The sequence below is a fragment of the Mobula birostris genome, chromosome 13, assembly GCF_030028105.1.
Source record: "Mobula birostris isolate sMobBir1 chromosome 13, sMobBir1.hap1, whole genome shotgun sequence".
NCBI classification, from domain to species: domain Eukaryota; kingdom Metazoa; phylum Chordata; class Chondrichthyes; order Myliobatiformes; family Myliobatidae; genus Mobula; species Mobula birostris.
In genome coordinates this window covers 91806702-91878790 of record NC_092382.1, presented here as the reverse complement: position 1 = coordinate 91878790, position 72089 = coordinate 91806702, and the positions used below count along the sequence as shown (strand labels likewise).

The following is a 72089-nucleotide window of genomic DNA, read 5'->3' as shown; positions in this document are numbered from 1 at the left end:
CCGGTGAAAAAATCATATTGTATCTGTTAAATAGGGGCCGTGGACAATTCTGATTTGATGCAGAATGGACGTGAAAGCACAGAGGAACATCTGGAGAAATTTCTGAAACGCTCGTTCGCTGCTGTCGTTGCTGCGTGGTCCGGAATCTTTCGGCGGATAGGCCTCAAAATCCCCGGCTTTGCCTACTGTTGGCGACCGAGGTTGGGATCGAATCGTTCGGACAGAGATGGCGCTCTGTGCTCGGTGTCGGAGAGCTGATCAGAGCTCGAAGTTTTCAGATGACTTAGAGTCGGATTGTGGTCGGCATGGCAGGGAGATTTCTTGCTTCTCCCGTCTGCGTGAGATGTGGGACATTTGAGAGACTTTGAACTTTTACTGTGCTCATGGACTTCTTCATCCAGTTACAGTATTGTTGCATTGTTGTAACTATATGTTATAATTATGTGTTTTTGTAAGTTTTTGCAGTCTTGGTCTGTCCTATATTTTGTGATGTCACACCGGACGAAATATTGTATAATTTCTTAAAGCATGCAATAAATGAGGACTAAATGGCAATAAATGAGGACTAGGTGGCTTCATAATCTAAATAGATAGATATAGGATTTAGAAAGTGCAGAGCAGAAGACTTTCCCAGGGCTGTCCTTCACTCTCAGATGAAAAGGACAATGGGTAAAACTGTAGAAAACAGGCTGAGTGAACAACAGAGATGGACAGCTGAAACAGAAAGAAATATCAAGTAATCTAACGTTGTCTCCTTCCAATTCTGAAAAGGGGCCTTCTACCTGAAACGCTCGCTCCTTCCCCATTTTCCCCACGATGCGAACACACGCTGGTCATTTTCCAGAATGTTGCCGGTTGTTCCAACGTCAACGGGCTTGATAACATTAACCTGTCTACAAGTCCGCTTCGAAATTGATCATCTCGGGTTATCGCCAAGGAGCATTGAATGGTGAAAATTACGGACTGCAGACCGCCGCCTGCTGTCTATTTCTGGACCATGGCAATTCGGCCACTTTCTCTGACACCCCCCCCCCCGCCCCCCAGTCCCTTCCGGGCTCGACTGGTCGCTCCCATAAAGCAATAAGCCCAGAAGACATGGGAGCAGCATTAGCCTATTCGACACATCGAGTCTGCTCCGCCGGACAAAACGAAAAAGAAAGATGTTAGGAGCCAGAAAAACAAGCAGAAACCGCTTGGATTTTTCAGAAGGGCGGGCATCATGACTCAGGAGGCAAACAGCATTAAAGTTTCAGGAAAATAATCTTCCCCCAGATCAATAACAGTCCATCAGATCATGAACCTTCCCTTAGATTAATAACAACAGTCCATCAGTATAACCTTCCCTCAGCTCAATTAGCAACAGTCCATCAGTATAACCTTCCCTCAGATCAATTAGCAACAGTCCATCAGTATAACCTTCCCTCAGATCAATTAGCAACAGTCCATCAGTATAACCTTCCCTCAGATCAATTAGCAACAGTCCATCAGTATAACCTTCCCTCAGATCAATTAGCAACAGTCCATCAGTATAACCTTCCCTCAGATCAATTAGCAGCAGTCCATACTGAGGAGGAGAAGATGGCGGCGCGACGGCAGCGCGCGTGGCCACTTCGGTGGTGATGTCTGTTATCTGTCCAGTAGGAGACCGTGCGCAATTCTGATTTGATGTAGACAGACGTGAGAGTACGGAGGAACACCCGGAAGATTTCTGAAATGCCCGCTTCGCTGCCGCTGCTACTGTGTGTTAATCGGATTTTCCGGAGCAGAAGACCCCGAAATCTTCTGATTTGCGCGTTTCAGCGGTCGGGGCAAGGTTGATGGCGCTCGGCAGAGGATGGCGCTCGGGAAGCTGTATCAGAGAGGCTCTTCCGAAGCTCGAAGTTTTCGGATTGATGGACTCCGTGTCGGCTGTGGTCGGCTGCTTCCAAGGCATCGGCAAGTTGACGGTGCCTGGAGGTTTATAGTAGGGAGTTTGTTCCTTTTGCCGCCTGCTATCGGGGACTCGGGAGTCGATCGACTCTGGGACTTCTGAGAATTTATTTACCGTGCCCATGGTTTGTTCATCAAATTATGGTATTGCTTTGCACTGCTGTAACTACTTGTTATAATTATGTGGTTCTGTCAGCATTAGTCTTTGGTCTGTCCTGTTTTCTGTGATATCACTCCGGAGACACATTGTATCATTTCTTACTGCTTGTATGCATTTCTAACTGACAATAAAAGAGGACTGTGTGTTCTCATAATCTAATCTAATAACAACAATCCATGAGTATAACCTTCCCTCAGATCAATAACAACAGTCCATCAGTATAACCTTCCCTCAGAACATTAATAACAGTCCATCAGTATAACCTTCCCTCAGTTCAATAACAACAGTCCATCAATATAAACTTCCATCAGATCAATAACAACAGTCCATCGGTATAATCTTCCCTCAGATCAATAACAACAATCCATCAGTATAACCTTCCCTCAGATCAATAACTACAGTCCATCAGTATAACCTTCCCTCAGAACAATAACAACAGTCTATCAGTATAACCTTCCCTCAGAACAATAACAACAGTCCATCAGTATAACCTTCCCTCAGATCAATAACTACAGTCCATCAGTATAACCTTCCCTCAGATCAATAACAACAGTCCATCAGTATAACCATCGCTCAAATCAATTAACAACAGTCCTTCAGTATAACCTGCCCTGACATCAATAACAACAGTCCATCAGTATAACCTGCCCTCAGATCAATAACAACAGTCCATCAGTATAACCTTCCCTCAGATCAATAACAACAGTCCATCAGTATAACGTTCCCTGACATCAATGACATCAGTCCATCAGTTAAGTAGAGGAAAGGTGCTGGTTTTCTATTGTACTAGCTGTCTCTGTGCTAGCTCGAGCCTCCAGTTTTATGGATAAAATCGAGAGTCCTGCTAGTGCAGAACGCAATAAAGTGCGTGTAGTGAAGGGAGAATGAACTGCACCGTGTGTGCGAAGGAAAATAAACTCCCTCTGTCACGTGACGTCTTTCACGCGTTGATAAAATTGTATGAAAATGAGTTAAGGTAGTTATCACACACTGCAACAGGTAAAGTCATTGTGGGTCAAACCAACATGCTTTGTCTGTCATTGGGTAACCCCTGACTATTCCTGACAGCCTCTGTAAAGTGTTGTAAAGCGAAAAGCACGATCTGCTCTGTCAGTCCCATTCCACAAGACCTTCGAAAGACACCGGAGTGACGCACACAACAATCCGGAAGAACACGGCAGCTGAGGCGGCATCTCTGGAACAAGTAAAGAGTCACCGTTTCGGGCCCAGAACCCAACATCAGATTGAAGAAATGAATTTGTGTCTGCTCGCATCTCTACAACTTGGGGAGTTCTAATTCTAGGTTATTTTATATCAAGATGCATTTTCCAGCAAGTTATTTACACAATTTTCTCTGAGTAGCGCAGACAGACACTATCTTTCAACATCCTTGCTGTCGCCTGACGGTGAGATCGGGACGATCTTGTGTTGTAGTACTTGCCTCTTGTTCTACACACAGGAAAAACACACCGATGTTCACGTTAACCAAATCGTCAGCTCTCGGTCTTTAACTCCCGTTTAAACGTGTCCTGTGCAGACGTTAAGACTCGCTGACATCCAGAGACGGACATTTGCCGTGGTGAGTGCAATATCGATCAAACTCGAGACCCAATGCCAGAACAGCAAAAAGAAACAAAGGAAAGGTGGACAATTTCACCGCATACCTAGTTATATATCTTCATCGCGTAATTTAATATATCTTATTGAAACATGCTTTATTAATCTGTATTTCCTCTGATTGAGAAGTAATACGGTTTGGCATAGTGATAAAATACAAAAACTTACCAATTGTGTCACCTCGTGGAAATGAAAGCCGTCAGTGTTTTAACTAAACAATAGCAGAGTAACAAAATAGTGAAATAAATGTCTATCTTCGAAGGCGGAAAATCTGGTTTTAAATTAAAACAGTATATGCACTCAATAAGTCAGACAGCATTGGAGAGCGGGACACAGAGCTGCTGCTTCAGGTCTGAGAATCTTCATCAGACGTAGCCGGAACATTAAATGCATTTCCCTTTCCATCGATACTTCCCGGCCTGTTGACATTTTCCAGCATTTTCTTTTTCATTCTGAGACAATGAGGTTTATGGAAATCCCAGAAGTTGTCAGAAATCTAGCTTTCCTCCGCGCTTCTATGACCAGAACCAGCACATTTTTCTGAGTGCTGTTCAAGTGTATCTGTCCGTGAGAATGATACCTACACCGAGTTCTGGTATTTATCAACACAATCGCCATTGTCAACAGAATAACCCGTGTATAATCCTCAAGCGGATGCTATCACCTGTAATTATGCGGGTCTGTCCAGATATCGACAAACATTTCAAAACTATCCGTAACATGCCAGATACTATTTACTTACAAAACTGTCATAAATGAAAGGCAAACTCTCATGGTAACAGAATTTAGCGAGAGAAAACGGGAGTATAAAAGTACTTTAACAATTAGCAAATTTCCGAAAGAAGCAATTACGTTATTATATAAGGGATTATGTGCACATTTGCAATACGCAAGTGCCTTTCTGACAAAACTTAAATTTGTTGAATGCTAATGTGTTTTAACATTCCTGCTTCCTCTTTCTAAATTGACAATATTAACGACATCGAACGCATCAGCAAACAAGAAAACAAACAAACAATAAATGCGAAGTCACACATGACAAGCATTTTGTTTTCATTTGCGATCATGTGACAATAGCAACGTGTTAGTTGTAGCTAAATGGTCTGTGCGTTCAGCAAACGTTAAAAGCTGCGATTAACCCGCGACAAATCAACCAATAAATTTTGCAAGATCGATGAATTCCCGATACTATTTTCAGTGCCTAGTAAAGTGCGGATACCCCAAAGTTATCGTCACAATAAATGAGGGCTACAACAAGGGAGTTTTAACAATTTAACTGAGAATTCTTATTGTGAATCACGTGCTCATTGATACGGATTTCCGCCAACGGGAACAAGCGCAGATCTGATATTTTAGAGATTATAAACCTTGCATTGATCTTTTAACTGCCCTGTTGTTTAATATCACACAGCACGTTATTTCACCCAACAACAATCATACAACCTGTACTCGTTTCTTTTTCTTCCTTTTCATGCCGTCTGCAGGCAATTTCATTAAAACTGTTTCTCCTTTCATCAAGTCACAGATCATTATCGTCAATGATAGTGCTGAGCTCAGCGTTCATGACTTGTGCTAAATTATAGCACAGCACTCAACGTCACTTACCAGGAATACCGATAGCCAAAATGACCAGATAGTATGTATTCCTGATGCGGGAAAATGTTTCCAACATTTTCTGAGTTTGTTGATCAGAGAATTTCAGCAGCCGACAGTCGTTCCGAATGCAAATCAGTGGAAGGAATCTTCCTCAACCCTGAATTTATACACCTGCCAATCTCCACGGCAAACCAAACTTCGGATCGTTCATGAAAATAAATAACAGTTTTAAGAAGATGGAATATAGTGACTGTGTCAGCGGGTGAAATATCAGCTGTCATATAAATAGTTTGTAATATTTAATTGGAAATCTCCAGAGTACCGATAAAACAGATGAAACTCTTTGGTGTCGAAATGAAACTCTCTGCGGTGAGGTAACTGTCCAAAGGGAGGTGGGCATGCCCATGCTTTTCCCTGTGAAATGTTTACCTCCTTGCTACCGGCCTCTCAGGGCACAGAGGATAATGGATTTTCTCTTTACTTGAGGCAGAGATGGTAAAATGAAGTGAGCTCTTGTACTGCAGATTGGAGTTCATTCCCCGGCATAAACTCGACAGCTCCCCGATATCGGAAAAGGATAAAGCCCGATCATCTCACATTCGAACTGATCTCCTGTTATAAGTGACATCTTCCCTGGTGTAAAGGTGAACTGGTAAATGAAAACTCTTCTCAAGCAACGCAGGGTTTAAATACAGCTGACACTGTGTTGCTGTTCCACGCCAAACTCGTGGGGCTGAGAATGACATGAGGCCGCCCAACTAACTCAGCCCTAAACACAGATCTTGTCTGCAAACTAACAACATGACTCACATATTCACTGTTTGGCATATTTTTTGAATAAAAATCACTTGGACTAGATGGACGTGTGAACATTTGGAACAAAGAACATCAAACACGACAACTCAGTACACGCTCTTCGGCCCCCGATCTTTCAGCCTACTCTAAGATCAATCTAACCCTCCTTTCCAACATAACGGTGCAGTTTTCTATCATCCATGTACCTGTGATAGAGTCTTTGTGATGTATCAGCCTCTACCACCACTCCTGGCAGGATTTTCCACGCACCCGCCATTCTCTCTGTAATAAATCTCATCTCTGACTTCCCCGCAATAACCTCATCCAATCCCCTTAAATGATGGACATTCATATTGGTCATTTCCCTCCTGGGTAAACGTCTCTGGCTATATGCTCCTTACATGCCTTTTGTCAAATTGTACATCTCTAAAACGTCACATCTCATCCTCCTTCGCTCCAAAGAGAGAAGCCATAGCTCGCTCAACCTTTCCTTACACGACCTGCTCTGTAATTAAAGCATCCCGGTAAATCTCCTCCGCGTCCTGCCTGGATGTAATATTCTCAGTGTGGCCCAGCTACGATGTTACCTCGCCGCTCTTGAACTCAATCTTCAATAAACTGAAACAAATTAAAGTAATTGGAATTAATATAACACCCTGAAAACAAAACTCACCAGTGAATACCCTGTGAGAGCTATTGTTGGAGTCTCCCAGTTACACAGCTTTCATCTTCTCACTCAGAGTCCGTGTCGGTGTAATTACCCAAAACCAAGAGGGAGCTGTCATTGGAATTGAACCGGCCGCACGATTTAATTTGTGCTGATTAGTATGTTTGAAAATGTTGGACAGAATGAGCTGGAGTTACACGCACAAAATTCAGGTGGAGCTCAGCGGGTCAGGCAGCATCTATGGAGAGGAACAAGGAGGCGACCTTTCGGGCCGAGACCCTTCATCAGGAATGCCTTCAGATCCCACCATTGCTTTCTGACCTGCTGAGCTCCTCCAGCATTTTGTGTGTGTTACTTCGGATTTCCAGCATGTGCAGAACCGTGTGGGTTGATGGTGTAGCGAGCAAGTTCAGTGGGGTGGAGATAACTGAGGGGAGATTTGATGGAAATTAATAGGATAGCAATGAAAACATCATTCTCAGTTTAGGATAGTTAAAGGTCAGATATTTAATCAAAACACGGTTGAAGGTTAGATAGTAAGTCAAAGTAAACTTTTTTTTTAATTCCGAAAACTCTTTGTCTATCAACACAACAGAATCCATTCGAGTGCTGATGCAGGGTTTCGAACAAAACCTCGACAGTTCCTTTCCTCCTACCGACGCTGCTCGACACGCAGAGTTCATACAGCAGGTTGTTTCTTGCTCTGAATTAGAACATAGAACATACAATATGGAGCAATACAGAACAATACAGACCCTCCGGCCCACGACGTTGTGCTGAACATGTAGCCTGATCCAAAATCAATGTAACCCCCCACTCCACAACAACCCACCATTTCGCTCATCCATTTCAAACATCAAGGGTTCCAATACCAATACCTGTGGATCAACACAGATCACAAGCAGCCGATTATAATCCCTCTGTCTCCTGTTGCCGTAGTAACAGGAGATCCACTTTGCCAATTGCTGTGAATCCCAGCAGCTAGCTATTTGGGCCAGTCTCCTTTTAGCGTCGAGAAAGATCGAGAACTAGAAGAGAGGCAGAGAGAAGGAAATAGGGGAGAGATAATAAGGGAAGGAGAGGTAGGGCGAGACGGGGGACTGGAGGGAAACAGAGAAAGGAAGGAGAGGTAGATGGAGGGAGGTTTGTGAAGATACAACCTGCGGAAAACACTCAGCAGGTCGGTCAGCATCTATGAAGGGAGAAAAACAGACAATGTCTCAGCTTGAAACGTACATTTACTAATAAATTTCAGATAAAACTATAAACAAGAAAGTTTTAGGTTGCCAAATAGAGGAGCAATGGTTGGGACAAAGGCAACTTATCTGATAGATTGCGTCAGGGCCATGTCACATTGGGATGGGACATTTTATTCTCTGTGCCTATCCCCATGGGGGGAGGGGCAGCCTATGTAGTACCAGGAAGATGGGCAGGTGTGTGCTGAGCTGTACCGGGAGTGGGATGGGGGATCCGGCGATGCCAGGGATATCACTGTTTTGCTGGCAGGTTGGGTTGCAAATTCAGTGCACTTGCAATCATTGCGCTGGCACGGAGTTGGTACTGGGTGATCTGTGGAGGCTGGCACCGGCACGGGCATGCCCTGTTGTGGGGTAGGCTCAGGGAGGGGCCTGCGGAACGGATTCGAGGATGGGGCGAGGCACCATCAGGAGGGGTAGGGAGAGAGTGAGCTTCACGGACTGTTGTTGTGGGCTGTGCTGAACGTGGGGCCTCGGGTAGAGGCAATGTCCAGCGGGCTGCTCCCGGCAACCACTGGGAGCCCCTAGGCACATGTCGGCCAACTTTTCAAACCGAGCCTGGCACAGCTCCCAGCTGAATTGCGGGCACAGCGCTGGTCTCTGAGCACACTCGCACACCGTACACAGAATCCGTGCCCCTCCAGCCCAGCGAGGACGACAGCATCTTTGAACGGTCCCGGGGAAAGTCTGAACGCAGCTAATGTTAGTGGGGAGTAGCAGTAAACAGTGATAACATCATACACTTTATTAAGCCTAGGGAAAAGGCACCAGGTAAACGACTATCAGTGGCACACATTGGTGATCCTAAAGAGAAGGTCGCAGAGTGCGGCAAGGTAAAACCAGACAGTGGTTAGAGTTAGTGGGATCTGACCCAGCAGAACAGAACCGCCTGCAGAGACGTTCATTGAACAGTCCAACACAGGAACAGGCCTTGCTGTCTGTAATGTTTGCAGAAACCAATTAATAATCAAAGGGGCAACCAAACAAACCCCTTATGCCGTCACAATGTCCAGATCCTTTAGGTTTCGACCCGAAACAGCGACTCTACTCCCTTCCCAGGTGCTACCTGGCCTGCTGAGTTCCTCCAGCTTGTTCTGTGTGTAGCTCGGATTACCGGCATCTGCAGATTTTCTCTTGTCCATATCCGACTATTTCCTCACAGCCACCTGCTTATCTAAACGTCATTTAAACATCTCTAACACGTCAGCCCCTACTGCCACGACAGGCAGCGCATTAAAGGCAGCCACTATTCTCTGTGTAAAACCTTGCCCCTCACATCCCTTCCCACTTACCCCCTCACATTAAATGCATGTTCTCTGGTATTAGACATTTCAAACCTGGCATGAAATAGTACTGTCTGTCCACTCCGTCCAAACTCTCGTTATAGCACGTGTACTCTTCTCCAGGCAGCAACCTGGTAAATCATTTGTGCACCGTTTCCAAAGCCGCGACTTTATCCTGACAATGGGATGATCAGAATTGTATACCATACTCCACATGCGGGCTAACTAATGTTTTATAAAGTTGCAACTTGATTTCCTGACTTTTGAACTCAATCCCTTGGCCAATAAAGTCAACATGCCATATGCCTTCTTAAACTCCGTATAAATCTCTGTCGCTAGTTCGAGGGAGCTGTGAAGTTGGACCCCGAGACCCCAATGTTCATCACACTGTTAAGGGGCTGCGCTTACCAGTATACTCCCCTTTTATAGTTGACCTGTGAGGTGCAACGCTTCACATTTGGCCGTGTTAAACTCCATCTGCCAATTTTCTTCAACAGATCTATTTCCCAATGTATCCTTTGCCAATCACCTATACTATCCACAACACCACCAATCTTCGTAACATCTACAAATTTATTTGCAGCCCCCACCCCCGTCTACATTTCCATTCCGGTCATTTTTAAACCTCGCAAACAAAAGAGGTCTCAGCGCAAATCCCTGGAGAACACCAGTAATCACAGACTTCCAGCTCCAATGTCCTTTTGACCACGACGCCCTGTCTTCTGTGGGCAAGTCAGTTCTGAACCCAAGAGGCCAATTCACCACTGATCCCATGCAGCTTAATACTTTGGAGGAGCCTCCCATGAGGGATCTTGTCAACGCCTGACTAAAATCGAAGTAGACGACATCCACACATCCACTTCCAGTGAGGCCTGCACATGTAGGCTCCTCCCAGCTTCCACCCAGCTAACTGGAGTCACCTGCCACTCGTTTCCAACTCACTACCTGCAGGCTGTTTAAACTCAGCTCTCATGCACAGTCCATGTTCACGTATCCGATCCAGCTGACCTCAAAACCTCGCTCCGAGCCATCAGTTACCTTGTTGCCTCGTCGTGTTTAGTGTCAGTTCTGTCTTGCTCAGTGGCCCCTTGTGGCTTGTTATTTTGCAGTTTATTACTAAAATAACCGTTCCCCGTTGGATCGTATCCGCTGCTCTGCGTTTGAGTCAAGCGTTCTCGACATTTCCTGACAGGATCGGCAAACCATCGACTGACCCAGCAGAGAATGCTCACCTAAAGGGAGTTTTCTGCCGAGATGGATGCCCGATCCGGAAGCAACAGGAAACCACTGACTGTCTGATCACCTCTCTCCTGCAACCCCGGGGCAGCCAACCTCCCCTCTCTGAGCCCCGGATTCCGCTGCCCGACGCCTCGAAGGATCCCAAACCCAAAGCCGCAACTTCCTTTCCCTGTGCGTCTTATACTTCGAGCTCCAGCCATCTCTGCAGTTGACGGCTCGAGTCAGGATTGCCTTCGTCACCTCTCTCTTCAGTGGAAGAGCACTGACCTGGGCGGCGGCCAACTGGGAAAATAGAAATACCCTTTGCAATGTATACGACTAAACACCACTGGAATAGCCCGGAAGTTCCTCGCAATTGAAAAACCAGTGTGCTTGGCTATGCCCGTAGATCAGTTTCTACCAGCTTGAGCTGAAAAATGAAATAATAATAATAATTATAAGAGTAAATGTCTGAGTAACGAGATGGGTAGATAGATAAAGAGATAGATAAATATATGTATGTAATTGTAGATGCTTTCAAATCGCGTCAGTAGGTTATGGAATCAATTCTGCGTCGAGCTGCGTGCAGTTACCCACAGTAGCTCAGGAGCCTGCAGTGTGAAGGGTAATAACTGAATCTCAGCCTGGTTCTCTGGGACCGAAGTCTCCTCCACCCCCCTCCGGATGGCAGCAGCGAGACGAGAGCATGGCCGGGATGATGGGGTTTCTCGATAATGGATGGTGGTTCCCAGTGACAACGCTCCCTGTGGATGTGCCCAGTGACGGTGAGGACTGTACCGATGATTGACTGGGCTGACAGAACTAGAACAGACTTGGAACAGAGAACAGACCAGCGCAGGAAAAGGGCTTTCAGCTCCTGATGCAGTTCCGAAATTATTACTATATGGGGGCTAATTCAATGAATCACTTCTGCCGGTACACAGTCAATATCCCTCCTTTCTATGCACATTGTCTGCACATGTCTCTTAATCATCCTTCATCCCAGACGCAGATAGTATATTCCAGGTACCCACCATTCTCTTGTCCCGAATATCTTCTATAAACTCCCCTCCCCCTCGCCTTATCTTCATACGTCTCATATTATACCATTCCATCAGAAGTCGATTCCCGCTGTCGGCCCTGTCTGTCCCGTTCAAACTTTTACAAAGTTCTATCATACCTCTCCTCTGTCCGCGACGCTCCGGAGAAAGCGACTCCAGTTTGTTAAAACACTCTTCACACCAGAAGCCCGTTAATCCAAGTGCAAAGTTCAATGTTCAAAGGAAACTTATTATCAAAGTACAATATGTCACAGTGTACGAGACAAAGATTTCTTTTCTTGTGGGCCTAATCAATATATCCAACAATCACAATGGATTCACTGAAACACCGCACCAACTGGTGTATAATCAGTGTGAAAAAGATAACAAACTGCGGAGATACAAAATAAACGATAGAATAGCAATAATAAGAGGAAATTTAAAAGAAATCTTCGCAAAATGAACAGAGTATAAATTGTCCTGACTGTAACATCTACAGCTGGTATAATTCCAAAGTCAGTACTAAAGCGTTATACAATTAGGGCGACACAGCAATATCTGTGTAACTGTTCAGAAAGCCACAAACCTAAATATAACGAGAATAACAGTTGAGAAAAGAACGTGCTCCGTTTTTACCAGCTTCAGCTCAGAAAAATAAGTACAATAATGATAATGACGATTTGAGCAGACTAGACCTCTTCAAGAGATCCCGACCGGCCGGCTCAGAGTTGGAGACATCTTCCCATAAATAGAAGAGTTCGTCGTGGTAATACAGGACCCGGTAGTTAACACGAAAATGATCAAAAATACATAATTGAAGACCAAAAAATTCAAGACGATAAATACAGAAAATGCCAAGAGAAATCAAAAACAATCCAACACCTTACAGAATCCTGCAGCAGTTTATCTCAACCTGATTACTTACACAGGCACAGTAAAGTGGTAAACATCATTCACCAAACTATTGCTATAAAATACAAACTCATTAATAAACCGTACTTTTATATAAGTACTTTTATATATATCCTTCCTGTAGTGGGGCGAACAGAATGTAATGCAATGCTCCAGGTGCGGCTCAACTGGAGTTCTATAAAACTGCAGCACTATTTCCTGATCATTGATATCAGTGTCTGGCTGAATAAAGACAATCAAGTCCTCAGCATCTGTTGTTGTTTTTTTGTAAACCAGCTCATATTCTTGTCTGGTCTCTTCCCAGGAGCTATGAACCTGGTCCCCATATCGGTGTGCACATCAACACGGTCATTACCAATCTACCCGCATTTCACATCCGACCTCCCAAATTGCTTTACCTCCTACTTGCCCTGGTCAAACTCCATTTGCCATTTCATCGTCATGATCTGCAACTTCACCTGCATCCGCTGTGCTCTCTACAGTATCCACAAGAGACTTCATGACCATCCTAATGGGAGTCGCTGCAGAGATTTAAGGTGTGCAAATAGCAATCGACCGAAAAAACACACACTAGATTTGGGAAATGTTCCAGAGGACTGGAAACGATAGAAGAAAGGAGGATGTCTAGCACTCTCTGTTAGGAAGGCAGTGAACCCATTATTAGTGACATGATCCCAGGTTGTGTGCAAGTGCATGAAGCTATCAGGCAGAATGGAGATGAAGGAAAATAGGAATACTGTAAGGAAATCTGCTGACCTTTGAGGATTAAACATACAACTTAATAACTGAAAGCCAATCCATGTCATATATATTTGGATTGTGTGGAAAGGACTAGATGGGGGGTGGGGTGTGGAGAGGACGCTTCTTATGGTGGGGGTATCCGGAACTAGAGGGCACAGCCTCAAAACTGAGGGGCGACCCTTTAGAACGGAGTTAAAGAGAAATGGTTTTAGCCAGAGAGTCGGGAATCTGTGTAATGTTCTGCCACAGGCTGCGGTGGAGGGCAAGTCCTTGGATATATTTCAGGCGAATGGTGATCGGTCATGACATAAAAGGATATGGCGAGAAGGCAGGTGAATGGGGTTGAGTGGGGTCCGGGATCAGCCATGATGGAATGGCGGAGCAGACTCGATGGCCTGAATGGACTAACGCTGTTCTTATGTCTTATGGTCTTCTGGATTCGAGAAAATGGTCATGAAGACGCTGCATAAAAGTGTTTTGTGCATGATTAAGCAGGTGCATTAGAGGAGAATAGTCAACAACCATCACAGGGAGTTGAATACTTTGACTTAGCGACCATAACCTATTCGGGTGCAATGCAAGACCCAACTCCAGCTTGAAAAACAACGTCTCATCTTCCCTTTTTAGCATATAACAGACTTCTGTGGTGGGACAACTGTCCGCGACAGAAAAAAACACTTTTGCCAAACATCCAACTGTGAAACGGTCTCTGCGTTTATCCTTCTACCGCTGTATTCTGGCCCGTTGTGCAGCCTTGCCATTTGCAATAGATAACCAAAGGGGGAAAATGAAGAATCGATGATTTGTTAAAATTTGCACAATATGTATTTCCTTGTACATTGATTGTCCGTATAGATGCACAGTTTTTTAAAAAAATTCCATCTTATTTCGTTGTTCCTGCAATTGTCTGCAAGGAAATTAATCTCAAGTTATCCATGGCGACACATATATTACTTTAATAATACATCTACTCTGACTTTGACTTACCCTATTATTTTTATCCTTTGTTCCATCCACGTTTCGTCAATCGCCGCTGCTGTTGAAAACTAACCTGTCTTCACTCTTTATCAATGCTTCATCGTCACAGGGACCTGGATAAAAATTCCTACGGCTTCTGTTTCCTTGTGTGCTGCTAAAACCCGGAGAACTTTCCGCATTTCCGGTTGTACTCCCCATTCCAAATGCCGTGTTGTGCTGTTTAGGTTCTAACTCTATTGAAGATGAATTGTGACAGTTACCAGCAGCCCGCAAGGTTTGAAAATCCCCGATTAATGAATAACTCATTATTTCATAAAACTGTCATTTTTGTAGTCTCCCAGAAGAACAGGAAAGCTGGAACACGAAACATCGCCGGTACGACCCCTCCACGATCATCAGCTGCCTTACTTAGGTTCTTGGGTCTAAACGTCGACAATGCATAGAAATGGTTTGCTTTCGCCCAAAAGAGCAATAAACATTTCTCACCGAAACCCATTAGATACCTCCTTTGTTGGTTTAGCTAATGGGGAAGGAAGAAGAATCAGTTTTCCTGTAATGAACTGGGAATTTTCATAAATGTACCGCTCGGAATAAATAGCGGCAACAATAGTGACAGAAGCGAAGGCTGCGAGACGTTCACAAAGTACAGGAAAACAATCGGGATGTGCGGGGTGGGGAATGGAGAATAAATATCTCTCTCCACATCGATTATTATACACAACACACATTGACCTTGTCCGATAGAGGTTATTTTCACTCATGTAAAGAAAGAGCAGTACAGAAGTGTACCTGATCTCCGGATTGAATAAATAAAGTCCGAGATAGATACATAGGACCGTGATGGACAGAAATGGGCCCTTCGGCACAACACGACCTCCCCTGCCCAAGTCAGCTGAAAATGACATGTTCACTCTGAGTGAGTTCTCAGAAAGCCGGACGAAATAAACCCGTCACGGAGTCTTGGAACGAAACAGAATTCGATGCAACTCACATTAAACGGGCAAATTCTGTTCTTTTTTGCCCCTGTCCATGTTCCCATTAACTGCCCGAGATTCCATCACGCATGCGCGCAGTTGGTGCAATTTACAACGGCAAATCAAACTAATAGTCTGAGGAGACAGCAGGCCGGCAGAAACACGTTAAAACAAAACTGTTCGGACTTAAACCTCCGCATTTTCCACACCCTTCAAAATCCGAGACAGACTATTGCAAAATATCGCCAATTCCGCAATCAATTAGCATTTTAATTGATGACAAGGTCCGAATCTCCTTAATTTAATTTTTCTTTGTTTGAAACTTTCTTTAATTTATGAGGGGGATCAGCGATTTAATATCTGCAAAAGTTTTCAACAATGAAGCGAAATATTTAATTTCTGCAAAAAGAAATGCGACCTTTCTCGTTAATTAAATTGTCTGAAAGATCATCGACAGGGCGTGGGCCGCGTGCGGCTGACATTGCTGCCGTCTGTGACGTCACAGGCGCCCAGCCTGACTCAGACCAGCGGCCATAAGGAACCGCAGGTCGCAACACATGGCGGTCAAGCTAAGTTCAGTGAGGGCATCCACGTCTTCGGTGTTGTATTCGCTTCCGGAAAGAGTGAGGCCTCAGCAAGTGTGGGCGGTGGGCATATGGTGTAGATTCGCATGCATTAACCACAACAAGAAAAGGTTAAGGAAGATGCGTGAGTAGCATACCAGTATTGGTTTGAGAAAACAACTCTTTAGTTATTTTGGGGTGTTCCCTGGGTGTGTGCATATCCAGCAACAGCTTATTGATCACTAACGTGCCAGCAGCCGGTATGAGCGGGGATCTCACAATACACAGCACCAACAGGCTGTCTTGACAATCACAGTCAGCAGGGCTGGGTAGATGAGCGGAATGAGAGTTGACCATCAGCTGAACAACCATTACCAAAGGCATCCCAGGTCGGGCGGATGGGAAAACAAACCGAGTATTCGACTTCCGAATCGGCCAGTGCGATCAGCAATGTTCATGGCCACGTGCGGCTCTCTCGTTCTTTTCCTCTTGACGCTTCCCGAAGGTAAAATTATTTAAGCATAGTTTGTGAATGGTGTTACCTAGCGCATGGGAAAATGTCGGAGAAATGGGAGCAAAAATCTTTACTAAGCTTGAAGCAGGGCAAAGAAGATATAATTATGATCCACAGAGTGTTTCATAAGTTTAGGGTTGACATATTACAGTTGAATACGTTGGTGTGCTGTTATCATTTGTTGCTAAACAAAGAAAGAGAGAGAGTGAGTGTGTGTGAGAGAGAAAGAGTGAGTCTGAGAGTGTGTGTGTGTAAGAGAGAAATAGATAGAAATAGAGATAGAGGAGAAAGAGAGTGAGAGAGAGAGAGAGAGAGAGAGAGAGACGTTGTTATCGCTTTTCACCGGGTGTTGGTTAACTTATAAAATATATTCTGCGCTAAGATAGATGACATTTATGTGAATTAGAAAGAAGAGTTATTGCATTACACATTTAAAAGCGCGTCTAGTGGGTAGCGCACTTATCTAAGAATAAATTATTTTAAATATAATAATAGTAATAATCTGTATTGATCCGTACCTATCAAAACATATCAACCGTTTTCCTTAAAATTCTGAGAAAGTGCCCGAATGTTTGATAAGACAAAAATATCTCTTACCAAAAGGAGAAATCACAAACAACCCATCAAAATATCGTCCTATTACTTGTTTACAAACTGTATATAAAATTGTAACACCATGTATCTCGCAACTACTCAGCACTCACTTAGATTACCATAATATACTTACAGAAGCGCAGATTCTTCAATTCTAAATCAAGTCCGGCCAAAAAGCAGAAATCTTTCACGCTGTTATACTGAGTGCCATAAAGCACTTGATTCTGCCCCACACGTGGTTAATAGAAGCTCTTAAAATATCTAAGCTACACCCAATACCTGTGAAATTCCCACAGTAACTGGTGAAGTATTGGGACACTATAATCTATTAATATCCGTAAAAGAACAACCGCCGTTTGCAAAATCACATGGAGCCGTTCCTGGTCGACTCTCTAAGCCCACTATTGTTTTGTACGGCTTTAAACCCGCTCTCTCGTTTACAGAATCGGGAGAAAATAGAGTATAAAATCAGAAATAAGCAACCGAATTATACATTGCCACCGGCTTCTACAAATTGGCGATTTAAAATTCACGCTTCTTCATCGTAAAGCAAACAATTAAGTCAAATATTAGAATTATTTGCTCATCAGGCTTGTTGAGGTAGGTATCTAGTACGTCTCTTCTTCTTTCTTCTCTTTCTCCATCTCCTCCTCCTCCTCCTCCTTTCCTCATCGCTGGTCTGCGAGTACTCCGTTAGTGCAGTGAGAATGGTCCAGGGACTGGGTTGCGTTCTGTGTGAGAGATGTGGGAATTCTATGAGAATTCCAGCCTCCAGGATAATCCCATCTACACCAGGTGCACCGAACCTCGACTCCTCGGGGAATGTGGTCAGGAACTGGAACTCCAGCTCGATTTCCTTCGGCTCACACGGGAGACTGAGGAAGTGATAGATAGGAGCTACAGGGAAGCCGTCACCCTCGGCTGCAGTGGGCGGGTTACTGGATGGTTGTCAGAAGGAGGAATGGAAATGGGTGGCCAGTACAGAGAACTCCCGTGCCGTTTCCCTCAGTAATGAGTATACTGTTATAGATACTGTTGAGCAGGACGAACTACCAGAGGGGAGCCGCAGCGCCGGGTCTCTGGTGCTCAGGGTCGGAAGAGAGGAGAGGTGAAGAGCACTGCAATATTGAGAGGAGAGTCCATGGATGGAGAAATAGTGGCGAGATTCTGTAGACGCGATGGAAACACCCGAATGGTGTCTTGCCTCCCAGATACCAGGGTCAGGGATATCTCGGGTCAGGTTCACGGCCTTCTGAAGGGGAAGGCGAACAGCTCGAAGTCTTGGCCCAAATTGGCAGCAATGACATAGGCAGGTTAATTGAGGAGGTCCTGAAGAGAGATGTCAGGGAGCGTGGTAGAAAGCTGAAAAGCAAGACAACAGGGTGATGGACACTAGTTTGCTCCAGAGCCTCTCGCCAGTGATGGTAAGAATAGGAGAATTTGGCAGATAAATACGTGGCCCAGGAACTGGCGCAGGGGCCAGGGGACCAAATATCTGGATGATTGAGATTTCTGCTGGGGAAGGTACGACTTATACACATGGGACGGGTTACACCTGATCCCGAAGGAGACCAATATCTGTGCGGTCAAGTCTGCTAGAGGTCCTCTGGAGAGTTCAAACGAAATTGGCAGGGGGGTAGGAACCAGAATGATAGGGCTGAGGGTGGGGTAGTTGGTTAAGCAAATAGGAGCAGTGTGTAGTGAGACCGCTAGCAAGAATAGCCTGATGATGGGGCAACATCGTAGTCAAGGGGATGAGTTGAAACGTAAAAGGGGGACAAAGTGGAAAAGAGTGACGAATACAGGACTGCAGGTGTGAATTCTGACTTCACCGTCTACAACGATAGGTGGATGAACTTGTAGCACAGTTGTGGACTGGCAGGTCTGATATCTGATACAAGTCGAGGGACCGAGCAGTTTCCCTCCCACGCATTCGCGGGCCGGGTATCCAAGGCGGGACGCTGACACGGTGGGAGAACGTATGAACCGGCCGTCCCAGAGAACCCCGACGGGGTTGAGCGTACCCAAGCTCCCCAACCTGGGGGACACGGCTCCGAAGCGTGCCGTGGACTGATATCTGCTACCGGTGTGGCGAGACTGGCCATTTGGCCCGGTACTGCACCACGCCACAGCCCAGCGCAGCCACCGGGAAACGTCGAGCGGGCGGCGCCGCCTGAGACCTCCAGCAGAACCCCTCCGGTGCCGCCTCTCCGGGTGGACCGTTTGGCTGAAGAGCAAGGCTTGTCCACGGACTGCGTGGTGGAGGGCAGCAGATGCCTCGGAAACGGACCGGCCATCCGCGCCAGGGTGCTTAAAGACGGTGGTCCGGCTGGCGACCGTGCGCTGATGAGAGGGAAGAGGTGACTGCGCATCGTAGTGGGAAAAAACACAGTGGATCACGCGGTGTGGCTGGCCGACATCCGCGAGTCCTGCATCATTGTCCTGGACCTGCTGTCCCGCCGGGGGCCCGTGTGGCTGTACCGGGGACAACACTCTACCCCGGCGCCGAAGGGCGGCTCCAGGACGCATACCAGGCGGTGCACCAATAACTACCACCGGTCTCACAGCGGCCCGCCACAGTGCAGCACAGCCCGCAGCGGCGGAACGCAACACAGCGGACCCAGGGGCAAGGGACAGTGGCGGCAATTCAGTTTGCATCCGGCGGTGGTCTTATAGTTAGACAGCGACTGCACTCCATTCGAAGTTTGAAGAGATTTGGTATGTCAACAAAAAACACTGAGAAACGTCTATAGATGCACCGTGGAGAGCATTCTGACAGGCTGATCACTGTCTGGTATGGGGGGGGGGGCGAAGGGAGGGGGCTACTGCACAGGACCGAAAGAATCTGCAGATGGTTGTAAATCTAGTCAGCTCCATCTTGTGCAAGCCTACAAAGTACCCAGGACATCTTCAGGGAGCAGTGTTTCAGAAAGGCAGCGTCCATTATTAAGGACCCCCAGCACCCAGGGCGTGCCATTTTCTCACTGTTACCATCAGGTCGGAGGTACAGAAGCTTGAAGGCACACACTCAGCGATTCAGGAACAGCTTCTTCCCCTCTGCCATCCGATTCCTAAATGGTCATTGAACCCGTGAACACTACCTCCTTTTTTAATATATATCATGTTTGTTTTTGACGATTTTTATTCTATTCAATACACGTACATTGCAATTGATTTACTTATTTATTTGTTGTTGTTAATATTATTATTTCTTCCTCTATATTATGAAATAGCAATGAACTGCTGCTGCTAAGTTAACAAATTTCACGACACATGCCGGTGATAATAAACCTCATTCTGATCCTGGTCTAAATTTACTCAACTGTCAGATGAAACTTCCAAAGATTTTTTTTTTCATTATTGAAAAGAAAATTCAGCACTCCACGCGAGCATATGCATTCTGTTAAGAAGCACACACTACTAAGATTGAATGAAGTATAACCCAGAAACAATGAGGAAATGATCAGTACAACAGGAAAAGAAAATGACCAGGGGAAGAGTGTGACCCTCCTTGGTAGACATCCCCCAATCTGGGCAGACTGTTTCCCTCGGCGTTCAAGGAAGAGTTCAAGGAGTTGAAGACTTCTGCCCAGAATCGGGCTCCTTGTGCCGACACAGGACCACGTGGCTAACTTGAAAAGTATCAAAAACAGAATAAAAGACCAATAAACTGAAGACTATTAATGCAGAAAATGCCGAGAAAACAACCAGAAACAAACATTTCAGTTTCCTCCAGCAGTTTAACTGAATTTCATCACTTGCATAGGCACAATCACCTGGAAAAAGTCTTATTTACCACAATCTCCCTTTAAAATGCAAACTCATAAAAATCCCCTACCTCATTACAAATACAAGCCTGGTCCAGTTTTTGTCACAATGGCAGGGCATTGAGAGCAAGGGTGGACCCAAATGCATGACACAACTTGTGAGGTTACTTAGATTTAGTTTATTGTTCGATACCAAGGGAGGAAGGCACGAGCAGGAAATAGCGAACTGGACAAGGACTCAGGACTACGACTAGGCTGGAACAAGGGTCTGGGCTTGGACTCAGAATCGGCTCCCAGAACTGGAGGAGACATGAAGAGGCTAGGGTATGGACTCCGAGCCCGAGACTGGGCAAGGACCCAGTACCTGGGTCTTGCGTCGGGCTCGGACCCCAGAACCAGGCAAGGACATGACATGGGCTAGGGAGAGGAGGAACATGGAAAACAGAGCCTCGGTCTCGGGAGAGCAGGTACATGGAACCGTGGACACATACACAGAACACAGAGTCGGGACACCTCCTTGGGTACAAGACATAGGGCCGGTATTCACACACCGAACAGAGAGTCGGGACCCCACCTTGGGTACAAGACATAGGGCCGGGACTCATGACCCCCCGCGGGGCAACAGCAAGACGGCCTGACTTATCCCACGGAGGCGAGGACGAGACAAGACAAGACCAAAGCACACCAGACAGTACCTATCTAGCCCTGGCGATGGAACTAGACCGAAGTGCAGGCGGGAGCTGCAGACGAGGGCTAGAGGCGAAAGGGGCAGAGAAGGGATTCAGACAAGGGAGTAGGACAGGAATCACAGACCGCCAGGGCCAGGACTTGACTTGGTGCTTGCATGCCGCGAGGATCAGGACTGGACTTGGTGCTTGAATGCCGCCAGGATCAGGACTTGACTTGGTGCTTGAATGCCGCCAGGGCCAGGACTTGACTTGGTGCTTCAATGCCGCCAGGGTCAGGACTTGACTTGGTGCTTCAATGCCGCCAGGGACAGGCCTTGACTTGGTGCTTGAATGCCGCCAGGGCCAGGACTTGGCTTGGCGCTTGAATGCCGCCGGGACAAGGACTTGGCTTGGTGCTTGAATGCCGCCGGGACCAGGACTTGGCTTGGTGCTTGAATGCCGCCGGGACCAGGACTTGGCTTGGTGCTTGAACGCCGCCAGAGCCAGGACTTGGTTTGGAACTTGAACGCCGCCGGATCCAGGACTTGGCTTGGAACTTGAACGCCGCCGGAGCCAGGACTTGGCTTGGAACTTGAATGCTGCCGGAGCCAGGACTTGGCTTGGAACTCGAATGCCGCCGGAGCCAGGACTTGGTTTGGAACTTGAATGCCGCCGGAGCCAGGACTTGGCTTGGAACTTGAATGCCGTCGGAGCCAGGACTTGGCTTGGAACTTGAATGCTGCCAGAGCCAGGACTTGGCTTGGAGCCTCCGAGTAGTGGCGAGCTCTCTACTCGGCTCGGGAACAGTAGACAGCGGTTCTTGATTCCCTCCGTCAGGTTAACTGACGGTCCCACCTCGGTTAGGAAACTTTGCAGGCTCGCTTTGGCGAGGTAACTGGACAGGGTTGCTCCGGTGAGAAGAGGCGAATTACCGGCACTCGCTTCGGCAGAGAGTAGGCTTGCTCCGGCCAGATGACATCAGCATACCGTACCTTGGATGACTTTGCTGACGCTCCCGCGCCGAACGGCTGAAAGCCGGAGACTATAAACTACCGGTTCAGCCGAGTGTTAATTGCCTCTAATCACCAAAGTCGAGGGGCACGGGAAAACAGGGAATCAACGGTCCGGATCGTAACATAAACAAGGTAAATTTAAAGGGACCCCGATCCGGACAATGACAATTTTCGAGTCTGGGTCCCGCAAATTGTATTCCGACAGATCCGTTATTGCAGACAGGACAATCCAGGATACCCGCCCAGACATAATAACACAGGATAAACAAACAAAGACCACTTACTGAATACATACAGCCATTCCAAACGCACAGAACATATGGAAACCGATATTCATGTAAATGTCCCTAAATCCACAATCCTAAACATCACTAGAATAGTCCGTAAGCTCCAAGCAATTGGGAAATGAGTGTGCGTGTTTATGCCCATAGCCCACGTTTTACCAGCTTGAGCTCAGAAAAGTTAGAGGTACTAAGTAGTGAGGGGGGTGGAGGGGACTAACTGGAAATATAAGGATGGATTTAAAGGGAAAGAGAGAATAAGAAAATTTAAGAAAGACAACAGAACCAACGGAGTAGAAAGCTCAAGAAGGGATCGTACAGTATGGCCAAGTGAAATAGGAACTGATACGGGAGGTGAGGGGAGTAATGAATTAAAAGTATTGTATATGAATGCACGAAGTACAAGAAATAAAGTGGATGAGTTTGAGGCACAGTTGGAAATTGGCAAGTGTGATGTTGTGGGAATAACAGAGACATGGCTTCAAGTGGACAGGGCCTGGGAAATGAATATTCAAGGATATACGTCCTATCGAAAGGACAGACTGATGGGCAGAGGGGGTGGGGTTGCTCTGTTGGTGAGGAACGATACTCAGTCCCTTGTGAGGGGGGGATATAGAATCAGGAGACGTAGAGTCAGTATGGAAAGAACTGAGAAATTCTAAGGGTAGAAAGACCCTAACGGGAGTTATCTACAGGCCCCCAAACAGTAGTCTGGATGTAGGGTGTAAGTTGAATCAAGAATTAAAATTGGCATGTCGCAAAGATAATGCTACAGTTATTACGGGGGACTTCAACATGCAGGTAGACTGGAGGAATCAGGTTGGTACAGGACCCCAAGAAAGGGAGTTTGTGGAGCCCCTCTGAGATGGATTCTTCGAGAAGCTTGTATTGGAGCCTACCAGAGAGAAGGCAATTCTAGATTTAGTGTTGTGCAATGAACCGGATTTGATCAGGGACCTCGAGGTAAAGGAGCCAATAGGAGGTAGTGACCATAATATGATAAGTTTTAATCTACAAATTGAGAGGGAGAAGGGAAAATCGGAAGTGTTAGTATTACAGCTGAACAAATGGAACTATGGAGCTATGAGGGAAGAGCTGGCCAAAGTTCAATGGAACAATACCCTAGCAGGGATGACAGTGGAACAGCAATGGCAAGTGTTTCTGGGAATAATGCGGAAGGTGCAGGATCAGTTCATTCTAAAGAGGAACAAAGATCCTAAAGGGAGTAAGGGGAGGCCATGGCTGGCAAGGGAAATAAAGGACAGTATAAAAATGAAAGCGAATAAGTATAACATAGCAAAGATGTGTGGGAAGCCGGAGGATTAGGAAACTTTTAAATAGCAACAGAAGATAACTAAAAAGGCAATACGCAGAGAAAAAATGAGGTACGAAGGTAAACTAGCCAGGAATGTAAAGGAGGATAGTAAAAGCTTCTTTAGGTATGTGAAAATGAAAAAAAAAGTTAAGACCAAAATTGGGCCCTTGAAGACAGAAACGGATGAACTTATTATGGGGAACAAGGAAATGGCAGACGAGTTGAACAGGTACTTTGGATCTGTCTTCACTAGGGAAGGCAGAAATAATCACCCAGATATAATAGTGACCAAAGGACCTAAGGGAATGGATGAATTGAAGGAAATTTATATTAGGCAGGAAACGGTGTTGGATAGACTTTTGGGTCTGAAGGCTGATAAGTCCCCGGGACCTGATGGTCTGTATCCCAGGGTACTTAAGGAGGTGGCTTTAGAAACCGTGGACGCATTGGTAATCATTTTCCAATGTTCGATGGATTCAGGATTAGTTCCTGTAGATTGGAGGGTGGCTAATGTTGTCCCACTTTTCAAGAAAGGCGGGAGACAGAAAACAGACAATTATAGACTGGTTAGTCTGACGTCAGTGGTGAGAAAGATGCTGGAGTCAATTATAAAAGATGAAATTACGACACATTTGGATAGCAATAACAGGATCAGTCTGAGTCAGCATGGATTTACGAAGGGGAAATAGTGCTTGACTAATCTTCTGGAATTTTTTGAGTATGTAACTATGAAAATGGACAAGGGAGAGCCAGTGGATGTTGTGTACCTGGACTTCCAGAAAGCCTTCGATTAAGCCCCACATAGGAGATTAATGGGCAAAATTAGGGCACTTGGTATTGGGGAAAGAGTATTGACATGGATTGAAAATTGACTGGCTGAGAGGAAACAAAGAGTAGTGATTAACGGGTCCCTTTCGGAATGGCAGGCGGTGACCAGTGGGGTACCGCAGGGTTCGATGCTGGGACCGCAGCTGTTTTGTAAATGATTTAGTTGAAGGGATTAAAAGTAACATTAGCAAATTTGCAGATGACACAAAGCTAAGTGGCAGTGTGAAATGTGAGGAGGACGTTATGAGAATGCAGGGTGAACTGGACAGCCTGGGTGAGTGGGCGGATGCATGGCAGTTGCAGTTTAATGTGGATAAATGTGAGGTTATCCGCTTTGGTGGTAAGAACAGGAAGGCAGATTATTATCTAAATAGAGTCAAGTTAGGAAAAGGGGAAGTACAACGAGATCTAGGTGGTCTTGTACATCAGTCACTGAAAGCAAACATGCAAGTACAGCAGGCAGTGAAGAAAGCTAATAGCATGCTGGCCTTCATAACAAGGGTAATTGAGTATACGAGCAAAGAGGTCCTCCTGCAGCTATACAAGGCCCTGGTGAGACCACACCTGGAGTATTGCGTGTAGTTTTGGTCTCCAAATTTGAGGAAGGACATTCTAGCTATTGAGGCAGTGCAGCGTAGGTTCACAAGGTTAATTCCCGGGATGGCGGGACTGTCATATGTTGAAAGATTGGAGCGATTGGGCTTGTATACACTGGAATTTAGAAGGATGAGAGGGGATCTGATGGAAACATATAAGATTATTAAGGGATTGGACAGGCTGGAGGGAGGACGCATGTTCCCGCTGATGGGTGAGTCCAGAACCAGAGGCCACAGTTTAAGAATAAGGGGTAGGCCATTTAGAACGGAGTTGAGGAAAAACGTTTTCACCCAGAGAGTGGTGTATCTATGGAATGCTCTGCCCCAGAAGGCTGTGGAGGCCAAGTCTCTGGATGCTTTCAAGAAAGAGATGGATAGAGCTCCTAAAGATAGCGGAATCAAAGGTTATGGAGATAAGGCAGGAACTGGATACTGATTGTGGATGATTCAACCATGATCACAGCGAATGGCGGTGCTGGCTCGAAGGGCCGAATGGCCTACTCCTGCACCTATGTCTATTGTCTATTGTCTGTCTATTGTCTATTGATATCAGTTTTGAATGTATATAATTATGGTGGCCGACTGTACATTAATGGGCCCACAAAGCTCACAACCAGTTATTTTCCACACTTGAAATGGTTTTGAATGAGCTTCTGGAGGAAATAATTACAGATCCTGTTTCTCATTTCCAGTTTCTACACAAATGACGATGACGATGCAGCAAAACGTTTCGACGGTAGTGGGAGCTTGTGCCGAGATCGATTGCGCCTTTCGCATTCCCGACTTTCCCAGCAGACTGCGGGCACAGTGGTTGACAACCAGATTTCGAAATACCCGACTTGAAGCCGTCTTTGAATATAATTTCAGTAGTCTCACTTTTTACCGTCGCAGCTCGATCGACCGAGCAGATTTCAGCGGCAAACCTGAAAAGGGAGACTGTTCTCTGCGAATAAATGATGCCAAGCAGAGAGACGAAGGTTCATATATATTCACGGTAGATATCTACACGACCTTTCCCATTACGACCCATCGACCCGGAAGCTCACAATCCTTTCTCACTGTTTGGGGTGAGTGGTCCTAGTTTGTTTTGTAAACTTTCTCCAATTGTGCTTTCATGTAGATGTGAAGTCACGTCGGCGAGGAGAGGACGCTGCTAGACTGGTGACTACACACGCCATCCATTTTCATTACTAACGTGCAGTTATATCCGAATGCTAGAGTTTTATTAAATTAACTGAACTTCATAATCTCATAATCTGGGTATAACGCCAATCTGTCATGGCCAGCATCGCGCTTCTCCGGGCAATTTACACACGAAAGGGCAAAAACGATGTTTTCCTTCACTGGTTAAGCACAGAACACGAGTGAATATAGAAACACGCCGTGTGTGTTTTCATCTGGGGGTTGTACGGGCCCCTGCTGACGTCTCCACCTCGGTCAACTACCGCCTTAATGCGGCAGCTCCCTCCCGAAACACAAAGACCACCAGGTGTTCGTTTGAAATACGTACCGATGTTTTCAGCGCCAGCGAGAGAACAGGTTCGTTGATTGAGAGTAGGGAGGCTGCGGGGAAGCAAGTAGGGTAAGGAATTCAGACGATTGCACTGGGGGACAGCGTAGATTAGATGGAGCGAATGGTCCTACTCTTGGCGTTATACTGTCATACAGCTCAGAAACGGGACCTTCGGCACCCCGCGTTCACGCTGATATTTCCGCTCATCTGCCGCGATTTTGCTTTCCCGCAGTAGGGCCATACCTCAAGCACCTCACTGAGCGAGGTGGAGACGTCAAGTGGGGCATAGTTTATCGTAAAATAGTTATTACTAGGCAGTTTTACGTAACGTCTTTCTCTGCATAGACCTGCCCCCCAGTCCTCTTTTAAAAATCTGTCTCTCTGTAACGCACGTGCCTTGATTTTTACACACTCTTACCATGGGATAGCATTTTCACCCTCTCCCCAACCCGGGCCTCTTCTCTAATTCCATCAGGTCACCGCTCCTTGGAAAACAAACCAGTTTGCCCAATCTCTGCCCATAACTCCAGCTCTCCAATCTAGTCAAAGGCCTGGTGAATCTCCGCTGCACTCTCCCCGGAGCACACACTACCTTCCTCTGGCGGGCCGACCATTACCATACGCAAAACTCCGTGCTGAAGGGAGACAGTGAAATAGCGAGGTGTCATGATTTCTACGTTTCTTTTACTTATATCTGTATTATTGAAATTTACACCCTTCTGAACGCGTTCTTCTGTTCTAGAAAAGCCCCGGATCTCGGTTGGTGAGGATCTGATCGCTGGACAAAGGGCGCGTTTGACCTGCTCCATTCCCGACAGCTGTTCCAGAGACAAACTGGAATTAAAATGGATAGTTTCAGATCACGTGGTTACGGCACAGGACAGCAAAGCGGAAGGGAAGGTTGTCAGTGAAGGTCCTGGCACTCGGGTGGTGACGTCGGCGCTCACGTTCACTCCCTCACTCGCTCATCACGGGGAATCTCTGGGATGCGCTGTTTTAGCGAAGGGCGTCCAAAGGGCCAAGGAAACTATTACCATGGACGTTAAAGGTAAGCATGTGTTCTCAAAGAGGAAACGGGACACGAGAAAATATATGAATGTTTGCTGCCTCCTCAGGTGTATCAATTCCTGGTGTGTCTGTCCAGTGTTGTCACGAAATTAATCGAAACACACGGCGCACTGCTGCCCTACACGGGCGGTCAAGTTACGAAACTGAGATTTCACTCAGTAACACTTTGCTGGTAGTTCTGTGAAATGCTGTTAGTATACAATTTTGATCCAGTTTTAATCAGTGGACCGAGGTTTGAACAGAACGGCTGAAAATAGCGGCAGAATAGGCGGCTCTGCTCATTAGCACAGTCGGGATCGGTTGCGCATTGTGGCCTCTCTTACACTGGAGGAACCAAGCGCCCATTCGCTTTGCGGGGAAATACCTGAGACTGCGGGAAGAATGCTGAGTTTCCCGTTACCCGCTACTTTAATTATCCCGGCAATACTGGAGACTGCGGGAAGAATGCTGAGTTTCCCGTTACCCGCTACTTTAACTATCTCTCCTACTCCCGCGTCCGTGACCTTCCGCACTGTCACAAAGAGACCCAATGCAATCCTAAGGAACGGAATGTTTGCGAATCTTGCAGTTAGCCGCCTTGATATTAATCTCCCCAGTTATAGATGACTCCTCGATCATGCTGTTTGTCTGATGAAAGGTTGTATTTGTCGGTCAGTCTCCCTCACCTTCCAACTGTATTTTCTGACCTATTGCGCATGACCCATCGGTCAGATTGATAAGATTATATTCTCTTTACAAATTAACGACACATTCCTCATTCAGTAGACTTAACCGACATTTAATGGTTAAATATTTGACACCATCATAGGAAAGTGTTCCACTGTTCGCTACCTCCCAGTACTACCTCCCCACTCCCTTTCAGTCACATGTCCGGAGCTGTTTCGCCTTCTTTCTCATATCCGATTGATCTCAGCCCCGCAAGATTAATTATTTTATTTTTATATTTATGCTGATTATCCTGTTATTTTTCTCTGATGTTTCCCATTTTTATATCGCATATTTATGTTCTTAACCTTATTCATCTCTCTGCCATGTCGATCTTTACCCATGTCCTCCCGTCTATTGAGGGACACGGATCCCACATTTCTCTGTGGCTGGGAATTACTCGGTTCCACCTCTCCCAGTGGATAAGTATCGTATCGCTCTGTCATGAATATCTTATCCTGTGTCATCTGTATGAATAAACCTCTTCCCGAGATCCAGCGGACGGAAATACCCGGCGGATGGAGACGTCACAATGTCACACACGTCATCGAGACGTTAATCCATCTGTGCCATCTGCCTCGTGCACTCAACCTCACGCGATAGTCAGACCATTGCAACATGAAGCCAAGAGCATCCCTGTGTTCCCCCTGTCTTTCTTCCTGAGACGGGAACAGTGCCCAATGTCCCCGGTGTTGTCACCACAAATACACCCATTGTCATGTGTTGGCTCGTATTTTCAAATCCTCTTGGAGTAAGGACCAACGCACATTTTGCTGCCTTTAATTTTTGTCTCACCTATTATCTTTGCTTCCAATGAACACTTATTTGCGAACATTTGGGCAAACTCTCCCAACCCAAGTCGATAACTTACATTTATCGAACTGAAGCTGCTCCTGCCATGTGCTTTCCGACTCATTCAACCTCTCTAAATGTACTGTACGTGAAATCATTTATTGTGACTTCTGACAGCTCCTGCCCCGTTTCCTATCTCGTGTCGCTGTCAGAAACACGGCAAAATCCGACAATCGCAACGAAACGGACAGACTATTATTTAAATGGGGAAAGAATTCAAAGTTCTGAGATGCAACGAGACTTGGGAGTCCTCGTACAGGATACCCTTAAAGTTAACCTCCAGGTTGAGTCAGTAGTGAAGAAGGCGAATGCAATATTGGCATTCATTTCTAGAGGAATAGAGTATAGGAGCAGGGATGTGATGTTGAGGCTCTATAAGGCGCTGGTGAGACCTCACTTGGAGTACTGTGGGCAGTTTTGGTCTCCTTATTTAAGAAAGGATGTGCTGACGTTGGAGAGGGTAGAGAGAAGATTCACTAGAATGATTCCGGGAATGAGAGGGTTAACATATGAGTCCGCTCTTGGACTGTATTCCTTGGAGTTTAGAAGAATGAGGGGAGACCTCATAGAAACATTTCGAATGTTAAAAGGCATGGACAGAGCGGATGTGGCAAAGTTGTTTCCCATGATGGGGGAGTCTAGTACGAGAGGGCATGAGTTAAGGATTGAAGGGCGCCCTTTCAGGACAGAAATACGAAGAAATTTTTTTAATCAGAGGGTGTTGAATCTATGGAATTTGTTGCCACGGGCAGCAGTGGAGGCCAAGTCATTGGGTGTATTTAAGGCAGAGATTTATAGGTATCTGAGTAGCCAGGGCATCAAAGGTTATGGTGAGAAGGCGGGGCAGTGGGACTAAATAGGAGAAAATGGATCAGCTCATGATAAAATGGCGGAGCAGACTCGATGGGCCGAATGGCCTACTTCTGCTCCTTTGTCTTATGGTCTTATGGTCTTATGGAAACGCCATGTTGATGGAGCAGGGGTAGGAGGCTTTTCTGACAACTGGATGTGAATTTCACTTGATTGTGCCCCGACACACTTCGAATTCACAATTGGTGTAAATACCCACAGTAAAATAATCCCTGTTGATTAGAGCGTACGGCGTTATTGATTAGAGTAACGCGGGAACGGAGGGCCCGGTGAGCTTCGGGAAAGGGCGGGAAACATTCCTTGTGAGACGCTTGAGGAACCAACGGTGTTCCTGAATTGTCAGAGTCCGGATTAACAAAGGAGCCAGAAAACCCAGTTACACCACGTCCGATTTATTATTATTATTTTTATTATTATGATTATTGTTGTTGTTGTTATTGGTGGTATTATTATTATTATTATTATATGCTACCAGTCACGTGGCAGAAGACTAACGCCATTGGACTGCTCAGTACAATTCCGATCGTTTCCTGTATTTCAGGGCAGACAGAATTCCTGCCCATTGTTGGTTTCACATACTGTAAGACGCCTCGTCATAGTTGTGGTTGGGTAAAAGTGATATAGCTTAAAGGTTTTCAGAAAGGAAACATTTTTAATGAATACTAAGTATGGAACACTGAATTTAAATCGATTTGATTTTCGAAGGAGAACATTTATTATTCTATGTTTTATTTCAGAACTTCCTCAGAAACCGACCGTCAATCGGTCAGTGGTCGCGCTGGAAGGCAGCTCCATCTCACTGTACTGCAGAAGCTGGGGGACAATTCCCGTCACTTTACTTTGGGTGAGAAATGGAGAGGATATCGGTGCATCTTCGACCGGAGAATTGAAGGTGCTTCTGCGTGATGTCACATCAGTAGACGAGGGGAAATATTGGTGTTTGGCTGTAAACGACGTGGGCGTCTCCAACAGCTCTACCAGCGTTTCCGTTCAGTGTGAGTGTGGGTGATATTCTACTCAGGCAGTCGCCTCCTCGCTCTCTGCGTCCAAGTTTGGCCCACTGGTTTGTTCGCTTCTTTAGCAGAGTAGGACACGGCACCGCACCCCATCGCAAGTGTCGGCTGGTTTCCAGGGTCAATAGAGTTCAAAGGTGAGCTGAGGGCAGTCTGCAAGTGTCGGCTGGTTTCCAGGACCTACATACCACACCCGCAGTTTACTCACCCTCGCTAAGCGCACGTCTTTGGAATGAGAAGCAAGCGGAGCACCGGCAGGAAACGCTCCCGGTCACGGGGAGGATGCATAATCTCTTTACAGACGATGGCAAACAAGAGAAAATCTGCAGATGCTGGAAATCCGAGCAACACACACAAAATGCTGGAGAAACTCAGCAGGCCAGGAAGCATCTACGGAAAGGATCCTGATGAAGGGCCTCGGCCCGAAACGTCGGCTGTACTCTTTTCCGCAAATGCTGCCTGGCCTGCTGAGTTCCTCCAGCATTTTTTTCTGGGTTACAGACGATGGAAAGCTTTTCCCTCGCCTCTACGCCCCCTTGTCACTTCTATTGACGTAGCCAGTTAAACATGAGTCCTGACGCTCAATCGATCCCGGTTCAGTCCTGAACCCCGCTACTGACTCTGGGGATTTGCCATATATTTCTATCGCTATGACCACCTAGATTTCCACTCATACCTAAATTTGCTACGAAATCCCCAAAATCTGATTGATTTTCCTGGCAACCTTAAATTTACTGGAATATCTCAGCGTGTATGTATGAAACGCAGGAACACAGGAGTTCTGAATTGTCTTACTACTAATTTCCCGCCAACTTCCTGTGACAAAAGTCACCTTATCTGAACAAATCACACGCAGCGGACGCTATTTAAAAACTTTTTGCACTGAGAACAGTGCGGTGCCTAATGGCCACTCAAGTGCTCACGTCTGACGCAGGTTAGAATGTGTTTTATAACACTCTCCCGTCGCAATGAAGTGGCTCAGTGTCCCAGATAAACGAAGGGAGCCCCGGGTATTTTCTCGATTTGTTCTTTAAGAGTTGTCCCATCTAAGCGGCTGCCCCGAATAACCGATCGCGCAATTAACCGAAACCGCTGTATATAATTATCGTTATATATTTGGTAATATTATATATAATTAACTAGTAATTGCCGTTTTGCAGTTTTTTTACATAATTCAGTAAAATCAATCTACATTTAGAGTGTGTTCCGCAGCGTGAATTTGTCACCAGTTGTAAGCATTCGTTTCTCGCTTGTCGTTCCATATCCAGACAGACCCAAAACTGAACTGGCGTGCACCAGCACTGGGACCGTGACGAACTGTGTTTGCAAGGTCAGAGCCAACCCTCCGGCAAACGCTTCATGGAGCATCGACGGGGAAGCCCTGGCGGAGCTCAGGTCGGAGGATGTGGTCGCGGTCTGGGAGACGGACGGGAACGTGATACGGAGCTCAGTGAATCTGACCCGTGCAGATAGAATGGGAAATGCGATTTCATGCTCTGCAGGGAATACCCACGGTTACCGCGCCTCTGAATACCCGCTCCGTTCCGAGGGTGCATATTATAACTATCAGTAATTTGAGGGAGTGAGAATTGTGAACCAGATTTTCTCCTATTTAGTCAAATTTACCCAAATCAAGTCAGTAGATGAAGCAAAGTCCATTTGGATTAAAGACTGACTGTCACACAGTAACACACATAAAATGCCGGAGGAAATCAGCAGGTCAGGCAGCGTCTGTGGAAAAGCGCACAGTTTCGTGCCGAGACCTTTCATCAGTCCTCCAGTGTTTTCTGCTCAGTTCCTGCTGAGCTCCTCCAGCATTTTGTGTGTGTTGCTTGGATTTCCAGCATCTGCAGATTTTCTCTTGTTTGTGATCACAGAGTAGCGCCCAGCAGAATTAGACCCGACGGCTTTTCATATCCATGTTGACTAACAAGTATTTACAATACTAATATCATTTTATCTGCTATTTGTCTTAGACTTCTATGCGCTTACAAATTAACGGCTCAACGAGATATTTCCTGTTTCCTTCACTAACTTCTCACTTACTGCATTTCACAATCCAACCACCCCCGGCTGAAGAAATACGTCAAATCTCCTCCGACTGTTTTACACCTCGCCTTAACCCCGTGCCCTGCAGCTTTCCATACCTTTGATATGAGGATAAATCTGCGCTCTCTGTCCATATACCCTGTGGTCAGAAAGGCACTGTGGTCAGTGGCAACGGGTGGTCAGAGCTCCTCCGGCCAATATTCTTGCCAGGAAGTTTGGTATTGAGTGAGCATAACCTCAGCCGATTCATCGTGAATTCCTGGTGCCCGACAGCATCGATGGGCACCTGACAGCTGACTTTCAAATGGCCACATGCTGTAAATGTATATAAACTATATTTTAAACATATCTAAGTCGAACGTTTAGGAATAGCTAATTTATTAATTATTGAAAGAAGACAATGCGAATGACGTTCGTGATTAAATCATATGTCAACTTTGACATGAAGTTAAAATTGACTGTGATTTCCAGACAGACATTGGCGGAGAGAGGATTGGATCCCAAAGAGAATTTTGTCTTGGACCTTCAGTTTACCGCGCAAAAGGCGGCTGAACGTGGGTTACGGATAAAGGTCTTTCTAGAGCCGTATGACGTGGGAACACGGTTTCGATCCATTAAGCTCGTTCTGGTCGTAATTCTCCACTCATCCGACATTAACCCAATTTTAAATTATCTCTACATGCTCATAACATCCCCTACCACAACCCATATTCCACCAGTTATGAACACTAGAGTCAATTTAGGGTGGAATGTGGAAGCTTTACAGAGGGAGCAAAATAGGTTTCCCAGCGTGCTGTCCGGGTGAGTGAGCATGTTTTATGAGAATAGACTGAGTGAATTGGGATTATCTTTTCACTTTGGACTGAAGGGACATGAGTGTTATGGTTCGGTCCATGAAGTCCGCGTTCTGGTTCACAGTCCAGTCCATCGTTCCTTATTCCAGGTTTTCTGGTTTTCCCTTATCGTGTTGTGTCCCTTAATTGAGGCACATGATTCTCATTTTGGGCTGGCTACATAAACAGCTCCTGGGTTCAACTTCAGGTGCTGGACTGTTCCCTCCCCTTCCCCTTACTTCTGAAGTCTCGCCTGCTACCTTCTCGTGTGTCCTCGCCTGTAACGCCGTCAGGTTCAACTGCCAGGGCAAGATCGGGACCTTGCTGTGTCTAGATAAGGAACTGTCTTTCGTTGTTTGGAACTGTGTCCTCACCTTCGCTAGGTAGGTCCGGCCGTTTGCCGCTACCTTGAGTTGAAACTGTCTCTGTGTCCACACCTTCGCTTGGTAGGCCCCACCGTTTTCCACTACGTTGTTTTGGGAACCGTCTCGTCGTTTTCAGCATTCTGTGTATGACACCCGGCCCTACGACCTGTTCCCAAGGAGGAGTCCCGGCTCTGTGTTCCATGTTCCTGGCTCTCAAGACCAAGGATCTGCGTTCTGTGTTCCTGTTCTCCCTCGACCAAGGCTCTGCGTTCCTGTTCTCCTTCGACCAAGCCAAGGCTTCGTGTTCTCGTCCTGTCCATGTGCCTCGCTCAGGCCAAGAATACCTCGCTCTGCCCGGTACTGGGTTCCCTCGTCCTGTCTAGGAGTCTCACGTCCAGTCCTGTTGCCACTCCTTGTACCGTAGCCACGTTTTGTCCTCGCCTAGATCCGGGGACCGAGCCCGAGTCAAGACCCAGGTTCCGGGCCGCTGTCCAGTCTCTGGCTCGGAGTCTTTGTACAGGTTCCAAGTTCCTATTTCCTCGACCACTTCCCGGTTTCCTAGTCTAGTCCTAGCCCAGGCCCTGTACAATATCCTAACCTCGTCCAGGGCCTGTGTCTTGTCCAGCGTCGTTTCTTCCTCACTTTCCTTGCTTACTTGACACGCCTAGTCCTGTTCCTAGTACTTCAGTGTGTGTGTGTGTCTTACATTTGGGTTCGCTCCCAGCGGCCCGTCCCCCATGAAAATGAGAGGAGACTCGATATTTTTTTTCACTGTTGACTGAAGAGACATGAGAGGCGACTGGATAGTTTATTTTTTTCACTTTGGACTGAAGAGACATGAGAGGCGACTGGATAGTTTATTTTTTCACTTTGGACGGAAGGGACATGAGATGAGACTCGATAGATGTTTAGCAAATGTTAAGTGACATGGATTGCCACATAGTTTTCCCCTACGGGCGCAAATGGCTAATACGAGAGGATAATAATTTTAAGGAGATTAACGTATGGGGGGGTGGTAGGTAGATGTCAAAATGAAGTATTTACCACAGACAGTGATAGGTGCGCGGGACCTCTGCGAGGGTACTTGCAGACGCAGACGTATCGGCGACATTGAAGAAACTTGGGTAGGCAGATGGATGGTAGAAAATGGACTATAAGAGAGAAGTGTTACGTGTTAATAGAGTCGGCGAAGAAGACGGCACAACATCGGGGTCTGAAGGGATGAATTGTGGTGTAGTGTTCTGTTCGAGATATTAATTCGGGTTTGGGTGTAGAACCCGGTGGACACCCGCCGGTCACCGAGAGAAGGCAAAAATCTACCTACAGTACTGGAGGTCAGAATGAACCTAGATTTCTGGATTAATGTCGTAATAACTGAACTTGTTGCGCCAGTTTCTTCGCCTTTTCGAAGAACCAGCTGCTAACGTCAGTAGCTTTTGGCGCGTGATCATGGCCGTAACTTCTTTGAATCCTTTATGTGATTTGCAATGATGTTTGATAACTGCTCCTTTTTTGTGGCTAGTTTGCGCATAGTTTCATTTACGTACGGTGCAGTGAGAGGATTTTCATACACACCACGTTTTCCAGTGAGTAACATACCAGATAAAACCACGGAGCCTCTAATAGTCTCTTAAAACGTGCAATAGGGGTGGTCTTTGTGCTCACATTTCACAAGAGAGCTGCGGGAGGAATCGCAAATTACAATCATGTAGACATAACATGCGGTGAATTCTTTTTTAGGGGATGGGTCTGCATTCTGAAAGCACGTTATCAAAATATCAGTTCTGATGGCTCATTCCGTGCCCTTGTTCGCCATTTCAGGAACAGAATTCCGGACGATCTGCTTGACAGCAGGCGGGGTGGGAGCCGGCTTTGTCATTCTGATTGTCGTCCTGTGCACGATTGCAGTGTGCCGGTATGTATGATTTGTAACCCAGGGGAGGTAGTGCCCAATGCCAACCAGTTTCGGTAAATAATCCAAATTTCGTTCATTGCCACTCAAAGGAGAATCTGACCATCTGCCTTAAAGGAGCAATAAACTGGAATTTAGAAGGACAATTTCAGAGGCCGAATTAAGACAGCGTGGGATTGAACAATGAATTCTACATACGTTGTTCCACTTAATTCGATGTTTCCTTGTGTTTTCACTCCGAAAACTTCGAACATTTTTGTTTGTATTTTAAACGACCACGCTCTGTAAACATGCTCACCCGTTTTTAATTTGGGCAAACATTAAAGGCTGTACAATAAATAACCCTCACGTTTACTTTGTGCGCGACATGATAAGGCGGCTCCACTCGAACTATTCTGAACGAGAATGCCGGGGGATAAACCATAAGAGACACAGTTATTGAAATATTGCTCCTCGTCGCGGTGCCGCTGCAAATCATTTCTATGGTTTGCAACCAATTTGTAACCCGTCTCTGTTTGGTGCTTTAGGAAGCAACGACAGAAAGCTGCAGCTGTTTCCGAGTTTTCGATCGTCTACAGTACTGTGACGCCTTCAATAAATTTCATGGTAAGCAGCGTCAAACTGGAGTGACATTTTCATGTAACGTAGTTTGCTTTTATTCAGCCGGTTATACTTCACAGGCAAGAGAGTCGTTGCAAATAGTGTTGTGATACTTGGCGAGGCCGTGCTGATGGCTGTATTGGTGGGAATGAGGAGCCGATGGGCCGCTGGACACTGAAGGAATGGCAAATATCTTCTTTCACATTTCGATGCTCTTTTGCTTGGTCTTGCCTTGATATTTGCTAAAAACGCTTTCTCTTTTTCGTTGCCTTGATAAGAAGAATTGAATCAGCTACTAGGTTTAGTGTTTTAATATTACGCTGCTGCTCTGCAGCCGTTTGGGAAATTAGTAACCCACCATCAATCAGGGGGTCATAATCTATTGGTATAAAGTTTACACGGTGTTCTCGTTATATCGTGGGTTTCCCGTGAGTTCCATCCCCGACACCCACCCTAAATGTCAAAGGTCACAATGGAACGACTTGCAGCTCCGTGACAAAAATGTATCAACGTGGCTTGAGTGGACAGACTAAAGAGACGTTAAGGTGTCTGGATTTGGAGAGAAAGCAGAGGGGAATACGGCTGATCTGATGTGAAGAGTAAATGAGCGGTGGTTGGTGGGATAATCCAAAATTCAACGTAATTATCTTATTGTCTTCAGAAAATATAATGGAACTCCCATCAAAATATAATGGAACTCCCATCAAAATATAATGGAACTCCCATCCAGAATTGAAAAGATTTTCATCCGGATTTCGCTTGTGTCCATTCTTCACTTCCAAGCCAAATATAAGCTTTGTCTTTATGTGGAATACAAATATGTTCTCTTGCAGGGCGTCGCCCAGGAATCGTGTCGTGTTGGCGACCCGCAGCCGACTCAAAGAGACGAGATCGTCTATGCTGATATCAAGTTCCAGAAGTGAAATGTACAGCAACTGCTTTGGACTGAAGTTTCTCACCGGTGATAATGTAGCTCATGGAACATCAAACGGTAGAGCAAAGGAGCTCTTCGTTCACCGTGATCCGCCCAACTGACGAAGCTAATGACGCCTGATCCCTTCTGTCCTGTCATTGGTCGAAACCACCGTCTTCATTTGCATATCTATCGGCATTCCAAGCGTCTGTATCGTATTTACTCCGCTACAGAGCGTCCAGACACCCACCACTCTCCGTGTAGAAACACCCGACCCGTACATCTCCATTTTAGCATTAAAACCGTTTGCTTTCGCCTTAGACATTTCCGCCATGGGGAAAAGATGCCGGTTTTCAATCGATGCCTCTCGTAATTCTATAAAAGATTTACAGGTCTCTCCCTTAGTCTCCAAAACTGTAGAGGAAACAAACCAAGTTTGCACAACCTCTCTTTAAATCCCTTATCCTCTAATCCAGGTAGCATTCTGTTGAACCCGTTCGGCACCCACCCAGCGCCTCCACAACACATAATGGGGGAAGAAGAATTCTGCACTGTGCTTCAATTGCGGCTGAACCAGCGATTTATCGAGCTGTCTTCCTTACTGCCCAAACTACCTTTTATGGAGATATGGTTCCATTGTCCCTCTGTGCAGCGACGCTGTTAATCGCAAATTCATTAACTGTGTCCCTCCCCTTTACTCCAGACCTCCCAATGCACAACACCTCACACTTGCCCGAATTAACTTCCATTTGCCCATATCTACATCAGATAGACAGTGCTCTGTTATTCGGCAAAGCACTACGCTATCCATTAAGGCAACAATCTTTGCGTCATTACCAACATCACAAACACACTCTACCAAGTTTCAGCCAAGCCCCATGCAGTATGTATAGAGGTACCAACCCGGGTCCCTGAGGGACACCGCCAGGTAAAGTTTGAGTCAGAGTAAGATCTAACGACCACTACACTCTGTCTTCAATAGGAAAGGCAATTCTGTATCCAAACAGCCGAGTGACGCTGCTTCCTATAAGTTAGCAAAGATGATCCTGAAATCGCCGAGCACTAGAAGACCCGCGAGTTTTAAAATCTATGGTTTATACAGCGTTTAGTAACAAACAAGTTACTTGAAGCAAATTTATGGAGACAAGGTTTTGAATAAAAAATATTTATAGTATGCTCTACATCAAAGTGGGAACATAACCGCGCGGTAAGAGAGCCACTATCTTACAGCGCCTAAGATCCCTGTTGAATTCTGCTGTCTGGTGGTGTTTGTGTGTCGAGTTCCAAAATTCCCCATGTGAACGGAGGTGGAGTGGGATCCTCGGATATTCCACTTTCCTGCAAGATTCCCAATACGCGTCTCGACGGTTCAATAGAAATTAGGCCTTTATTTCCATTAGAAAGTAGAACATAGAACATAGAATAGTACAGCACAGTACAGGCTCTTCGGCCCACAATGTTGTGCTGACCCTCAAACCCTGCCTCCCATATAACCCCCCACCTTAAATTCCTCCATATACCTGTCTGGTAGTCTCTTAAATTTCACCAGTGCATCTGCCTCCACCACTGACTCAGGCAGTGCATTCCACGCACCAACCACTCTCTGAGTAAAACACCTTCCTCTAATATCCCCCTTGAACTTTCCACCCCTTACCTTAAAGCAACGTCCTCTTGTATTGAGCAGTGGTACCCCGGGGAAGAGGTGCTGGCTATCCACTCTATCTATTCCTTTTTAAAATCTTGTATACCTCTATCATGACTCCTCTCATCCTCCTTCTCCCCAAAGAGTAAAGCCCTAGCTCCCTTAATCTCTGATCATAATCCATATTCTCTAAACCAGGCAGCATCCTGGTAAATCTCCTCTGTACCCTTTCTAATGCTTCCACATCCTTCCAATAGTGAGACGACCAGAAATGGACACTGTACTCTAAGTGTGGCCTAACCAGAGTTTTATAGAGCTGCATCATTACCCCGCGACTATTAAACTCTTTCCCTCGACTTATGAAAGCTAACACCCCATAAGCTTTCTTAATTACCCTATCTACCTGTGAGGCAACTTTCAGGGATCTGTAGACATGTACTCCCAGATCCCTCTGCTCCTCCACACTACCAAGTATCCTGCCATTTACTTTGTACTCTGCCTTGGAGTTTGTCCTTCCAAAGTGCACCACCTCACACTTCTCCGGGTTGAACTCCATCTGCCACTTTTCAGCCCTCTTCTGCATCCTATCAATGTCTCTCTGCATTCTTCGATAATCCTCTACACTATCTACAACACCACCAACCTTTTGTGTCGCCTGCAAACTTGTCAACCCAACCTTCTACCCCCACATCCAGGTCGTTAATAAAAATCACGAAAAGTAGAGCTCCTAGAACCGATCCTTGTGAGACACCACTTGTCACAACCTTCCAATCCGAATGTACACCCTCCACCACGACCCTCTGCCTTCTGCAAGCAATCCAATTCTGAATCAACCTGGCCAAACTTTCCTGGATCCCATACCTTTTGACTTTCTGAATAAGCCTACCATGTGGAGCCTTGTCAAATGCCTTACTAAAATCCATATAGATCACATCCACTGCACTACCCTCATCTATATGCCTGGTCACCTCCTCAAAGAACTCTGTCAGGCTTGTTAGAGACGATCTGTCCTTCACAAACCCATGCTGACTGTCCCTGATGAGACCATGATTCTCTAACTGCCCATAGATCCTATTTCTAAGAATCTTTTCCAACAGCTTTCCCACCACAGACGTAAGGCTCACTGGTCTATAATTACCCTGACTATCGCTACTACCTTTTCTGAATAAGGGGACAACTTTTGCCTCTCTCTAATCCTCCGGTAACATTCCCGTGGACACCGAGGCCATAAAGATCCCAGCCAGAGGCTCAGCCATCTCATCCCACGCCTCGTGAAGCAGCCTGGGGAATATTCCATCAGGCCTCGAGTACTTCTCCGTCCTAATGCATTTTAACAACTCCAACACCTCCTCTCCCTTAATATCAACATGCTCCATAACGTCAACTTCACTCATATTGTCCTCACCGTCATCAAGTTCCCTCACATTGGTGCAAACAGAAGAGAAGTATTCATTGAGGACCTCGCTCACTTCCACAGCCTCCAGGCACATCTTCCCACCTTTATCTCTAATCGGTCCTACCTTCACTCCTGTCATCCTTTTGTTTTTCACATAATTGAAGAATGCCTTGGGGTTTTCCTTTACCCTACACGCCATGGCCTTCTCATGCCCCCTTCTTGCTCTTCTCAGCTCCTTCTGTAGCTCCTTTCTTGCTACCCTATATTCCTCAATAGATCCATCTGATCCTTGCTTCCTAAAGTGAATTAAAAGATGATGGACGCAGAATTCCTGCAAAATGACTGATGGACAGTGTGGCTGAAACAGTTGTAAATTTTCTCTTTATGACGATGACTTGTCAATCTTTTCAGATGCATGCATCGACAACCGAAGACTTTGTTGCGGAAGAGACATAACTGAACACTAGAAAATACGCCAAAGTTTACCTTATTATCCTACGTCCACAGTGCTCTGCATTCATTCAATGAAAGAACAAGCGGAGTAGAATTTTTGTAGCCCAATCACAAAAAAATATTGCCCGTTAGTAAGGATACAGTCCAATAGGGCAAGACTTATTCATGGGAGTTCATAGATAAAAGTATCAATGGGCGATCCTTCTGCAGATAATAACCATAACCCACGAAGTTTCAAAGCAGTTGTGGTAAATGTGTTTGAATTGGACCGTCTGATTTAAATATCATTCCACAACACCCGTGGAAGGTTGACTGGGAGCTTAATAAGAAGTTGCATTTCCGTTGTGAGACTCCTTTGGAAGTGAAATTGTGAGAGTGCAGAGACAACGTGTTTCCCTCAGGGTGAATATTATCAACCAGATCGCAGAGACCCTCAAGTAATGAGATATTGCGGGCTCGATGACGGATAAATGGAGGCACAGATTAGTTATGGTGTGTGGAACCTTGAAGAGGGAGAGGGTGTTCAAAACAGGAGAGGAATCACGGCTACGAAATGTCACTGACTGGTAGAATTAAGGACAGTCCAATACATTTTATGCATTATAGAGCAAGAGCTCAGGGATCCCAGTGATGTCTGAATTTCCCAACTAACATAACTGTGGCACCTCTACTGGGAAATCTGTAGCGTAACCAGACGAAGCTCCGGGATGATGCTACAGGTGTCGTAACAGTCGAACGATTAAACATCGAATAATCCCGAAAACGAATTAGTTTTGTGGTGATCGACTTTCCGGCAGCTTTACATAATGTCCCTCTGATATTCCTCAACGTCCTTGACATCCACACTCCATTCTTGGGAATAGGGAGTTAATCTACATCGGGTATAAGGACACGGATTCATTCATCTTAAAGCCATCTTCCACGCCAAACACTTCATTTCATTATCGCCGTTTACTCCACTGCCCTCACCTCTGTTCTTAGTGTCTCAGTGCAGTGGAGACCCCTCCATTTCCCGTATTCCTGCAACAAATGCCACTCCCCGGTTAGCCCAGCTTGTGCGTCGCATTAGAGTGACTGTTCTCCATCAGTCCTTCGTATTAATTGTATGTCTTTCCTCTTTCCGTCCACACGCCTGTGAATTAAACGGCCCGTCTCCCAGACACCACCGGCCGAGTCAGAATCTCGGGCCATAATTTCCAGAACCGTTTAGTGACAGCGGAACGAACAGTCTCTTCCATCCCTTGCAGTCTAGTCTCCAAACACCGGATCTAATCCGTAATAACACCACTTCACACTCGGTTTCTGGTCATGCTCAATGAGTCGTAGAGCAGAGAAGCGGATCTTTGGGCAAGCGCGTTAACGCGGAAAGTCGAGGACCCATTCTCATTGATCACATTGACTGGAACCTGATCAATAATCTTTCCATATTCACAGTCGCGCAGTCCCGCGATATTCTGTCTCGCTCGTCACTGCCGGCCATTCGGCTTGCGTCCCTGTTAATTCCATTGTCCAGCGCTTAGCCTGTAGAGTCTCTCGGGACTTTTCCTGCAGGTACTCACCAGTTTCACTGCCCCTCAAATCCCATCATTTTCTTACTAATTATCCGAAAATGTCCTCGTTTTAATCACCACATTTATGGTGGAAATCTTCCTGCAGTCCGCCCCATCTATTCCAGTCAAAATGTGATGCAGTCTAATCATTCCACTATCGACGTCTCTTCTGTCCCTAGGCTCTCTGGTTTATCTTTTTATCTGGGACACCCCTTCCCGGCCAGCTCGTTTGTGGAGTTTCCATACAATTTCTCCAACCCTTTCCTGTGCTTGGGGGAGCAGGAATCCGGCTATTGTCTGACGAACGGTTATGAAATTTGAGCAAAGCCTCACTGGTCTTGTGATCAATGAACTGACTCACGGAGACCTTTGCCCCTGATGTGGACTTGCATACCGGCATCGAGCCTGTGAGAGATGACATCCTGGTGTCAATCGATGGGCCAGTGGGGGCTGTTGCCTGGGAATCGTGACGAGGTTATTGGTGTTGCCTTACGAAGCTGTTGGGCTGGAGACCAATGATGTGAAGCCAATGAGGTCACCCTGTGGGGATCCTCAGCGTGGTTATTGGGTAGCAGCCAATCCGTGATGATGATGGAGATGAGCCAATGGAAGACATCATCATCTTTGAGTGAATTTTGTCAGATGGTTTAAATATCCCTGAGGTAGTGTGTTAATGGATGTGGAGGGGAAAAGGGGTAGGATGGATCCTCATGAGCCAGTCCCATCTTCCTGAATTTGGACGTATCTCACTGAACCTTTCCAATCCATGTACCTGTCCGACTCATATATCAGTCCCTTAGAATACCTTCCAATAACCTCCCACTGCTGTTGTCAGGCTCACCGGCCGATAATTCCTGGTTTACATTTCGAGTCTTGCTGAAACAGCAGGACAACATTAGATACCCTCCAATCCTCCAGTACCTCGCCTGTCACTAAGGTTGATATAAATACTTTCACTAGGGCACCCGCAATTTCTCCACTTGCCTCGCACAAGCCCCGGGGAATTATCCATTCTAATTTGCCTCAAGTCAGCAAACTCCTCCTCCTCGGTAGTCAGTATAGGATCCATGACCTCACTGCTGCTTTGCCTCACTTTTATAGATTCTGTGTCCATCTCCTGAGTAAATACAAATGAAAAAAAAAATCAATTTACGCTCTTCCCATCTCTTTTTGCACCACACATCATATACCACTCTAATCTTCCAGAAGACTAATTTTTTTGTCCCTTTCAAAACTTTTGCTCTTAAAATAATGTAGGATTCTTCTTCACCTTGTCTACTAAGGCAATCCTTCATCTTGTACAGCACTGTAACCTCGTGTCCTCTTTTACCATCCTGATTTCTCTCTTAAGGGGTCTCTTGCATTTCTTATACTCCTGAAGTGCCTCATTTTATCCTATCCTAACCTAACCTTCCCTTCTTTTCCTACCCTGGGTCTCTAAACCTGTTAGCTTTGCCTTTTACTCCAAGTGCAACATACAAATTCTGTGCTCTCAATATTTTACTTTTGAAAACCTCCCACTTACAAAGCATCTCTTTGCCAGAAAACAACTTCCCCCAATTCCACACCTGCCAGATCCCTTCAGACGCCACCAAAATTGGCCTTTCTCCAATTTAGCATCACAGTCCGAGGAGCAGTCCTTTCCTTCTCCGTAATTCTCTTGAAACTAATGGTTCCTTCAGGTTGTCATTGAATTGGGAGGGGAGGTGGTAGGAGTAATCCAATACCCATTGAATGCTCTCAATGGCGTGTGAATCAAATACTCTCTGACAACCAAGTTCAGCTCCTGGCTTCCCCGTGTGGTTTACCTAATATGCCCAGAGGAACCGTTTCTACTGACAGGAGAAGAGGCAAAGGCAGATTATTGGAGCCTTAAAAGCAGTCGCTTCGGGCAGACAGAACTTGTCATCCGTTGTTGGTGGTTTATCTGGAGAAGGATATCTCTGATCTCAAACCTCCGCTGTCTTGCGGCCATACCCACTCATGTGTATGGCTTTGGGAGTAAACCCTGAGGAATAATATGGAGCTGGAGTCTCTAGGACAATGTTGTGTTGAGTTCTACACAGACTGGAGATTCCTGAGATGCTGCTGGTTCCAAACTTTATATTTTCTCTGTTGCTTTGGATTCGAGGAGAGGGGATCCTCCTACATGGGCAAAAACTTTCTCTCTTTATCCTACAGTCCTGGTTGTGGACTGGCTCACATATCATGTAGACAGCTAGGATGCACCACCATGGGAGACAGCGACCAACAGAGGGTCTCAGTTGAATTGTGATCACTAGACCAAAAGTGTGCCCCTACACACACTCTGTCACCTGTCCTGTCTCGTTTCCCAAGAGGATACCAGTAACGTTCTCAAATGGTATGCTGGCATTGCAAATGGTATTTAAACGCAAACAACAGGAATTCTGCAGATGCTGGAAATTCAAGCAACACACATCAAAGTTGCTGGTGAACGCAGCAGGCCAAGCAGCATCTGTAGGAAGAGGTACAGTCGACGTTTCAGGCCGAGACCCTTCGTCAGGACTAACTGAAGGAAGAGTGAGTAAGGGATTTGAAAGTTGGAGGGGGAGGGGGAGATCCAAAATGATACACTTATCCGTGTAAGCGGAACAAGTGCTACACATGCCCTTACACTTCCTCCCTTACCACCATTCAGGGCCCCAAACAGTCCTTCCAAGTGAGGCAACACTTCACCTGTGAGTCGACTGGGGTGATATACTGCGTCCGGTGCTCCCGATGTGGCCTTTTATATATTGGCGAGACCCGACGCAGACTGGGAGACCGCTTTGCTGAACATTTACGCTCTGTCCGCCAGAGAAAGCAGGATCTCCCAGTGGCCACACATTTTAATTCCACATCCCATTCCCATTCTGACATGTCCATCCACGGCCTCCTCTACTGTAAAGATGAAGCCACACTCAGGTTGGAGGAACAACACCTTATATTCTGTCTGGGTAGCCTCCAACCTGATGGCATGAACATCGACTTCTCTAACTTCCGCTAAGGGCCCACCTCCCCCTCGTACCCCATCTGATACTCATTTTTATGCACACATTCTTTCTCTCACTCTCCTTTTTCTCCCTCTGTCCCTCTGAATATACCTCTTGCCCAACCTCTGGGTCCCCCCCCCCCTTGTCTTTCTTCCCAGACCTCCTGTCCCATGATCCTCTCGTATCCCCTTTTGCCTATCACCTGTCCAGCTCTTGGCTCTATCCCTCCCCCTCCTGTCTTCTCCTATCATTTTGGATCTCTCCCTCCCCCTCCAACTTTCAAATCCCTTATTCACTCTTCCTTCAGTTAGTCCTGACGAAGGGTCTCGGCCTGAAACGGCGACTGCACCTCTTCCTACAGATGCTGCTTGGCCTGCTGCGTTCACCAGCAACTTTGATGTGTGTTGATTGCAAATAGTATGCTGGCATTTATAGTGAGAGGATTCGAATACAGGAGCAGGGAGGTACTACTGCAGTTGTACAAGGCCTTGGTGAGACCACACCTGGAGTATTGTGTGCAGTTTTGGTCCCCTAATCTGAGGAAAGACATCCTTGCCATAGAGGGAGTACAAAGAATGTTCACCAGATTGATTCCTGGGATGGCAAGACTTTCATATGAAGAAAGACTGGATGAACTGGGTTTGTACTCATTGGAATTTAGAAGATTGAGGGGGGATCTGATTGAAACGTATAAAATCCTAAAGGGATTGGACAGGCTAGATGCAGGAAGATTGTTCTCGATGTTGGGGAAGTCCAGAACGAGGGGCCACAGTTTGAGGATAAAGAGGAAGCCTTTTAGGACTGAGATTAGGAAAAACTTCTTCACACAGAGAGTGGTGAATCTGTGGAATTCTTTGCCACAGGAAACAGTTGAGGCCAGTTCATTGGCTATATTTAAGAGGGAGTTAGATATGGCCCTTGTGGCTATGGGGATCAGGGGGTATGGAGGGAAGGCTGGGGCGGTGTTCTGAGTTGGATGATGAGCCATGATCATAATAAATGGCGGTGCAGGCTCAAAGGGCTGAATGGCCTACTCCTGAACCTATTTTCTATGTTTCTATATTTCTATGTAAATAAAACAATCTATATTCATAATAAAAATAGTGTTTACCAGTATAATGCATCCAATGCCTTTTATTTCTTTACACATGTGGTGAAAGCATCATGTTTCGGGGCTCCATTAAGAAGGTGACTCCTGTAAGTAGCTCCAATGGTAATCATCCAAGAGTCTCGTTTTAGACTGCTGCACCTGAACCCCACAGCTATACCCATGGACAATACAGGATATGACATGCTGTTATGGCATTTGAAAAGGTGGAGTGTGTTTTATGATTAATTCCTCATGGTGGTCAAACATGGCGGCTCTATCCCACTCCTACTCACCCAACCTGGATCATCTAGCGACCAAGTGTCATCTAGTTTACATGTCACAGGGCCTTCCAGACATAATCTTGGACCATTAGATATCGGGGCAGAATTAGGCCATTTGGCCCATTGGGTCTATTCTGCCTCTCAGTCTAATATCCTGCCTTCCTGTCCCATCAAGAATCTATCATCTTCTGCCTTAAATATACCCAATGTGAAGACGAATTCCACAGATTCACCACTGTGGATAAAGAAATTCCTCCATATCTCCATTTAAATGGACGTCCATCTATCCTGAGGATGTGTCCTCTGGTCTTAGGCCCCTACCAGAGGAAACATCCACTCTACATACACTCTGTTGAGGCCTTTCACATTTGAGAGGTTTACTGATATCTCCCCTCATTATCCTGAACTCCACACAGAACAGGCACAGAGCCATCAAACGCTCTTCATGTGATGAGCATTTCACTCCTGGAATCATTTTTGTGAATCCCCTTTGAGCCCTCTCCCTCTTCTTAAATAACAGCCCAAACCTCTCGCAATACTCCAAGTGAAGCCTCACCAGAGCCTTATCTAGCCTCAACCTTACATTCTTGGTTTTATATTTGAGTCGTCTTGGAATAAATGCTAATGTCGCGTTTGCCTTCCTCGCCCCCAAATGAACCTGCAAATTAACCTTTAGGGAATCCTGCACAAGAACTCCCAAGTCCCTTTGTGTCTCTGATGTTTGAATTTTCCCTCCATTTAGAAAACACTCTGCACTCTTATTTCTTCTACCTAAGTGCATGATCATACAGTTCTTGACACTGTATTCCACCTGCCACTTCTTTACTCACTCTCCTGATCTGTCTCGGATCTTCTGCAAACTCCCTGCTTCCTCAAAACCAGCTGCCCCTCCCACCTATGTTGTGTTGTCCGAAAACCTGGCCACAAAGCCATTAACTCCGTCACTGAAATCACTGACATACTTTACGATATAAAAAGAATCGGTCCCAACACAGACTCCCGTGGATTACCAATGGTCACCAGCAGCCAAACAGAAAAGGCTCCCTTCATTCCCACTATTTCACTCCTGCCAATAAGCCAATGCTTTATCCATGCTATATTCTTTCCTCTAACACCATGGGACCCTTAACGTGTTAAGCAGCCTCATGTGTGGCACCTTGTCAAAGGCCTTTTGTAAATCCAAGTACACAACATCCACTGATTCTCCTTTGCTGATCCTGGGTATTATTTCTGCATGGAATTCCAATCAATTTGTCAGGCAAGATTTTCCCTTAAGGAAACCATGCTGACTATGTTATCATGAGCTTTCGAGCCATTAACCACATCCTGAACAATTGACTCCAATATCTTGCAACCACTGAGATCAGACGAACTGGCTGATAATTTCCTTTCTTCGCCATTTCTCCTTCTTGAAGAGTGTAATGAAATTTGTAATTTTCCAGCCCTCCGGAACCATGGCAGAATATATTTATTCTTGAAAGATCAATACTCTTGCCTCCACAACCTCTTCAGCCACCACTTTTAGAAAACTGGGGTGTAGACAATCTGGTCCAGGTGATGTATGTACCTTCAGACCTTTCTGTTCCCCAAGCCCCTTCTCCTTAGTAACGACAATTTCACTCACTTCAGCCTGACACACTTGAACTTCCAGCATACTGTTAGTGTCTTCCACCGTGAAGACTGATGCAAAATACTTGGGAACTATTCAAAAAGCTTTAAGATTGGTGAGACATGACCTACTATGCACAAAGAAATTTTGATTATCCCTCATCAGGCTCTGCCTGTGCAAATACAGTCGGGTCTGGTTAATTGGGACACATTGGGCCCAAATTCACTTTGGCCCAATTAATTGGCTGCCCCAGTTAGCTGAAATTTCATGGATAAGGTTTAAAAAAGACAAACTATTGTTTAACTGATTAACAATTGAGTATTTAAATGAAATACGGACAAATCAGAACACTGCTAATGCTACGACAGTATGAAAAAAATGTGTATTAGTCCCTAATGATCTTAAAGGGAGACACACCTACTGCAGGGAGATGCAGAACTGTTGTGTATTCTGCTTCACCAAGACCTGGCTCTCCCCTGTCACCCCGGACTGTGCCATCTGACCGGAGGGATTTTCAATCCATCCGATGGACCGCACGACGTCTTCGGGCAAGACGAGGGGAGGTGGTGTCTGCGTACTGATCAACACTGCGTGGTGCGCAGACACAGAGGCACTGACAAACTCCTGCAGCCCGGACCTGGAACACCTGTCGGTGAACTGTTGTCCCTTCTATCTGCCATGGGAATTCACCTCGGTCATACTGACAGCGGTCTACATTCCACCCCCCCAGGCAGAAGTGGAGTGTACTCTGAACATACTGTATGCCAACATCAGTGAACTTGAGACCAGGTATCTGGAGGCTTTGCTCATTACAGCCGGGGACTTTAACCAGGCCAACCTCGGAAAGGCGCTGCCAAAGTTATACCAACATGTCTCCTGCCCCGAATATATTTGACCACTGCTACACAGCAGTCAAGGATGCCTACCATTCTGTCCCACGACCTCACTTCGGAAAATCGAACCATCAGGCTGTACTCCTCCTCCCGGCTTACAAACAGAAACTGAAGCGGGAGGTCACGGTGTCAAAAGTAGTGTTGCGTTGGACAGAGGAAACGGATGAGGTCCTCCATGACTGCTTTGAATCATGGACTGGTTTGTATTCAAGGACTTGGCAGCTAACCTCGATGATTATGCCTCAGCTGTCACAGACTTTATTTGGAAATGCACGAAGGACTGTGTATCTCGCAAGACGATCCGGGTATTCCCTAACCGGAAACCTTGGATGAATTATGAGGTCAAGCCCCTTTTAAAGGCTACAGCTGCGGCTTTTAGGTCTGGAGATACCAGTCGCTACACGGAATCCAGGGGTGAACTCCGGAAAGCCATTAAGGGGGCCAAGAAGCAATATAGAGTCAAGTTGGAAGCCCAGGCTAACCAAAGGGATTCCAGTAGACTATGGCAGGGTCTAAATGAGATCACTGGGTGCAACAAAAAGGCTGGGAATATCAATAACTGTGGCACTTCTCTTCCTGACGACCTTAATGTATTCTACGCAAAATTCGAACAGAAGAGAAGCGTCCTGCTCCCTCTGGATGAACCGGACCTGGTGGCATTGAGATTCATCGTCATCAAGGAGGACATTAGAAGGGTGTTCCTGAAGATAAATCCAAGGAAGACGACGGGCCCAGATGGTGTCCCGGGACGGGTTCTCCGGGCCAGTGCAAGCGAGCTAGCTGGAATGTTTACTGACATCTTCAACTGCTCCTTGCTTCAGTCTAAGATCCCCTTGTGTTTTAAGAAGGCAACGATAATCCCAGTGCCGAAGAAGAGCAAGGTGGCATGCCTGAATGACTATCGACCTGTGGCTCTGACACCAATTGCTATGAAGTGCTTCGAGAGACTGGTTATGGCACACATCAACAACTGCCTACCGGTCAACGTGGACGCTTTGCAATCTGCCTACCGGAGCAACAGGTCAACGGCAGATCCATCTCTCTGGCCCTCCATTCCTCCTGAGAACACCTGGAGAATAAAAACGCATACATAAGGTTCCGTTTCATTGACTACAGCTCTGCCTTTAATACCATCATTCCAAATAAACTGATTCCTAAGCTCCGGAACCTGGGCCTTACACTCAGATCTGCAGCTGGATGTTCAACTTCCTCACAGGCAGGATCCAGGTTGTAAAAATAAGGGACAAGTTCTCCTCTACAATCACTCTGAGCACCGGTGCCCCACAAGGCTGTGTACTCAGCCCCCTGCTATACTCACTGTACACCCATGATTGTGTAGCCAAGTTCCCATCAAACTCAATATGTAAGTTTGCTGATGATACAACAATTGTGGGCCATATCTTGGGTAATGATGAGTTTGAATACAGAGAGGAAATTAAAAACCTGTTGGCATGGAGCGAAGACAATAACCTATCCCTCAACGTCAGCAAGATGAAGGAATTGGTTGTTGACTTCAGAAGGAGTAGTGGACTGCATGACCCAATTTACATCGGTGGTGCACAATTGGAACAGGTCAAAAGCTTTAAGTTCCTCGGGGTCAATATCACAAATGACCTGACTTGGTCCAACCAAGCAGAGTTCACTGCCAAGAAGGCCCACCAGAGCCTTTACTTCCTGAGAAAACTAAAGAAATTTGGCCTGTCCCTAAAACCCTCACTAATTTTTATAGATGCATCGTAGAAAGCATTCTTCTAGGGTGCATCATAACCTGGTATGGAAGTCGTCCTGTCCCAGACCAAAAGAAGCTGCAGAAGATCATGAACATGGCACAGCACATCACACAAACCAATCTTCCATCCTTGGACTCACTTTACACCGCACGCTGTCGGAGCAGCGCTGCCAGGATAATCAAGGACATGACCACCCAGCCAACACACTTTTCGTCCCTCTTACCTCCAGGAGAAGGTTTAGGAGCTTGAAGACTCGTATGGCCAGATATGGGAACAGCTTCTTTCCAACTGTGATAAGACAGCTGAATGGATCTTGACCCGGATCTCAGCCGTACCCTCCAAATATCTGGACCTGCCGCTCATTTTTTTTGCACTACCTTACTTTCCATTTTTCTGTTTTCTATTTATGATTAATTTTTAATTATAATTAATCATAATTAATTTTTTTAATATTTACTAATTTTTACTATTTTTAATATTTAATATTTGTAATCCAGGGAGCGGAAAGTGCAGAATCAAATATCACTGTGATGATCGTATGTTCTAGTACCAATTGTTTGGCGACAATAAAGTATAAAGTATAATAATTACCGACAGAGGAATTTACGCAGTGTACGCTGCCGTATCTTTTTGATTGACTGAAAATGAACAAGATCAGCACAGACACCGAGTGTGGATAACAGACTTCCTTCAGTGTCTTCCTGCATAAAGAATTCTTGAAATCCAACAGTAACGTTCCTGGCATCCTGTGCAGTCTCTCGATCAAGTTCAGACACGTCACCATCATCACAAGGTATCTTGTCTAAGAGCCACACGAGTGCAGGTGACTGACACGAGTTAGAAACTGTTTGTCAACAGTCTCTGGTCCGACTTAAGAGGCCTGTGTCCCAAATGAAGAGAGGGAATCCCGGCTAATTTCTCCATTAGTTTTTATTCTTTAAGAGTTGTCCCAGCTGCCCCAATTAACTGTAATCCACTGTATTTATTAATCCTGCCCTTCAGAATGCCTGCAAATAATTTACCCACGACAGGCCCACTGGCCTATAATTTCCCTGCTTTTTCTAAGAAACTTTCTGAAACAATGGGACGTCAGTAATCCTCCAGTCCTCTGGCATCTCGCCCAGGACTAAGGACGTTTTAGCTATTCCTGGCAGGGCCTCTGCATGTTTCTGCATGAGCCTCCCACAGGGACCAAGGGGATACATTATCAGGCCCTGGTGATTCATCCACCCTAACATGCATGAAAACCACCAGCACCTCCTTACAGGGACCTCAGTGAGGTCTTTGATAAGGCTCCACGCGGTGGCTGTTGTGGAAAGTTGGATCACATGGAATGCAGGGAGAGCTCGCTGACTGTGAGCACAGTTGGATTACATGGAATGCAGGGAGAGCTCGCTGACTGTGATCACAGTCGGATCACATTGAATGCAGGGAGAGCTCGCTGACTGTCAGCACAGTTGGATCACACAGAATGCAGTGAGAGCTCGCTGACTGTCGGCACAGTTGGATCACATGGAATGCAGGGAGAGCTCGCTGACTGTCAGCACAGTTGGATTACATGGAATGCAGGGAGAGCTCGCTGACTGTGAACACAGTTGGATCACATGGAATGCAGGGAGAGCTCGCTGACTGTGATCACAGTTGGATCACATGGAATGCAGGGAGAGCTCGCTGACTGTGATCACAGTCGGATCACATGGAATGCAGGGAGAGCTTGCTGACAGTCAGCACAGTTGGATCACATGGAATGCAGGGAGAGCTCGCTGACTGTGATCACAGTTGGATCACATGGAATGCAGGGAGAGCTCGCTGACTGTGAACACAGTTGGATCACATGGAATGCAGGGAGAGCTCGCTGACCGTGAGCACAGTTGGATCACATGGAATGCAGGGAGGGCTCGCTGACTGTGATCACAGTTGGATCACATGGAATGCAGGGAGAGTTCGCTGACTGTCAGCACAGTTGGCTTGATGGTGGGTGACGGTGAAATGTCAGGCTTCCGATTGAAAGCCCATGAATAGTTGTGTGCCTCGGGAGTCTGTTCTGTGTCAATTAATATTTGTTTCCTGTATCAGTGATTTCAATGAGAATGGGCTTGTTTGTAAATTTGAAGATGGCACTGAAACAAGGGATGTCGTTGACAAACAATTATCATGATTGACAGAGCAATTTGGATCAATTTTTTTTATCAGAGGGATGAGGAATGGCCAATCGAGTTTATTTCAGAGAAGTGCTGAGGTTACATTTTGGGAAGAAAGGTGTGGGGAGGACTTTCAGGTTCAAAGGTGAGGCCCCGGCGAGTGTTGTTGGAGAGAGGGACCTGGAACTACAGGAAGGAGGCGTCACATGTCAAGACATGGTGAGGAAGCTTTGGGATTGCTGAATATCATCAGCCAGGACACAGGGTTCAGACGTTGGGACGACATGCAGCAGTTGGACAAGATATTGGTGAGGCCGCATTTGAAATGTTGCCATAGATAATATGCCATAACACTGTAAAGTTGGAGAGGATATTGAAGAGAATTTTCAGGATCCGAGGGACTGAGTTATGGAGAGAGTTTATGCAGCTTGGAACTTTATTCATTGGATCAGAGTAGAGTGAGCTGTGATTTTATAGAGGTGTATAAAATAATGAGGCATTTGGACAGGATCGATGCACACAATATTTCTCTCAGGGTTGTAAAATCAGGAACCAGAGGGCAGCGGTTTGAGGCAGATGGTCAGGGGTGGGGGTAGGGAGAGATTAGTAAGAACCGGAGGGGCACCGTTTCCAACCAGAGGGTGATCAGGAGATAGACTGAGTTGCCGTAGGGAACAGTTGAGACTGGGACATCAGTAACGTGAGTGGGGAAGGTTCAGAGGAAAATGGGAGAAGCCTTGCCAAATTGCACCGGATTAGGTGGGAATCTTTATCAGCTTCAGCGAGTTGGGTCCAGCAGGGCCGTTTTTGTGATGTTTGACTTCATGACTCTGTGACTGTGTAACTTTGATTCCCTGTGAGTGTTGCTCTCAGCAACCGAATAAATATGTGATTGTACTGGACTGGACACAGCGGCACACAAAATGCTGGAGGAACTCAGCAGGACAGGCAGCATCCATGGAAAAAGAGTACAGTCGACATTTCAGGCTGAGAACTTCAGCAGGACTGGAGAAAAAAGATAAGGAGTAGAGTTAAAAAGAGGGGGAAGGGAGGGAGAAATACAAGGTGATAGGTGAGGGGGCGAGGTGAAGTAAAGAGCTGGAAAAGAATATCAAAGAATTTGATATGTGAAAGAGCTACAGAACTGGAGAGAACGGAATTGAATTGGAGAGGGCAGATCAATGGAGACCACCCTTCATTGACGCTGCAGGCCTTCTGTGTGTCTGTGTCTGTCTAACTCTGAATTTCCAGCATCTTCATACTCTCTTGTCCAGAACTCTGCTGCATCCTGCTGTTCTGTGTCTACCAGGAAGTACACAGACTGAGTGCAAAGGACTTTTCGCTCTAAAGGAGCGGGAAAACTCCGTTGTTAGTTCACCGATGCAAATTAATCTGCAAATGGAAACAAGGAAACAAAGAGAAGGGTCAGTGGAATGAGACTGAGAGATGTTTGGGGAGGGGCAGAGGAGAAGGATAGAGGGTGAGAGAGGGACAGTTCACAGGATAAATCCCCCCGACACCGGCAATGTGTCAGGGTCGGACACCGGGCTGAGTTCACGGGAATATAATGGACAGAAAGGGTGAGAGAGGGACAGTTCAGGCGATAAATCCCCCCACACCGGCAATGTGTCAGTGTCGGACACCGGGCTGAGTTCACAGGAACAAAATGGACAGAGAGGGTGAGAGAGGGACAGTTCACAGGATAAATCCCCCCACACCGGCAATGTGTCAGTGTCGGACACCGGGCTGAGGTCACGGGAATATAATGGACAGAGAGGGTGAGAGAGGGACAGTTCACGGGATAAATCCCCCCACACCGACAATGTGTCGGTGTCGGACACCGGGCTGAGTTCACGGGAATATAATGGACAGAGAGGGTGAGAGAGGGACAGTTCACAGGATAAATCCCCCCACACCGGCAATGTGACAGTGTCGGACACCGGGCTGAGTTCACGGGAATATAATGGACAGAGAGGGTGAGAGAGGGACAGTTCACGGGATAAATCCCCCCGCACCGGCAATGTGTCAGTGTCGGACACTGGGCTGAGTTCACGGGAATATAATGGACAGAGAGGGTGAGAGAGGGACAGTTCACAGGATAAATCCCCTCACACCGGCAATGTGTCAGTGTCGGACACCGGGCTGAGTTCACAGGAACAAAATGGACAGAGAGGGTGAGAGAGGGACAGTTCACGGGATAAATCCCCCCACACCGGCAATGTGTCAGTGTCGTACACAGGGCTGAGGTCACGGGAATATAATGGACAGAGAGGGTGAGAGAGGGACAGTTCACGGGATAAATCCCCCCACACCGACAATGTGTCGGTGTCGGACACCGGGCTGAGTTCACGGGAATATAATGGACAGAGAGGGTGAGAGAGGGACAGTTCACGGGATAAATCCCCCCACACCGGCAATGTGTCAGTGTCGGACACCGGGCTGAGTTCACGGGAATATAATGGACAGAGAGGGTGAGAGAGGGACAGTTCACGGGATAAATCCCCCCACACCGGCAATGTGTCAGTGTCGGACATCGGGCTGAGTTCACGGGAATATAATGGACAGAGAGGGTGAGAGAGGGACAGTTCACGGGATAAATCCCCCCACACCGGCAATGTGTCAGTGTCGGACACCGGGCTGAGTTCACGGGAATATAATGGACAGAGGGGTGAGAGAGGGACAGTTCACGGGATAAATCCCCCCACACCGGCAATGTGTCAGTGTCGGACACCGGGCTGAGTTCACGGGAATATAATGGACAGAGAGGGTGAGAGAGGGACAGTTCACAGGATAAATCCCCCCACACCGGCAATGTATCAGTGTCGGACACCGGGCTGAGTTCACGGGAATATAATGGACAGAGAGGGTGAGAGAGGGACAGTTCACGGGATAAATCCCCCCACACCGGCATTGTGTCAGTGTCGGACACCGGGCTGAGTTCACGGGAATATAATGGACAGAGAGGGCGAGAGAGGGACAGTTCACGGGATAAATCCCCTCACACCGGCAATGTGTCAGTGTCGGACACCGGGCTGAGTTCACGGGAATATAATGGACAGAGAGGGTGAGAGAGGGACAGTTCACGGGATAAATCCCCCCACACCGGCAATGTGTCAGTGTCGGACACCGGGCTGAGTTCACGGGAATATAATGGACAGAGAGGGTGAGAGAGGGACAGTTCACTGGATAAATCCCCCCCCCCCCCACACCGGCAATGTGTCAGTGTCGGACACCGGGCTGAGTTCACGGGAATATAATGGACAGAGAGGGTGAGAGAGGGACAGTTCACGGGATAAATCCCCCCGACACCGGCAATGTGTCAGTGTCGGACACCGGGCTGAGTTCACGGGAATATAATGGACAGAGAGGGTGAGAGAGGGACAGTTCACGGGATAAATCCCCTCACACCGGCAATGTGTCAGTGTCGGACACCGGGCTGAGTTCACGGGAATATAATGGACAGAGAGGTTGAGAGAGGGACAGTTCACGGGATAAATCCCCTCACACCGGCAATGTGTCAGTGTCGGACACCGGGCTGAGTTCACGGGAATATAATGGTCAGAGAGGGTGAGAGAGGGACAGTTCACGGGATAAATCCCCCCACACCGGCAATGTGTCAGTGTCGGACATCGGGCTGAGTTCACGGGAATATAATGGACAGAGAGGGTGAGAGAGGGACAGTTCACGGGATAAATCCCCCCACACCGGCAATGTGTCAGTGTCGGACACCGGGCTGAGTTCACGGGAATATAATGGACAGAGAGGGCGAGAGAGGGACAGTTCACGGGATAAATCCCCTCACACCGGCAATGTGTCAGTGTCGGACACCGGGCTGAGTTCACGGGAATATAATGGACAGAGAGGGTGAGAGAGGGACAGTTCACGGGATAAATCCCCCCACACCGGCAATGTGTCAGTGTCGGACACCGGGCTGAGTTCACGGGAATATAATGGACAGAGAGGGTGAGAGAGGGACAGTTCACTGGATAAATCCCCCCCCCCCCACACCGGCAATGTGTCAGTGTCGGACACCGGGCTGAGTTCACGGGAATATAATGGACAGAGAGGGTGAGAGAGGGACAGTTCACGGGATAAATCCCCCCGACACCGGCAATGTGTCAGTGTCGGACACCGGGCTGAGTTCACGGGAATATAATGGACAGAGAGGGTGAGAGAGGGACAGTTCACGGGATAAATCCCCTCACACCGGCAATGTGTCAGTGTCGGACACCGGGCTGAGTTCACGGGAATATAATGGACAGAGAGGTTGAGAGAGGGACAGTTCACGGGATAAATCCCCTCACACCGGCAATGTGTCAGTGTCGGACACCGGGCTGAGTTCACGGGAATATAATGGACAGAGAGGGTGAGAGAGGGACAGTTCACAGGATAAATCCCCCAACACCGGCAATGTGTCAGTGTCGGACACCGGGCTGAATTCACGGGAATATAATGGACAGAGAGGGTGAGAGAGGGACAGTTCACAGGATAAATCCCCCCACACCGGCAATGTATCAGTGTCGGACACCGGGCTGAGTTCACGGGAATATAATGGACAGAGAGGGTGAGAGAGGGACAGTTCACGGGATAAATCCCCCCACACCGGCAATGTGTCAGTGTCGGACACCGGGCTGAGTTCACGGGAATATAATGGACAGAGAGGGTGAGAGAGGGACAGTTCACGGGATAAATCCCCCCACACCGGCAATGTGTCAGTGTCGGACACCGGGCTGAGTTCACGGGAATATAATGGACAGAGAGGGTGAGAGAGGGACAGTTCACTGGATAAATCCCACCCCCCCCCCCCCCCCCCCACACCGGCAATGTGTCAGTGTCGGACACCGGGCTGAGTTCACGGGAATATAATGGACAGAGAGGGTGAGAGAGGGACAGTTCACGGGATAAATCCCCCCGACACCGGCAATGTGTCAGTGTCGGACACCGGGCTGAGTTCACGGGAATATAATGGACAGAGAGGGTGAGAGAGGGACAGTTCACGGGATAAATCCCCTCACACCGGCAATGTGTCAGTGTCGGACACTGGGCTGAGTTGACGGGAATATAATGGACAGAGAGGGTGAGAGAGGGACAGTTCACGGGATAAATCCCCCCCACACCGGCAATGTGTCAGTGTCGGACACCGGGCTGAGTTCACGGGAATATAATGGACAGAGAGGGTGAGAGAGGGACAGTTCACGGGATAAATCCCCCCACACACCGGCAATGTGTCAGTGTCGGACACCGGGCTGAGTTCACGGGAATATATTGGACAGAGAGGGTGAGAGAGGGACAGTTCACGGGATAAATCCCCCCACACCGGCAATGTGTCAGTGTCGGACACCGGGCTGAGTTCACGGGAATATAATGGACAGAGAGGGTGAGAGAGGGACAGTTCACAGGATAAATCCCCCCACACCGGCAATGTGTCAGTGTCGGACACCGGGCTGAGTTCACGGGAATATAATGGACAGAGAGGGTGAGAGAGGGACAGTTCCCGGGATAAATCCCCCCACACCGGCAATGTGTCGGTGTCGGACACCGGGCTGAGTTCACGGGAATATAATGGACAGAGAGGGTGAGAGAGGGACAGTTCACAGGATAAATCCCCCCACACCGGCCATGTGTCAGTGTCGGACACCGGGCTGAGTTCACGGGAATATAATGGACAGAGGCGGTGAGAGAGGGACAGTTCACAGGATAAATCCCCCCACACCGGCAATGTGTCAGTGTCGGACACCGGGCTGAGTTCACGGGAATATAATGGACAGAGAGGGTGAGAGAGGGACAGTTCACGGGATAAATCCCCCCACACCGGCAATGTGTCAGTGTCGGACACCGGGCTGAGTTCACGGGAATATAATGGACAGAGAGGGTGAGAGAGGGACAGTTCACGGGATAAATCCCCCCGCACCGGCAATGTGTCAGTGTCGGACACCGGGCTGAGTTCACGGGAATATAATGGACAGAGAGGGTGAGAGAGGGACAGTTCACGGGATAAATCCCCCCACACCGGCAATGTGTCGGTGTCGGACACCGGGCTGAGTTCACGGGAATATAATGGACAGAGAGGGTGAGAGAGGGACAGTTCACAGGATAAATCCCCCCACACCGGCCATGTGTCAGTGTCGGACACCGGGCTGAGTTCACGGGAATATAATGGACAGAGAGGGTGAGAGAGGGACAGTTCACAGGATAAATCCCCCCACACCGGCAATGTGTCAGTGTCGGACACCGGGCTGAGTTCACGGGAATATAATGGACAGAGAGGGTGAGAGAGGGACAGTTCACGGGATAAATCCCCCCGCACCGGCAATGTGTCGGTGTCGGACACCGGGCTGAGTTCACGGGAATATAATGGACAGAGAGGGTGAGAGAGGGACAGTTCACGGGATAAATCCCCCCACACCGGCAATGTGTCAGTGTCGGACACCGGGCTGAGTTCACGGGAATATAATGGACAGAGAGGGTGAGAGAGGGACAGTTCACGGGATAAATCCCCCCACACCGGCAATGTGTCAGTGTCGAACACCGGGCTGAGTTCACGGGAATATAATGGACAGAGAGGGTGAGAGAGGGACAGTTCACAGGATAAATCCCCCCACACCGGAATGTGTCAGTGTCGGACACCGGGCTGAGTTCACGGGAATATAATGGACAGAGAGGGTGAGAGAGGGACAGTTCACAGGATAAATCCCCCCACACCGGCAATGTGTCAGTGTCGGACACCGGGCTGAGGTCACAGGAATATAATGGACAGAGAGGGTGAGAGAGGGACTGTTCACGGGATAAATCCCCCCACACCGGCAATGTGTCAGTGTCGGACACCGGGCTGAGTTCACGGGAATATAATGGACAGAGAGGGTGAGAGAGGGACAGTTCACAGGATAAATCCCCCCACACCGGCAATGTGTCAGTGTCGGACACCGGGCTGAGTTCACGGGAATATAATGGACAGAGAGGGTGAGAGAGGGACAGTTCACGGGATAAATCCCCCCACACCGGCAATGTGTCAGTGTCGGACACCGGGCTGAGTTCACGGGAATATAATGGACAGAGAGGGTGAGAGAGGGACAGTTCACGGGATAAATCCCCCCCCCACACCGGCAATGTGTCAGTGTCGGACACCGGGCTGAGTTCACGGGAATATAATGGACAGAGAGGGTGAGAGAGGGACAGTTCACGGGATAAATCCCCCCCCCACACCGGCACTGTGTCAGTGTCGGACACCGGGCTGAGTTCACGGGAATATAATGGACAGAGAGGGTGAGAGAGGGACAGTTCACGGGATAAATCCCCCCCACACCGGCAATGTGTCGGTGTCGGACACCGGGCTGAGTTCACGGGAATATAATGGACAGAGAGGGTGAGAGAGGGACAGTTCACAGGATAAATCCCCCCACACCGGCAATGTGTCGGTGTCGGACACCGGGCCGAGGTCACGGGAATATAATGGACAGAGAGGGTGAGAGAGGGACAGTTCACGGGATAAATCCCCCCACACCGGCAATGTGTCGGTGTCGGACACCGGGCTGAGTTCACGGGAATATAATGGACAGGGAGGGTGAGAGAGGGACAGATCACAGGATAAATCCCCCCACAACGGCAATGTGTCAGTGTCGGACACCGGGCTGAGGTCACAGGTCAGTTCATCTCCCCGCCGCGCGAGCCGCACCTTCCGTCCTGTCATTGGTCAATTCACCTGCTCGCCGCGCGCACTCGGCTGCGTCACTGCTCAGGTAACCCCGCCCACTCTGAGCACCGTTATTGTTCAGGTGACACCATCGGCTCGCGAGCTCCTCCCCCCGCCTCTGGTCGATTCGTTTCCCCGTCGCGCGAGCCCCACCTTCCTCGTTTCTTTATTGGTCAGTCAGAACGCCAATCCTGATAGTCCCGCCTTCCTCCGTCCGTCATTGGTCGGTTAATCTGCCCGAGGCTCGAGCTCCGCCTGAGGGTGTCGGAGTGTCTGTTTGGAGGGTCTGAGGGTGAGGAGGGTCTCGGTGAGGGAGGGTCTGAGGGTGAGGTTAGTTTCAGTAAGTGAGGGTCTGAAGCTGAGGTGGGAGCTCTTTAGGATGAGTGATGTTCTGAGTAGCTCCTGAGGTAGAGATGGGTCTGAGGTGAGGGATGGATGGAGGGAACTCAGGTGGCAAAGGGAACATCTCAGCTGAAGGAGCTCCAGGGATGGGCTGAAGGTTCTCCTGAGGTAGACAGATAGGCTGAAGTGGTGGAACTCCTTCAGGTGAGGTAAGGATTGAGGATGTGGGATAGATTGAGGTGAAGGAGCACCCTTGGGTGAGCAATTGACCTGAGGGAGCTCCTGAGATAGAGGGACCATCTGACATGAGGGATATCCCTAGGGTGAGAGATAGCCGGGTCTGAGGACCAGTCTTGAGGGGGCTTCGGAGGTACTGGTACACTCTGGTGTGAGGGAGCTCCCTTGGGTGAGGGACGGTGTGCTGAGAGGGAGCTCACCCTTGGTGTGAGGGAGCTCCCTTGGGTGAGCGAAGGTGTGTTGTGAGGGAGCTCCCTTGGGTGAGCTACGGTTTGTTGAGATGGAGCTCACGAGGGTGAGGGACAAATCTGAGGGTGTGAGGTGGGCAGAGTCCCAATGGTCAGAGTCCACTGATGACGGGTCTGTTACAGGAAGGTGTCAGACTGAGAGCGATGGACTCTCCGTGTCAGAGGCAGAGGCAATGTCTGGTGAGGAGCCACAGGGGAACATTGAACAACAGATGGAAACCAGGCTGAGGTGAGAGATGGAGCTGAGACAGGGAGGGTGAACATTTCCTCTGGTGTTACTCCCCACTGAGATATCACTGCTGTCCCATCCCTGCCCCTATTATCCTGAATTAATTTCTACAACACTGTCCATCATGACCCTCTGCTCTAGAATTACCTCCCGAGACCCCTCCACCACTGAGTGTATGTCCCTCATGATTGTCTACACCTCTATAAGATGACCACTCATTCTCCTCCACTCCAACGGGGACAAAACAAAAAGTACCAACCTGATCAACCTCTGTCCATAACTCAGTCCCACGAGTCCTGGCAACATCCTGGTAAATCTCCTCTGCACTCCGTCCAGCTTCATGATATTGTTCCTGTAGCAGTGTGACTAAACCTGAACATAGTATTCCAAATCTGGCCTCACCAACATCTTGTACAACGAATAATGTCAGAGCATAGAAATAGGAGCAGGAGAAGACTCACAGACACGAGACAATCTGCAGATGCTGGAAATCCAAAGCAACACACACAAAATGCTGGAGGAACTCAGCAGGTCCGGCAGCATCTCTCGAAAAGAGTAAACAGTTGTCGTTTCAGGCTGAGACCCTTCATCAGGACTGAAAAGAAAGAAGAGAAGTCTGATTCAGAAGGTGGAGGGAGTGGAGGAAGAAGTACAAGGTGGTGGGTGATCGGTGAAACCGGGAGAGGGAGAGGGGGAGGAGGTGAAGTAAAGAACTGGGAAGTTTGATGAAAGAGATAAAGGGCTGGAGAAGGGGAATCTGATAGAGGGTAGAAGACCGTGGGAGAAAGGGAGGGGGTAGGAGCACCTGAGGCAGGTGATGGGCAGGTAAGGAGATAAGGTGAAAGAGGGAAAAGGGAATGGTGAAGGGGCGGGGGGGGGGGGCACTTACCAGAAGCTCGAGAAATCGCTGTTCATGCCAACTGGTTGGATGCTATCCAGACAGATGTTGCTCCTCCAACCTGAGTGTGGCCTCATCGTGACAGTAGAGGAGGCCATGGACTGACATGTTTGAATGGGAATGGGAAGCAGAGTTGAACTGGGTGGCCACTGGGAAATCCTGCTTTTTCTGGCAGATGGAGCGTGGCTGCTCAGTGAAGCGGTCTCCCAATTTTAATTGGGTCTCTCTGATATACAGGAGGCCACTCCAGGAGCACCGGATACAGTAGATGGCCCCAACAGACTCACGGGTGCAATGTGAGCTCACCTTGAAGGACTGTTTGGGGCCCTGAATGGTCGTGAGGGAGGAGGTGTAGGGGAAGTTGTGACTCTTGTTCCACTTGCAAGGATAAGTGCCAGGAGGAGATCAGTGGGGAGGGATGAGAGGACAAGGGAGTTGTGTCCGGAGTGATCCCTGTGGACAGTTGGGGGGGGGGTGGCGGGAGAGGGAATGATTAACTTGGTGGTGGGGTCAAGTTGGAACTGGCAGAAGTTAGTAGAATTATGTGCTGTACGTGACAGCAGGTGGGGTGGTAGGTGAGGGAAAAAGGAACTCTGTCCCTGGTGTGGTGGCGGGAGGATGGGGTGAGGGCAGATGTGTGCGAAATGGAAGAGATGTGGGTGAGGGCAGCGTTGATTGAGGAGGAAGGGAACCCCTTTTCTTCAGGAGGAAGACATCTCAGTAGTTCTGGAATGAAGGGTGATGGTATTTTTTAAAGTAACAGGCTGGAACAAGGTATAGTCCAGGTAGCTGTGAGAGTCAGTGGGTTTATAAAAGATATCAGTTGGTCAACTGTCTGCAGAGATGGAAGCACAAAGATGAAGTTGACGAGCTCAGCACGGGTGCAGGAATCAGCACCAATGCAGTCATCGATGTAGGGTAGGAAGAGTTGGGGAGCAATACCGGTGTACGCTTTGAACAAGAATGTTAAATGTAGCCGACAAAAAGGGAGGCACAGCTGGGACCCATGTGAGTGTCCATGGCTACACCTTTGGTTTGAAGGTAGTGGGAGGAACCGAAGGAGAAATTATTGAGGATGAAGACCAGTTCCACCAGATGGAGGAGAGTGGTGGTAGAGGGGAACTGGTTGACTCTGTTGTGCAGAAGGAAGCAGAGAGCTTTAATGCCCACCTGATGCTGAATGGAAGTGTGTAGGGTCTGGACATCCATCGTGAAAATGAGATGATCAGGACCAGGGAGCTTAAAGACATTGAAAAGATCAAGAGCACGTGAAGTGTGATGGATGTAGGTAGGAAGGGACTGAACAAGGGGGAATAAAACAAGAGTCAAGTTATGCAGATGTAAGTTCAGTGGGGTAGGAACAGGCTGAAACGCTGGATCTGCCTGGACAGTCAGGTTTGTGGATCTTGGGTGGGAGGTAGAAACAGGAGGTGCAGGTTAAGGGAGTTATGCAGTTGGTGGCAGTGGATGGGAGATCCCCAGAGTCGATGAGGTCGGTGATGGTGTGGGAGACAATAGTCTGCTGCTCCTTAGTGGGGTCCTGTTCAAGGGGTAAGTAAGAGGAGGTGTCTGAGAGTTGTTTCCTGGACTCAGCAAGGTAGTGGTCAGCCCACGAGACTGCTACAGCGCCCCCTTATCTGCGGGATTAATAGTGAGGTTAGGATTAGTGTGGAGAGGGGGGAGAGCAGCGCGTTCAGAGGGAGCAAGGTTAGAATTGGAGTGAAGAGGGTTAAAGTTGAGATGGTTGATGTCTCACAGGCAGTTAGCTATAAAATGCAGAGCAGGCAGAAGCTCAGAGTGGGGTGTCCAGGAAGAGGAGGAGGGTTGAAGAAGGGAGACGGGGTCATTACTGAGGGCTGGAGGGTCCTTGCCAAAGACGTAGGCACGGAGATGGAGGCGATGGAAGAAGACTCAATGTCACGGTGGGCATGGAACTCACTGAGGTGTGGGTGCAAGGGAACAAATGTGAGGCCCTTACTGAGGACAGAATGTTCTGCCTCAGAGAGGAGAAGGCCGGAGGGAATTGTGAAGATCTGGCACGGATGAGAGCTGGGATTGGAGGGGGAAGAGGGTTGGTAGTGACTGAGCAGAGAGGAGGATTGGGGTGTCCAGGGAGGGTGGGGTTGGAGGAAGATGGAGGCTCCATGGACCCAAGAGTTGATAGTGGGGCCTGAGAGACCCGGGATTGCAGAGTGGTGGTGGGGGAAGGGGAGACTGGGGTTCCAGTGGCAGCGTGTAAAGTCTCGGCCTGGAGGTGCCATTGTCAATGTCCAGGCTAGAGTCGGATTAGAGGTTGTGCAATTAGCAGTTTGAAGGTGTCCAGGGTCATTGGAACCAGCATTGACGGCAGTGGAAACCGGTTCTGAATCCTCTGGGGATCATTGGAACTGGAGTTGGTGATATTAGTGTCATTGGTACAGAGATGTCTAAAGCCTTCGGGGCTAGGGATGGATTCGGAGAGATTCGTAATCTGGCGGCATCTGATGGTATCGAGGTCCTAGCGGGCGGCAGCAGGAACTGTGGCCTCAGGGTGTCCAGGATGGTGGGTTCCGTGGTCTGCAGATAGGCTATTGTCCGATCCTTGCTGGACGTGAGGAAGGCAAAGGATCAGTGATTGAAAGTGTGGATCGAGCTGAGGCTCAAGTGTTGGAGAGGCCCATTGCATGCAGAGGAGAGAGAATCCTGGAGCTGTGGCAGCGACTCGGTCAGGGTCACCAGTTATCTCCTCGTGGTGGAAAGGGTGGCTCGTAGAACACGTAGGGAGAAGCAGCAAGAGAAGCAGTCAATTGAATGGCTTTATCTGCTCCTGTATAAACCAGGTCTAGTGATTTTTCACCTCTGCTACCAAAACCAACATGCTGGTGGAATTTAGGCTGATGACATGTCAAAATTGCAATCAGTGGGATTGGGTGAAGTTTGTCGTTAAACTCAATAACAGGTTCAACATTTCAACAGTTTGGACGAGTGAGGATGAAGTAAAAGGGAAGGAGAGTGCAGGAGAGGTGACAAAAGTCTCCAGAAAGGGATATAAATTTAACTTCTGGTAACATGGGGGTAAAATTGAAAAGGGTGGTGAACACAGCACTGAAAGTGTTATCTTTTAATGCTCAGGTATGACGTCGTGGGCATCACTGAGTTGTGGTTGAAAGAAAATCATAGTTGGGAGTTTAACATGCAAGGATACGCATTGTATCGAATGGACAGGAGGGTAAGCAGAAAGTTGGGGTGGGAATTGAATTCTGAGAGGGAGTTGATAGAGGATTGAGAATATGTGGCACCCTTGTGAGTAAAATTAAGAATCTGCAATGGTAAGAAGACTCTGAGAGTTGTATCACACTGACACAGTGGTGTCAAGAAAACAACCTCTCCCTCAATGTGGCAAAAAACAAAGGAGCTGGTTGTGGACTACAGGAGGAATGGAAACAGTCTAGCCCCTATTGACATCAATGGATCTGGGTTGAGAGAGTGAACAGTTTTAAATTCCTTGACATAAACATCACTGATGATCTTATGTGGTCTGTACACGCCAGCTGTGTGGTGAAAAAGTCACAACAGCACCTCTTTCAGCCCAGCACATCTGTGGATGTGAACTTCCCACTATTCAGGAAATTTACAAAGACAGATGTGTAATAACAGCCTGAAGGATCACTGGGGACCCGAGTCACCGCAACCACAAACTGTCCCAGCTGCTACCATCCGGGAAACGGTACCGCAGCATAAAAGCCAGGACCAAAAGACACTGGGACACCAGGCCATCAGACTGCTCAATTCATGCTGACATAACTGTATTTCTGTGTTATATTGACTATATTGCACATAATATTTATTATAAACTACTATAAATTGCACATTTAGACAGAGATGTAATGTAACTCCTCATGTAAAAATGTAAGGATGTAAGAAAAAAGTCAATTCAATTCAATTTATACAGGCCTCGCAACAGTAACTAAGATGTGGACGACAAATTACACCAGGAGCTAGAAAGGGCAATGTAATGATAGCCATGTGGGATTTCAATTTGCGGGTAGGTTGGGAAAATCATGTTGGTGCTTGATCCCAAAAGACGGAATTTGTAGAATGCCTGTGAGACGGGTTTTTAAAGCAGTTCGTGTTTGAGCACACCAGGGAAAAGACAAGTCTGGATCTGGTGTTGTGTAATGACGCAGTGATCATAATATGATGGAATTCACCCTGCAGTTTGAGAGGGAGGAGCTAAAATCAGATGAATCTGTATTACAGTGGAGTAAAGGGAAATATAGAGACAGGAGCTGGATTTTCTGGGATTAATTTGGAAGGTTCAGGATAGATAAATACAAAGATGAAGAAACATTGTAAAGGGAGGATGAGGTAACTGTGGCTGTAAAAGGAAGTCAAAGGCAGCATAAAATCAAAAGAGAGGACAACAATAAAGAGATAATTAGTGGGAAGCTGGAGGATTTTAAAAACTTAGTGAAGGCAATCAAAAAGCGATAACAAGAAAAGATGAAATATGAAGGTTAATTAGCCAGTAATATAAAAGAAGAAAGCAAAAGCTTTTTCAGGTATGCAAAAAGTAAAATAGAGACAAGAGTGGAAAGTGACCCTAGAGAGGTCATAATGCAGAATTAAGAAAGGAGGACAAACTTAGTAAGTATTTTGTATTTGTCTTCACTGTGAAAGACACCATCAATATGCCAGAAATTCAAGTGTCAGGGGGCAGAAGTGAGTGTCATTGCTATTGCTAAGCAGAAGTATAAGTCAGTTGGACCAGATGGACTACACCCCAGGGTCCTGAAAGAGGTGCCTGAAGTGATTGTGGAGGATTGTAGAGATCTTTCAAATCACTAGATTCTGTGATGGTTTTGAAGGAATGGAAAATTGTAAATGTGACTCCACTCTTTAGGAAGGGTGGGAGGCAAACAACAGGAAATGATAAGTAACAAAAAACACACAGATTGTGAACAAAGGACTGTTTATTTCACTCACGCAGGTATCACGTGTTGAAAGCCACAGATGCAAATTCACCCAGAGACAGAACTGAGAGGAGTTCCTGGAACAGGGTGGTGAGCTGATACAGGGAGAGTGAGACAGAAAGGGGGGGGGGGGGGGTAGGTGTGAGAGAGGGTGAGAGAGATGCCATGTAGTTTGTGGGGCTGAATATTCAGTTTCTCTGCAAAACATTCCAAATTATTCACTCTTGCTTCTGTGGCCATTACAGTTGCAACAGGAACATCCCTCTGGTTAATTCTGCCCTGTTTTGTTCTCCTGTTTGCCACTGGATACAAACAGACTGAGAACAGAGGGGTTTTCACATCATAGACACTGGTCACATTTGGTGAAAGTTGAGGAGATTTGATTTGTCAACTAAAACACTCAAACTTCTATAAATGTACCGTGGAGAGCATTCTGACTCACTATCTGGTATTGGCGTGGGGTGGCCACCACACAAGACCAAACTATGTTGCAGAAGCTGATAAAATTAGTCAACTCCATCATGTGTACCAGCCTCTGTAGTCTCCAAGACATCTTCATGGAGCAGTGCCTTAGGAAGGCAGCGTCCATCATTGTGGATCCTCACCACCCAAGACGTGCCCTCTTCTCATTGTTACTGTTGGGAAGGAGATACAGAAGCCTGAAGGCACTCACTCAGCGATTCAGGAACACCTGCTTCCCTGAAATGATATGATTCCTAAATGGACAGGGAACCCATGAACAGTAACTCACTACTTTTTAATCTCTATTTCTTTTGTATTACTTGTTTTACCTTAATCATTTAATAGACATCTATATAATTACTGTCAGTTTTTTTCACTCCCTTATATCTATTTATCCTCTATTTCATTGTACTGCTGCTGTAAAGTTAACAAATTTCGTGACATCTGCCGGTGACATTAAACCTGATTCTGATTCTGAAGTTCACAGGTCAAAACTGGAAGCATTGGCACAATGTGAGGTGTTGTGGGGAATGGGGAGAGTGAGAAAGTGAAAGGCAGTAGAGTTGAAAGGGGAGAGAGAGAGGGTCACAGAGTAGTACAAAACAGAAACAGGCCCTTTGACCCATTGGGTACGTGCTGACCATCAAGCACCATTGACACCGATCCTATGCTGATCCCATGTCATTGCCTCCACATTCCCCCAGAGGCAGTTTTCTGTGGTCATTTAATCTACTGATCAGGGTATGGAACGAAACCAGGACACTGTGCTCTGGAGTTACTTCCTGAGGCCCCTGCATCTCATTATGCAAGAAGACAACACACCAGGAGCAGAAAATGTCCCTCAGCCTTTTAAGGTTGATTTGTTCCAGTCCCACGCTAGTACACAAGAATGGAGAAGCCTGTTAAAAGTGGTGGATTCTGCCCAGTCCAGCACAGGAAAAGCTCTCCCCACCATTGGGCACACCTACAAGGAGTATTGACACAAGAAACCAGCATCCATCATCAGTGACCCCCACCATCCACACCATGCTCTCTACTCACTGCTTCCATTGGACAGGAGGAATGGGAGCCTTGGGTCTCACACCACCAGGTTCAGGAACTATTATTACACTTCAACCATCAGGCTGCTGGTCTAGTGAGGATAATTTCACTCACCTCAATCCGGAATTGATTCCACAACCTATGGACTCACTTTCAAGGAATCTACATCCCATGTTCTCAGTAATATTTATTTATGTATCTATCTGTCTTTCTACGGTGCCTTGAAAAAGTATTCAGCCCCCAACACCTTGTTCACATAAATGAAGAATTTTGATCAATTTAACTGAGAATTTTTATTTGTGAATCACATGCTCCTTTTTTTCAGAGCATAGCCGAAAAAATGGGGAAAATCGTAAAGCATGGAAAAATAACAATTCTAAAACTGAAATGTCTGCAAATCAAAAGTATTCATCCCCCTTTGCCCTGCAGCTAGCTGAACCATCTCTTACAGCTGGTAATATTGACAATATAGGATGTCTTTATTTGCTTTGCGGGCAAGGATATGTTTTTATTTAAAAGCCAAGGCTTCTTCCTTGTTGCTCTTCCATAAGTACCTTTTATGTGGAAGGCTCTAGAGATTGTGGAGCCATGGGTAACCCTGGGAATTTCTAAGGTAGGGACATGTTCGGCACAACTTTGTGGTGGAAGGGCCTGTAGGTTTTCTATGTTTCTATGAAATTCCCCTCCAGTTGCAGCCACTGAATTCTGCAGCTCACTCAGAGTGACAGGGTGGCTTGTAGTTTAAGGTGGCTCTACTGAAGGCATGCAACAGCTTCCCTGTGGTTTATACAGCGATACATACAACCAAATTCTTTATTAATAACACTTCTTCTGTGGAAAATTGTGATAAAAGATCACCGTAAATAATGAAGAAGCGAGCAAAGGCAAGGCTGACTCGAGAGTCGAGCTGTGTGAGTGCGAGACAGATTTGGAGAGAGGTCGAGTCATATTTGAGGAGAAATAGTCGGAGTGAGGTCGAGGCATGCTGAGTAGAGTAAAGTCGGAGCGGAGGAGTTTCGGAGCCCGTCCACCTAAACTAAGAGTGAGGTCTGATCAATCTGAGTGCGTGGCCTATTGGAAATGTAGAGTACATGCCGTATCAGTCAGGGATCTGTGTTGGGACCGAGTCTTTTTACATTTTATCTCATTGATTTGAATGATGGAATTGATGACTTTGTTGCAAAGTTTGCAGGCGATGTGAAGATAGATGGAGGGGCAGGTAGCTTTGAAGAGGTGGAAAGGCTGCAGAAGGACTCAGATTAAGAGAATGCGTAAAGAAATGGCAGATGGAATATTGTGTCGGGAAATGAATGGTCATGCACTTCGGTAGAAGGAACGAAAGGATTGACTATTTTCTAAATGCAGAGGAAGTTCAAAATCTGAGGTTCAAAGGGATTTGGGAGTCATTGTGCAGGATTCCATAGAAGTTAATTTGCAGGTTGAGTCTGTGATGAAGGCGGCAAATGCAATGTTAGCTTTCATTTCAAGAGAATTAGAATATAAGAAAGGATGTAATGTGGAGACTTTATAAAGCACTGGTGAGGCCTCCATTGGAGTATTGTGAGCAGTTTTGGACCCCTTACTTTAGAAATGATGTGCTGAAACTGGAGAAGGTTCAAAGCAGGTTCAAAAAAATGACTGCAGGATTAAATGGCTCATCATATAAATAACGTTTGGTGGCATTGGTGTTGTATTCACTCGAATTCAGAAGAATGAATGGTGACCTCATTGAAACCTATTGAATGGTGAAAGGCCTTGATAGAGTGGATATGGAGAGGATGTTTCCTCCGGTGGGAGAGTCTAAGACCAGAGGAGACAGCCTCAGAATAAGGGGATCATATTCCTTTTTCAACGGATATGAGGAAGAATTTCTTCAGCCAGAGAGAAGTGAATCTGTGGAATTCTTTGCCACAGGCAGCTGTGGAGGCCCAATATTTATGTATATTGAAGGCAGATATTGATAGATTCTTGATTGGGAGGGGATTCGGGGAGAAGGCAGGAGATTGGGGCTGAGAGAAAAATTGGATCAGCCATGATGAAATGGCAGAGTAGACTCGATGGGTAAAACTGCCTCATTCTGCTTCTGTATCTTATGGTATCGATGTGACAGGGTCCCGGCCACAGTGTGGGTCACGACCCAGAGAGTGGACAATTTAAACACCGGGCCAGATGGTTTGAAAAGATAGAGTATTGGGACCGGAGATTGGACAATTT

The 72089-nt window shown here is 47.1% G+C and overlaps 2 protein-coding genes across 2 annotated transcripts in view; one reads left to right on the top strand and one right to left on the bottom strand.

The window, feature by feature from the left end:
* Nucleotides 1–5378, bottom strand: part of LOC140208043 (probable G-protein coupled receptor 139) — a 7602-nt gene extending 2224 nt beyond the window's left edge. The window contains exon 1 of the mRNA XM_072276570.1: nt 5312–5378. Coding sequence (XP_072132671.1) covers nt 5312–5378 — 67 coding nt within the window. The remainder of the gene's footprint in view (nt 1–5311) is intronic.
* Nucleotides 5379–16057: 10679 nt separating this feature from the next.
* On the top strand, nt 16058–39174 carry LOC140207743 (myelin-associated glycoprotein-like). Its single transcript, XM_072276301.1, has 8 exons — nt 16058–16234; nt 25998–26372; nt 27561–27866; nt 31051–31308; nt 32595–32876; nt 36395–36488; nt 37013–37091; nt 37919–39174. Exons 1-8 carry the CDS (start codon nt 16063–16065, stop codon nt 38006–38008), a joined length of 1656 nt encoding a protein of 551 aa, XP_072132402.1. The 5' UTR covers nt 16058–16062; the 3' UTR covers nt 38009–39174.
* Nucleotides 39175–72089: the final 32915 nt, after the last annotated feature.

What these genes read in the sequence shown, in the direction of transcription:
- LOC140207743 (XM_072276301.1), top strand. Translation starts at nt 16,063, where the DNA reads ATGAGCGGAATGAGAGTTGACCATCAGCTGAACAACCATTACCAAAGG. An exon ending in CCTCTTGACGCTTCCCGAAG is followed by an intron (nt 16,235 to 25,997) that starts GTAAAATTATTT and finishes TCTCATTTCCAG; the next exon opens with TTTCTACACAAATGACGATG. An exon ending in CGCCTTCAATAAATTTCATG is followed by an intron (nt 37,092 to 37,918) that starts GTAAGCAGCGTC and finishes GTTCTCTTGCAG; the next exon opens with GGCGTCGCCCAGGAATCGTG.